The 72,089-nt window shown below is 45.6% G+C and overlaps 1 pseudogene across 1 annotated transcript; it reads right to left on the bottom strand.

Moving 5' to 3' along the window:
* Positions 1-1,409: 1,409 nt before the first annotated feature.
* LOC146863378 (uncharacterized) lies at positions 1,410-42,379 on the bottom strand (annotated as a pseudogene). Its single transcript, XR_014978603.1, has 3 exons — positions 41,554-42,379; positions 20,583-20,763; positions 1,410-3,346 (listed from the first exon to the last, which is right to left on the bottom strand). The product of XR_014978603.1 is annotated as an uncharacterized LOC146863378 (transcript).
* Positions 42,380-72,089: the final 29,710 nt, after the last annotated feature.

The raw sequence follows: 72,089 nt of genomic DNA on the forward strand, positions 1-72,089 counted from the left end.
TATGAGCCCCTTGCGCCACTTTTGCGTCACTTTTAACATGGGAAAAGTGACGCAAAAGTGGCGCAAGGGGCTCATAAATCTGCCCCTAGGGGTTTAGCCTCCGAAGTAAAAGCCAAGGAGAGATTCAAAAGCATCAGAATGACCAGAGTGTTTAAACTTAGGTTAGCTTTAATGGATTCTGAGACTTTAAGAAGGGTTGTCTTGGTGCTATATCCAGCACGGAACTCTGATTGGGAATCAAGAAAATTAAATGGCTGCTTATTTTTTATTCTTCTCCAAACATTTAGCGGCTTTGGGAAGGAGAGAAATCGGTCTAAAATGTGGGTCAGCAGAGGGCTTCAGCAAGGGAAGCAGAAGAGCTTGTTTCTAGCTAGCGGGAACCAGCGGCTGGTCAAGAGATTTGTTAACCAGCCTATTTAGCCAGGGCAAGATTGAGAATGGCAGGAGGGCAGGGGTCAAGACTTATAGTATGCAAGCTCACTTGCTGATTTCTCATGCCATTTCCTTCCATTGTCGGTGCCATTGCCTGTGACCTCAATTTTCCATCATCTGCGGAGATGTGGTACACAGGTGAAGGTTAAGAGAAAACTGCACCAGAGTGGAAAGCACATTTGCTGCTGTACCAAGGTTTGCATTTGCCATCTAACATCTTAATAACAACATTCATGTACTAATTATCCTCTTAATCCCATAAGTGCTCGGGCTTATTCCCATTGTGAGGAATTTTAAAAATATTTTGTGAAGGTCTGCTTTAAAGGTTTACAACTAAGGTTTCAAGGCTAATATGGTGTCTTTTTCACACATGAAAAAGTTTGTGGATTCTCATGGAATGAACCGAGAAACTAGCTAAGATTTAGTAAGGACAAATGTTGTTTTTCTTTTTTAAAAAGTTGGAAAAGTGCTGTGCACAAAGGTGTATGGGTTTTTTGCCCCTCTGTAGTGGTAAGACAAATCACCACAGAAAAGAAATGTTTTGTACCCCAGTGGGTGTGGGGGGCAGCCCAATGTCCAACAGGTCAGCCTCAATCCCATTCCAATATTTTGCCTAAATGCTCTGGTTCTAGTTGCTTTTCTGCCCTCCTCATCCCTGGAAGATTGGTTCTTTGTAAGAATAAGGCACTTACACATTATCTGCTCATGCAGAATCTGACATTCAGGAGTACCTCCAGCTCCTCGAACCCATGGATTGTATGGATACATGAATGCAATTCAAATAAAACTGAACTGAACATCGTGGATGAATGGTATGGTGTTATGAAATACTAAACATGGACTTTCAAATTATTACAGCATCGTCATAGGGACATTTTACATTGGCATGACCTTAATTGTTAAAGGACATTGAAGGTATGAGTGAATGAAATGGGCAACTGTAAGAGTCTAGACAAGCTCTTTCTGTCCAAACGTAATTTGTAACACTCTTTATTTGAAGTGCTTGGACGAGGCAAAAATGACAAATGCAAAAGTCAGCCTAGTGCAGGACAACACATAAGAAAGATAACGTCAACACGTGATTGGAGGAGCAAGGTTTTAAGAGCAAAAGTGGAATGTTAGTGTGTCATACTGTAAAGAGGTGCGTCTTCAGCTCTTCCCCAAAAAATGAGTGGGGTTGTGTCTCTTCTGATGTAGGGTTGTTGTTCCAGATCTTGGATGTATAGATGGGAATGTGTTTTGACATGTGTTTTCCTTTTTTGCTCTTCTTCATTTTCAGCCATATAGTATCATAGGCTCGAATCCGAAGAGAGCCACCCAAAAAGATGAGCTTGTTTGCATGACATGTAGTGGTGCCAGACCTTTGCAGATGATGCAGCTGGTTTTGTAGATGGTGTGGCCAGCAAGGGGATGATGTGGAATTCCATCAAGATAAGAATAATGAGGTCATATTTCCTATGGCCTTTAATGAGTTGTGCAATGGCGTTTAGGATGGCCTCAGAGGGGCCAGGGATGAATTTGAAGGCTGAGGATGTGATGCAACATAACTGCTTTCTGGGGGGAATGTTCTACTTTCTTTACTACAGACAGAGGTCTTCTTATATTGCAATTTATTTCTTGAGGCGTAAGCTGGTGTTCAGGCTGGCTGAGTGATTTGGTGCTGTGTATCGGTTTGAGTATGAATTAGTCTAGGTTTATGCCATTTATTTGGAGAGGTTGAATTTCAAGTAGGTGCTGGACATCCAGGTCTGAAGGGGATGCAGGCAGTGTTTAAGGTGACGTATGTTTACAGCAGAGGAGATTTTTCAAGTAGAGGTGTATCATCAGTGTATTGGTAAATTTGGAATCTGCTATCAGTGAATAAAGGCCACGATTTCTCCAGAGAGAAGTTGAAGATAACAAGGGATATGACAAAGCCTTGGGTACTCCATAGGCAATTGGTATTGCACAACTAGTGTGGTGGGATAGGTAGGGAAGGGTGTTGTTAGTAAATCAAATTTGAGACTTCAAGATGTGGATGATAGGCAATGGTTGACCGTGTTCAAGGAGCTAAGAGGACCAGCAGTATCAAGATGTAAGGGAGATCTTTATCCGTGGCCAGGAGGGCATCATCTATGATTCGTATGTGTATGGATGCTCTCACACTTGGATTAAAAAATAATCTGATCTGTCTTTTGTATATGGTACAAATATTTCCCTTCATCAAGACAATTTTCGTATAAAGGCTGCCCAGCTGTACTGCATCCCTTATCATTGTTCATGAATCCGTGTCTCTCACAGAGAGGTTCTTCATGCTCTAATTAGTCTCCTGCTGGTATCTTACAAGAGTTTTTTATGCAACCTACTCGCTCGCCTTAAAAGAAAAAAATATTGATATTCCATGATCATGCATTACTAACCAATCTTTTTAAATATGTTGCTAAACATTGCATTTTAGTCCTTTCAAGTCAGAAGAAGCCACGCCTCAGAGCAGAAGAGAAGAGAATAATCCTGGTTTTTACCTCACCGCCACCATATAGAAACCATAGAACCACATTGAGAAATACACCCCTAAATGTACTAACCACGTCTCATACAGCTTAATCTCGGTAAGGAGCACCCGTTTTTTTGAACATTTGTCCAAATGCATTCTGGTACCCGTAGTCCTGCTAAATGCACTGGTTCACTTAACTCTGAATTTGGCCCCAAACCTTTTCAAGAAAATAAGTGCTGTTATTTATACATCCTCCTGCACAATGCTCAAATTAAAGTAAGTGGCACCTTCCCATGTACCCCGCATGGTGACCTCATAATCGAAGAGGGTGCAAACTCTGGCAATATAAGGCACATTTAATTTGGCTTTCTGGACTACGGCCTTTTGACGCACAGCTTTTCCTGGATCCACCTGGAAAGTTTGCGACATGCTTAACTGCATCTGAGGAGACAGAAACAATAAAAAAAAGTGTTTGAACGTAGAAACTAGTGGTTCCTAGTTTCAACTCAGAGCCGATCAGGATCTACAAATCACAGAGTACTTCCTGCAAGTTTTGCCGAATATATTGGCTCATGCATAGTTTAAGGAATTGGGTTCCGTGGTTGAGAAGGGTAGAAGCCCCGCTGAGGCAACAACCACAATTCTTATAAGGGTGTACCACAGACATCACTAAATTAACCTGTGCTTAAACATTTGGTAGCTTGCCACAAAACAGTCAGGCTTAACTTGGGTATGTATAAAATATTTATGCAGCACACAAACAGTAATAAAGTGAAAACACAACATAAGACAAATCTCAAACCAATTTAGAGAAATAGAGAACATTTTATGAAATACAATGACACCCGAATGACAAAAATCCAATCAGTAGAATTAGAGATATAAGATTTTAAAGTTTTTAGTGAAAATAGTACCTAAAAGCACACAGAGGCACTTGTGGGCATCTAGTCATGATGGACAAGTCACAAGTTCAGGCCAACCGCAATAGAGCACAGGTCGGATACAGGGACCTGGTTAGTTCTGCTAAAAAGGTAACCTTCTCAAGAGTGACATGGAGAGTCTTGTTTGTGTTAGACTGGCAGGGCTCAGGTATGCTATCAAAACAGTCTTCACATAATGGCAGTTGCAGCTTATGCTGGAAGTGGGCGAGTTGCTTGAGAACCAAAGGTAAGTCCATCTGTGCCCTTATGGACTTCGCAGATACCCAGGCCAGGACTCTGTTCCCTCCTCCCACCCACATAGACCTCCCTCGAACCTCTGAGCGCAGAACCCTGCTACATCTACCAGTGCTGCTGTGGTGCCCCCCAAAACTGAATGTGTATTCTTCTGGGCCACCTGCCATTTGTACCCTCCCACACCCCTCTCTCACACCCATCCACATACACCTGCAGTAGTGGCTGCCATTAACAAAGGGTGGTCGGGTGGGTGGGGGTAAGGGCACGTTTGAAGAGCGCACAGAGGCATGAAGGGGGCGGTAGGGCATGTTAATAATAATAAATGAAAAAATGTACCTGGTGCCTCCGGGGATCCGTCTGGGTGGGCAGGAACAACGCCCTGTTCAGGTCATGGAGAATGTGGGGTATCTCCAGCCCAGCTGCATAGGCATGTGCCAAACACTCATGAGCACTTAGGGAGTGCACAAAAACTCCTCCTCCACCCTTCCTTTCCCCACCCCTCCCTGAACAACCTGGCTCAGTGCTGGAAAACAAGAAATAAAATGCTAGAACATAGGTTTTTTTCTGTTTGCTGGCTCTGCGCCAGGCAGTGGGGCAACGCTCCTCTGCCATTGTGGAGGAGCCGCCACTGCACACTTGACACCCACTACACGGCAAACTCCTCAAAACTCGCTCCCTCACTAAAGACAGCACCGACATTTTAGATCTGCACATGACTGTTCACCAAACCTGCTCTTCCTGACCAATTGCAAGGCAATACATGACATACAGAACAAGAGGTGAAATTCCAGTCATCTTCAGTGAGTACATCCAATGCTTTACCACCTTGGGAAGCACCACTGGCAACATGGAGTACTTGAACTACAAACTCCTCATCAACACCAAACTTCAAACTGAACAACAACCTATCCTACTGGCTCTAGAAACTTGCCATCTTCAGCAGCACCACTGCTGAATTTGTCGCCCCTGATCCTAGACACCAGTACCTTGATTCATCATCTACCACATACAGAACGCCACTGATCGCAATGAGACCAACCGCACTGAGGACCACTTCTATCTCTGAATCACCAAGTGAGCGGAAGGCCCCACACACACTACTAGACACCTTGTGGGCTGACCCCATCTTCACCAGCATAAGACATCACAGTACACCAGCGTACAACTATCCCTTGGTCCGACCAGGTCATTGTCAACGTTAGCATTTCCATCCTACATCACAGCAGAAACACTATTGCAAAATCTTCATACCAGGAATGGAAAAAGGTCTCAGAAGGACACTTGTCTTCCAAACTCCTACACTACAGACCTCGACACAACCACAACCTCCTTCAGTGCCTCTCCAACTTTTACAGCGGGATCACCACATGCACAGACACCCGGGCTCCTCTCAAAGCCAACAAGAGCTCAGGCTCAACAGACGCCACTTCAAACAATTTGAACGAAGATAGAGAGAAAATAAGAACAACACATGGAAGAGGAGAAAGGTCAAGGCGCTAAAAAACCTGCATCAGTCAGTCTAGTATTTGGCAATTAAAACAAGGGCATGGTGCAGTAAGCAAGGAAAGTGACCTTCCTGCGTCCCCACTAATTGGGAAAACCCAAAGGACAAAGAACAAGATTGGCCCTGCACTCAAATATTATCATATGTTATTATTCATCAGTATTTTGTATCCAAAAATCATGATAGTACATAGTGGTCAACAGTCGAATATAAAAACATTCATATACGGCCTCCCAAATAAATCAAATTAGTCGTCAAATTGCTGGAAACATATTCTCCCTTTATTCTTTAGTTCATTATTCTTTTTTTTTTTAAACCACAGCACCAAATTGATAGCCGATGCGGCGCGTTTCATCCCCACGGGACTTTTTCAAGGCCTTTATATATCTAGGTATCTCACACAGATGCTTCACGTCAAGTTTACTGTGGCAAAAGAAGTACTGATGCAAGAAGCAAAAATATTGTGTGTCCGAAGTAGTGTGAGACAGGAATAATTATGAATAGTAAATGGGAAAAGTGTGTCCCAATATCACATCCTGAAGTCCGGTTCAGAGATGTTTTCTGAACCGGACTTCAGCGTGTGATAACTTTAAAAAAGCCTTGAAAAAGTCCCGTGGGGACGAAACATGTCGCATCGGCTATCAATTTGGTACTGTGGTTTAATAAAAAAAGAATCATGAACAAAAGAATAAAGAATAAAGGAAGAATATGTTTCCAGCAATTTGATGACTAATTTGATTTATTTGGGAGGCAGTATATGAATGTTATTTATATTCAACTGTTGACTACTATGTGCTATCATAATTTTTGGATACAAAATTCAGATGAATAATAACGTATGATAATATTTGAGTGCAGGGCAAATCTTTTTCTTAGAAAATGAGAACAACAATGACAAAAGCACCTACAAATCCACCCTCAGACACTACCATCAGCACCACCAAATGCTTCACGCTCACCAACCACATCAAAAGCAGCACCAACAGTGCCAATGAAATCTTCGCCATAGCCAAGACTTCACCTCTGCAGAAGAAAGATCTATCAGCATAATTCCCTCTTAAGACCTCTGCACCCAACTGTTTATAATTTTGAGCAACACGATCACCAGCACCTATGACAACTTAGAACTACAAATGGACTCTTCCACTATCACAGCCCTCCTGCCCATTTCAATCAACAACCAGATGACCATCCTGACCATCAGGTCCACCACGTCTTCACCAAAGGACTGGACCCCATCAGTGCAAACCTCACCCAAACACAGAATGTCATCACAGCCACCTTTCCAGATGCCTAGAAACAAGGCAGGGTGTGTCTCTCCTCAAGAAACCCTCAGCAGATCAAAATACACTAGCCTACTACTGGCCTATCTCCCTGCTATACTAAGTTACAAAAGTCAAAGAAAAGATGATAAACAAATACAGAGTCACCAACCACAACCACCTCTTCATTACTACTCGATCTGGATTCACGCCCAACCACATGACAGAGACGGGGGTCATTGCTGCTCTGGACAACGTTAGATGATCATGGAAAGAGGTGACAGTGCTGCCTTCACACTACTGGACGTTCCACAGCCTTCAATAATGCCTCCAATCCCATCCTGTTAGATTTGGGGGTCTCTAGTTGGCAGAGGTAGGTAGTAGGTACCTTTGTCCAAATAGGGACCCTTGCGTCTAGTCAGGGTAAGGGGCTACATTCCTAAAATAACCCCTGCTCACCCCCTAGGTAGCTTGGCACGAGCAGGCAGGCTTATCTCAGAGGCAGTGTGTAAAGCATTTGTGAACACATACAGTAATACAGTGACAACACTACAGATGGACAACACACAGGTTGAGTATTTTATATAGACTTAACACAAGACCCAAACGACAAAAATCCACAATACAGTACTCAAGATATGCTTAAAAGTAGGTTATTCACTTAAATGGAGTCTCTAGCAACAAATAACTCCACCAGTTATCGCAACATCGTGACAGAAGAAATCCCAAAGTACGGCGCAGACCGCGAGGTGTGCGGCGTAGGGCCTTGAGTCAAACAGACCCCCAAAGAACAGTACCTTGGAAAAGCGATGAAAAACAAAGACAGCTCACGGCGTCAGGGAGGTGTGGCTTTATTGGTGCTGCGCGGCGTCGGTTCCTTACGACCCCAGGGGAGGTGTAGACCAAGTTTCTTACTGCAGCACAGGGGAGGTGAGATGACGGTTCCTTACTGTGTCGGGGAGGTGATGTCACAATGGCGCCGAAACCACGGTTCCTTACGATGTTGCGTCATCGATGGATTCTTGGTCACCCACGTCGAGGATCGGCTCCACAATGACTATGTCAGCTTCGGAGTCGATGCGGCATAGCAGCAGGCGTCGGGCCCACGGCAGAAGTCGGAGCAGCACTCACGGCATCTGGAAGGTTACAGCGTGGCTCGCAGGCGTCGATGTGGAACGTCAGGCAGCGTCGGGTCTACTTTGCTAGTCAGAGCAGCGCTCACGGCTTCGGTGCAGATGACGGCATCGCTCGCCGGCTTCGGTGTTGCAATTTCCTTCTGTAGCAGCTAAAACCGCAGTTCTAGATGCAGGCAAACAGAAGCTGTGAAGTCTTGTATCCCTGAGACTTCAGGCAGGATGCAAGCTTAACTTCAAGCCGTTGGAGATCTTCTTCAAGATGATGAAAGCACACTCAGTCCTTTTCTCCTTTCTTTGGCAATAAAGTAACTACTGCAGGCCAACCTCAACAACACGCAGCATAGGGGTAGTCTCTTCCTTCAGTTTCTTGGTTCTTCTCTTCAGCAAAGGTTCGTCTTTGATTCCCAGAAGTGATCTAAAGTTCTGGGGTCTGGGTCCCCGTTTTTATATTCACAAATCCTTTGTCTCTGAAGGCAGAGAGTGTCTGTGCCTTATCCAAACCAGTTCTAGGTGCATTCTGCCAGTGCACAACTTCTTCCTTTGTCAGTGTGGGCCAGGGTCATCAAACGCACCACAGGAGGTGGAAGCAGCATTGTGGAAGGCAGGCACAGTCCGATTCAGGCCCAGGTGCTACTCCTCCCACCACTCCAAATGCAGATAGGTCTATTCAGCCCTGTGCTGACTCACCCAGTCTCCTGGAGCCACCCCAGCCCCTGTCACTCACAAAACAGACACTGGATACACAACCTAGCAGAGGCAGGCTTGGATGGTTAGGCAAGAAAATACCTACTTTCTAAAAGTGGTATTTTCAAACACAGAATGTTAAAACCAACTTCACTAAAAGATGTATTTTATCATTCTGATTTCAGGCATACTAAACTTGAATTTCTACCTTGTTCCCTGGGTCAGTTATGATTATAAGGTGTTATAATCAAACTGCCCATTATGGTCTATGGGGACAGGTAGCCTTGAAATAGTGAAACACGAAAATGGCTGTAATTCACTCTCAGGACATGCCACACACATCAGGGCATGTCCTACCTTTCACATACAAGGCACCCTGCCCTTGGGCCTACCTTAGGGGTGGCTAACATGCAGAAAAGGGAAGGTTTGGGGACTGGCAAGTGGGTGCACTTACCAAGTCAACATGGCAGCACTAGGCTACACACAGGCTCTGCAATGGCAGGCCTGAGCCATAGGTTACAAGCTGCTCTGGTGGGTGGCACAATCAGTGCTGTAGGCCCACCAGCAGCATTTGATCTACAAGCCCTGGGCACACATGGTGCACTGTATTAGGGTCTGACAAGTAAACCAAATAAGCCAATCATGGAGTCACTAATCCATTACAACAATTTAACATAGGGAGCACTTGCACTGCGGCACTGAATAGCAGTGGCACAGTACCCAAAGCATCTAGACTAGAAAAACATATAAAAAAACCACAGGAGGCAACAGCAACAAATGGAAGGGAGACCCACGCCAATGGTGCCAGGTCTAACACATCCTTATGCACAAAGCCTGCATCCAAAGACCTGCACTTTGTTGTATTTGCTCCTTCCTAAAAGGTCGCACACAGTCGATAACCCTGGCCCCCTTCACCTCAGACGCTGTTAACCTAATCTACTGATTTCCACAAGGATCCTCAATCAGCCTCATCCTGTTAAGTGGCCACATCCTCACTCGCCAATGAAATAAATTGAGGAGGAGGTATTCATTGGTCTGTTTGGCACTTTGTGACATTAAAATGCGCACATGTGCACAGCCGATGATGCTCACAAAATAATTGTAGAGCACAGATAAGCCTGCAGGGTTGCACTTACCATAGATGACAGTGGAGAAAAGAAAACAACAAATACTGACTATCCAGAGGGAAAAGTGATACCACAACTTCCACCTGGAGAACAACAGCGACAACAACACCACCACCCTGCTGGACAACCTCGCCAACCTCGGACTCAAGCAACTGGTGAACACCCCCACCCACTACGCCGGACACACGCTTGACCCAGTCTTCTCCTCCAGCGAGTACATATCCTTCAGCCACTCCACCGGACTCCACTGGACAGACCACAGCTGCGTCCACTTCAGCTTCAGAAGAACCACGACTCACCACCACCAGCAACAGGTTCCCCGCAGGAGCTGGAACAAGATCACCACCGACCAGCTCTCCACAACACTGAGCCAGAACCCTCCCGCCAGCCAAACGGACCCCAACCAAGCAGCCAACAACCTCACACAGTGGATCACCAACTGCGCTAACGACCTCGCACCTCTGAAAAACCATCCCAACAGACCCACCAGCAAGACAGCCCCCTGGTTCAACAACCACCTCATGAACTCCAAGAAGAACTGCCGCACCCTCGAGAAAGCCTGGCGAAAAAACCCGACTACAGACAACATGAACGCCCTCAAGCACGCCTCCCGCAAACACCACCAGCTAATCCACACCACCAAGAGGACAGCATTCAAGGAACGACTAGACAACAACGCACACAACAGCAAGGAACTCTTCAGCATCGTCAAAGAGCTCTCCAACCCCAGCGCCGGAAACAACGACATCACTCCCTCACAAGACCTCTGCGACTCACTCGCCTCGTTCTTTCACCGCAAGATCGCCGACATACACAACAGCTTCGGTGCACGGACCACGCACCCAACCACCGAACCGACGCCCCCCACCACCACCCTCCGCACCTGGACCCCGGTCAGCACCGAAGACACCATCCACACGATGAACACCATCCACTCCGGATCACCAACTGACCCATGCCCCCACCACGTCTTCAACAAGGCCGACACCGTCATCGCACCCCAACTCCGGGACATCATCAACTGCTCCTTCAACACCGCCACCTTCCCGGAGAGCTGGAAGCATGCCGAACTCAGCGCCCTCCTGAAGAAACCATCAGCAGACCCCACCAACCTCAAGAACTACCGCCCCATCTCGCTCCTCCCGTTTCCTGCCAAAGTCATCGAGAAGACCGTCAACAGACAGCTTGCCGCCTTCCTCGAGACAAACGAATCCCTCAACCACTCGCAGTCCGGCTTCCGAGCCAGCCACAGCACCGAGACCGCCCTCATCGCAGCCACTGACGACATCCGTGCCCTGCTCGACAACGGGGAAACAGCAGCCCTCATCCTCCTAGACCTCTCCGCAGCGTTCGATACTGTCTGCCACCGCACCCTAGTGCATCGCCTCGGCAACATCGGAATCCAAGAGAAGGCTCTAGAGTGGATCATCTCGTTCCTCGCCGGAAGAACCCAGAGAGTCCACCTCCCCCCGTTCAGATCCGAGGCCACTGAAGTCATCTGCGGCGTACCACAAGGATCATCACTCAGCCCCACCCTCTTCAATGTCTACATGAGCCCCCTCGCAGCCATCGCACGCCAACACAACCTCAACATCATCTCCTACGCCGATGACACCCAGCTGATCCTCTCCCTCACCAACGACCCAGCCACCGCCAGAACCAACCTACACGAAGGGATGAAAGACGTAGCCGAGTGGATGATGAACAGCCGCCTGAAACTGAACTCAGACAAGACGAAAGTCCTCATCCTTGGACCATCACCCTCCGCCTGGGACGACTCCTGGTGGCCCCCTGCCCTGGGCAGCGCACCCAAACCAACGGACCACGCACGCAACCTGGGCTTCATCCTGGACTCCTCCCTCTCGATGACCAGACAAGTCAACGCCGTCTCATCATCATGTTTCAACATCCTACGCATGCTCCGAAAGATCTTCCGATGGATCCCCACCGAAACCAGGAAGACGGTCACCCAGGCACTCGTCACCAGCCGTCTGGACTACGGAAACACCCTCTACACCGGAACCACAGCCAAACTACAGAAAAGACTCCAACGCATCCAGAACGCCTCCGCACGACTCATCCTGGACATCCCCCGACACAGCCACATCTTCGGACACCTGAAAGACCTGCACTGGCTCCCCGTCAGCAAGAGAATCACGTTCCGACTCCTCACCCACGCACACAAAGCCCTCCACAACCTGGGCCCCAGGTACCTCAACAACCGCCTGACCTTCTACACTCCCACCCGCCAGCTACGATCGTCCAGCCACGCCCTCGCCGCCGTTCCACGCATTCGAAGAGCCAACATGGGAGGAAGATCCTTCTCCTACCTGGCAGCGAAGACATGGAACTCCCTCCCCATCCACCTCCGTCTGACCCAAGACCACCTCTCCTTCAGGAAGCAGCTCAAGACCTGGCTGTTCGAGCAGTAGCGGTCCCCCCTTCCCCTAGCGCCTTGAGACCCTCTGGGTGAGTAGCGTGCTTTACAAATCTGATTGATTGATACCATTGTGCACCCTCATCTTGTCAAAAAGGAGAAGTGCAGTTTAAACCAGCAGTGAATGTGGCTCTTAGAGCTCTGCAGAATGTAGATCAGCATTTGGAAGCTTTGGCAGCTTATAGAAGTCATTCCACCACAGTGGCAGGTCTACAAGAGAACCTTTCTGTTGATAAGAGGAGCCACATTAAATTAGGTAGCTGTCCACTTATTTTGTAAGCCATGAGGATATGTTAGTGAGGTGCATAAAATGTCTTCTAATTCATCATTTCAGTTACTTAATTTCTTATGTTTCTATTAAGGTAAATTGTCATCTGACATCACTTCCTGCAATGTCACTTAAAATGCTAATTTGTTCTCTCTATTGAGAAGTTTTTTATCTTGAGAGTTAGGCTCTTTATCCAAAGGCACTCTTCTAATTGCTCTCAAAGAGCACCTTCTCAAAGTGTGACTTGAGACCACAGCAATGTTTTATTTAAATAAAAATAAAGGTTAATCAACCACTATTATCCATGGAAAAGATTCATAAATGTCACTTTTACAGCTAGAGAATCAATGAGTATAGTTACGGGTGGGAAAAATAAACACTTATCATTGCTCTATTAATTTTTGATAGGACTCAAAACCATTATGAGGTTACATTTGTGGCGCAAAGTAAAATAACGTTGAAGTTACCTCATGAGTATTAAGAGAGGTGTGTCCTGTGCACAGCAATCTGTGAGGCAGTAAAAAGTGTTTCCTCCTGTACAGTGGTTATAAACTCAAATCTGACTATTGCACGGTAGTAATAAATGAGTGAATGTGCATTTATTAGTACAGTTGCTCTTAGATACATGTTCTTGGACCACATGTATTTTCACTGCCATTGTAGAGGTATGTACTTTTATTGTGATGGTCAAGCTTGACCTAGAAATCACAGCGAGCCTCAATGATTAGTAACATTTTTGATCAAATGGCTGCACCTATGGAAAACAAAATATTTTGAAAATACATGCTGAACTAACGCAAACATGACAGCTTTTGATACCAGAGACTATGGTGAATATATATATATTTTTTTAAAGGAACAAGTGATTTCTAATGTGTTATTGCACAGTGGAATAATACTTAATTATAAGACTCCCAAATTCAGCAGAGACGAGCTCATTATTACTAATAGAAGGGCAGAGTTACAAACTATGCAATCCCCTTGTCCAATTGTAAACCCAAGAACAGAAGTGGGTTTCAAGCTTAATAATGTGGCAGCGGATACTGTGAAATTTGGCTGAGGTTGGATAACAATTTGGCCCCTCCTTCCAATGCCCACGCTCCTCCTCGACACGCATAGAGCCAGGGAAATATTTGATAAGTATAGTTTGGCCGTGTAATCCAACGTTTGACACCCAGCCAACAAAAATCTTCTCAATATCATTACAGCAGTCAAGACCAGTGCTTAAATGCACTAAGAGAAAGGAAGGAAAAGATGAAAAAAACATTTCAATAGAAGAAATCAGGAACCCGCAAGAGTGAGATAAAGGGCAAGGGAGTGCCTGGAAGTGGATTTGAGAGGCATTGATGGATTGAAGACAGGCCAGCCTTGGTGATGGGCGCGTTGACATTTAATTGCACCAACCACGGCTTCTGAGAAGAGTTTTGGGCACCGGCACTCATTCTTTTACAAATTAAGCACTGGCATGCATTCCACTATTTTGAAAGAGGACAGTGGGAGATTTAAAGAACAAAAAAAATGTTAAATAAAAATTGGGAGAATGTATTTTCCATAATAACTTCTATTGAAGCGGAGGCAATTTCAGACAGAAGACAGCCAAAATAAAGCAATTTTTGGCTTACCAAATTAGGAGTCGCCCTCCTGAATCAGGTCTATTGGCATGCATGCACTGGTCGAGACTATACATAGACACTAAGGGGGATATTTACAAGAGGCCTGCGCTGCCGCAGCATCACTTTTTTTGATGCTCCGGTGGCGCAGGCCTCACAAACATATCTATGAGACGACACAAAGCCACCCTGCATTGCTTTGCATGGACTCATAGATATGGAGTTGCATTACTCTGCGTCAAGGAGGCGTCCCATGGGTGGATTTCCCATGCAACACCCATGGATTTTGACACTGCCACAGATTTACAAAATCAAGTACCTGGGTAATAACAAAAGCTTACGCCTTCCCAGAGCAGGCATAATGAGGAGAAATGTTTTCATTTCTCCTCACATTTTCCTCTTCCCATGTGTGCTGCACACATAGAGCAAGGACTAAGCCTCCATGGATTGTTTTTGTGCAGGAAGGTATCCCTTCCTGCACTAAAATAATCATGTCAACAATGCAGTCACCCTTACATCAAGGTGTACGGGTGCCTGCATTAGCGCTAGCCTGCAAATTATGAACCTGCGCTGGCAGAAAGGACAGGAATACAATGTGCCCTATAAATACAGTGTATTCCTTCCCTTTCAAATTGGCTTGGTAGCAGCACAGTGAAGAAACCTGTGGCACTACCCTACACCAAATAATTATAAATAGGGCCCTTGAAATGCATCCCTGACACCGTGTAAAGTAATGCATCGACTTGCGCTGTGTTGCCTTACACCATATTACTCTGCGCCGCCAGAGCATCAAATAAAGTGATGCATCAGTGGCGCAGGGTGCTTGTAAATAATCCCCTTAATTTCATGAACAACTTAAAAAAAGCAGAAGAAATGGTAAATACATCAATTGCTTTGAAGCCACGTCAGAAGAGGAGTCACAGCAACGAAAATGGTATGTGTTTACAGCACAAATATATTGAAAGAAAAAAAAGATTGAGGGTACATAAAACATAAGAACGTCTGTGGTGATGCCAGTCCATAAGTAGATTATTGAATGTGCTCAGTGCCTTGGGTTGCTGCATCTAGTCAAGCGGGTGCTCAGAGATAACTATGAATTTAGGAAGGGGGCGACAACCCTAGTTTAGGCCCCCAAAAATATTTTCAAAGATCAGGATGGCGTAGTATCATTGACCCAACATTTAAAATCAATTAAATAAATTTTAAAAGGTACAATAAACTATGTAACAGGTACATTATTGAGCATCATAAAACACAGGAAATATAATTTAAGCCTAAAGATGGCACACTTCACTGATGAACTACCTAGTCTATAAATGACGTAAAAACTATACCTACTAAGCAGGAGACTACATAGATTTTGTGCAAATCGAATATTGCCCTTTGGAATAATCAAAGATCTGACTTTCTATTGCCAAAAAAGGCCAGACCAATTGGCTTTTCCAATGCTTGTATAAGATCTGGAGTTAGTCAAAACATGTATTTGCCCAAAATACTTTAAAAATAATGACATAAATAATAAATTTTGGAATATACAACTGCACTGGCATGCATTCCACTATTTTGAAAGAGGACAGTGGGAGATTTAAAGAACAAAAAAAATGTTAAATAAAAATTGGGAGAATGTATTTTCCATAATAACTTCTATTGAAGCGGAGGCAATTTCAGACAGAAGACAGCCAAAATAAAGCAATTTTTGGCTTACCAAATTAGGAGTCGCCCTCCTGAATCAGGTCTATTGGCATGCATGCACTGGTCGAGACTATACATAGACACTAAGGGGGATATTTACAAGAGGCCTGCGCTGCCGCAGCATCACTTTTTTTGATGCTCCGGTGGCGCAGGCCTCACAAACATATCTATGAGACGACACAAAGCCACCCTGCATTGCTTTGCATGGACTCATAGATATGGAGTTGCATTACTCTGCGTCAAGGAGGCGTCCCATGGGTGGAGTTCCCATGCAACACCCATGGATTTTGACACTGCCACAGATTTACAAAATCAAGTACCTGGGCAATAACAAAAGCTTACGCCTTCCCAGAGCAGGCATAATGAGGAGAAATGTTTTCATTTCTCCTCACATTTTCCTCTTCCCATGTGTGCTGCACACATAGAGCAAAGACTAAGCCTCCATGGATTGTTTTTGTGCAGGAAGGTATCCCTTCCTGCACTAAAATAATCATGTCAACAATGCAGTCACCCTTACATCAAGGTGTACGGGTGCCTGCATTAGCGCTAGCCTGCAAATTATGAACCTGCGCTGGCAGAAAGGACAGGAATACAATGTGCCCTATAAATACAGTGTATTCCTTCCCTTTCAAATTGGCTTGGAAGCAGCACAGTGAAGAAACCTGTGGCACTACCCTACACCAAATAATTATAAATAGGGCCCTTGAAATGCATCCCTGACACCGTGTAAAGTAATGCATCGACTTGCGCTGTGTTGCCTTACACCATATCACTCTGCGCCGCCAGAGCATCAAATAAAGTGATGCATCAGTGGCGCAGGGTGCTTGTAAATAATCCCCTTAATTTCATGAACAACTTAAAAAAAGCAGAAGAAATGGTAAATACATCAATTGCTTTGAAGCCTCGTCACAAGAGGAGTCACAGCAACGAAAATGGTGTGTGCTTACAGCACAAATATATTGAAAGAAAAAAAAGATTGAGGGTACATAAAACATAAGAACGTCTGTGGTGATGCCAGTCCATAAGTAGATTATTGAATGTGCTCAGTGCCTTGGGTTGCTCCATCTAGTCAAGCGGGTGCTCAGAGATAACTATGAATTTAGGAAGGGGGCGACAACCCTAGTTTAGGCCCCCAAAAATATTTTCAAAGATCAGGATGGCGTAGTATCATTGACCCAACATTTAAAATCAATTAAATAAATTTTAAAAGGTACAATAAACCTATGTAACAGGTACATTATTGAGCATCATAAAACACAGGAAATATAATTTAAGCCTAAAGATGGCACACTTCACTGATGAACTACCTAGTCTATAAATGACGTAAAAACTATACCTACTAAGCAGGAGACTACATAGATTTTGTGCAAATCGAATATTGCCCTTTGGAATAATCAAAGATCTGTCTTTCTATTGCCAAAAAAGGCCAGACCAATTGGCTTTTCCAATGCTTGTATAAGATCTGGAGTTAGTCAAAACATGTATTTGCCCAAAATACTTTAAAAATAATGACATAAATAATGAATTTTGGAATATACAACTATCCAACTTTCTATGCCACTAAGCAGCTCTTAGGCAGATGTAATAAAAGGACAGTATGCAAACATAATTCTTAAATATATATAAGGCGAGTCACTATTAGGAAACAGCAAACAGCTATGTACAACAGTGTGTTTTACACAGTTTGCGATTCCCAGTGGGTCGCACCTGACCTACCTCATTAATATTCATGCGCTAGATCGCAGTTTGCAACCCATTGGAAATCACTAAAAACCCAGGGATGTAGTTTGCTGCGGCCAGCAGACCACCATATCCGTGACTACTTTTAAACAAAGCAATTTTTGTTTTATTTTGTTTAAACACAGCCTGTTTTCCTTAAAGGTATAAAAAACAAAAATGAAAAGTTTTCTTTTAATTTTTTATTTAGAGTAGGCAGTGATCTTAAAAAAACATTTCTGCAGCCATTCACAAAGGAGGACCCATTCCCGTTTGCGAATGGGTTACCATCTACTTGAAGTAAGTTGTAAAATGCAAATGTTTTGCAACTGCATTTCAGTTGCAAAACATGCACACATATCATTGCGAGTGGCGAAAGAGATGCACTCAACACGCCCCTTCTTAATACCGAATTGCAAACTCATTTTTCTGTGTACCAAATAGGTTTAATACATAGAAATGGCAATTTGTCTGGTCACAATCGAGCCGTTTGCGACCTGCCGTTTATGACCTTCAAATAATCTATGTACGTCTGGCCGCATAACTCCTACTGCGAAGTAAAGCGACAGAACACTTTTTGTAGATCAAATATGCCACTAAATGGCACCGCAAACCCACAGTGACCCTATGTCACAGCAATGTCTGAAAACCCAGAAAATAAGACTGAATTGAATTATGTGAGAATGCTGACAATATTTCAACATAATGTATGTGATTTTAACCAAAGAGAAGCATATTCATGGCATGTTTAAGAGGTATAATGTATCAGTGTAACAATGTTTAGAATGATGCTAGAACATTCACTGACACTTCTGTGTAAAAGCAAGGGTGTGATGAATGAAGATGAAAACAATTAAATAGTTAGAAAGAGAAAAATCAAAGTATAATAAGTCCCTGGCACTGAAGGGAATTTAATGTTGCCCCATTATTGATTGCAAACGCACAATGTCTTCTATACAACACTGCCAAACAAAAAATGCTTCTACACACAATAATGTTCTAGTAGTGTTAGCAATAGTGATGTTAGCTGTGATAGTAGCCGTAGGGATAATGTAAGTAGCAGTGGTGAAATTGACAGTAATGGTGTTGGTGTAGATAGTGCTGTGTCAGCAGCGATCAGGGTATTGGCTGTGGTAGTTTTGAAGTTGGTGATAAATTTGGTGATAGTTCTATTTATATGTTGGTAATAGTGGTAGAGTTGTCTTAGTAACATTGATGGTGATGTTGGTAAAGTTGATATTGGTGGTAGTGGTGATAGTGCTGGAGGTGGTGATAAAAGTGATGGTAGTGACAGTGGTGATGGTGGTAATTAGCTTGTGGTCATCATGGTGGTGTAATTGTTAATGATGGGAATGATAAAGATGGTGATAGTGGTTCTGGTAATGGTTGTAATGAAGGTGATAATAGCAGTGGTGGTAATGGTAATGCTACCATGAGTACTATTGAGTTGCGTTATAATTATCTGCAACAAGATGTCCTAAGAGGACAACATGTGCTTTACAAGTAGGTCAGGTTATGTCACTTAATGTCATTTCATGGGTGGAGGTGATGGTATTGGTGGGATTGTTGTTATGGTGGAGGTGGCAATGGTGGAAATGATTGTGGTAATTGAGGCAGTAATTTAGTGGTGATAATCGTGGTGGTAAGGTAACACACACAGACACGCACACACTCACCCACACAAGCACACACTCCCACACACACTCTTCATGATTGCCCTTTCGCTGTGGACCATTTTGCACCCTCCTGCCCCCGTAAAATAGTTTCCAAAGATTTCACTGGTATGATTATTTCTGTCATCTCTAAACACATCCATAATATACCTGCTCATATATCTTTTGCAACTCCAAAATATTAAAGATTGCAGGGATCTGTTAGCATGAGCTGAAAGCCATTTTGTACTTGGCAGCCATTTTAGTTAGCTATGTGCTAGCCATTTGCTTTCTCCCTCTTCCAGAACCTCGCACATGCTCAGAAGGGCCTAGCTAGTAGAATGCACCTGCTCCTAGTATAGAACTGTCAGGCTGTTCTAACTGATGTCAGCAACTCATTATTCCTCCTACTTGTTGACTGTGCATTTTCTGTATGACCATCTATGTGTGTAACTCTTCTCATGTGTACTTGTACCGCCTTCTTTTGAGCCCCTGTGTGGGTATATAAGACCCCTGTTCTCTGTACTCCTTAGAATGCCTCCCACAGTGACTTGAGGGTACTGTGTGACGCAATCTCCCTCATGTGAGGTTTAAATAAATGCATTATTTTTTTATTACAGCTTCTGTGCCAATCTCTTCTTTGTTGGTTTAAAAGGACCAGGTGTATCAGTGAAACCCCTGAGAAGGTTTTGATTTCTTCACCAATAAAGGAAAACAACTCTCCGCTCAGGCTCTGAACGAGCAAGTCACTAAGCCAACAGCACATTTCCATGGTTTAAGTGAGATTCAAGATCAGTTTGAAGTGCCTTGAGTGTCTCACCTGTGAGAGTAACTGCATTGATATAGTATCATCTTTTGTTATAACAGGTTCTAACCAAGCCGTGAGACAGGTTTGTGAACATGTTTCATGCCTATGAAATAAGATATATCAACAACAATTGGTTCTGTCGGGTTGTACAATTCCTTTGTAATTATAGATAATTTGGTTCTCAAAAGGAATCTTTTCAGTTCTTGTTTGCCTCGAACTATATTTGGCACTTTGTAAAGAGAATTTACTTAAGATTACAAAGTAATTGTACAACCCGACAGAACCAATTGTTGCTGATATAACTTAGGCCCAGGTTTTGAGGGATACTGGGTTACCCCTTTGTCTTTTACTTTATGAAATAAAATAGATCCATTTATGTTGGGCTGAAATGTTAAAATAGGTGGTAAGAGAACGAAGGAGGACAAAATGTTAGTTTTCCTTATGGAGCATTAAAGCGGCAAAGATGGCATCATGAAAGTACGTTTCACATTCTCTGTCCCACGTCACAACAGAAATCCTCAAATTTCCCAAAATAAAGAAAAAATACTATATAAAAGGTGTTGATGGAACTGTGAAAGCAAAAAAGTAGGTCCAGTAACACAGTACCTCGGTCCTGTTGATTTCAGAGAAGCTGCAGCTGTGGGTGGGGACTGTACTGATGTCAATCTTGACTCCCCCTTTGGCAATGGATGGGATGCCAACCTTAAAAGACACTTTGGCCTCCGCATCCAGAGTGAATCCATGCTCATGGGTGAACGAACTCTCCATCACATACGTTTTACTAAACCTAGAGAATACAAGGCAACATTACCACTGGGTTAACTACAACTCACTAAACAAAAATCGATGAGCTCAAGAATTTTTTTTTATTTTATTGAGTGAAAATATATTCTGTAATTCCCTTGAATATACTATATAGTAAAATGTCCATACATAGAACACATTTTGTATTGCATACATTTCATAAACTGTAGTGTTGTGTTTTAAATAAAACACTCATTTGATGGTGTCTACAATGGTTCTATTGAGAACTGAATTCATGACAGATTAACAAGATAACCACTGGCTTTGTAAATGATTCCAAACAGGATTTGATTGAAAGTAAAACTATTCCTTATGGATACCCTGGGCACTTGGTATGGAAGTAATGGCTGAAATCTAAGTGAAAATGGCAGTGGTGGTAAAGGTAATGCTACTTCACAAATAGGTCATGTTATGGGTGGTGGTTTTGGTATTGGTGGGGATAGTGGAATTATGATGCTGGTTGTGGTGACGGCAACGGTGGTGGTAATGATTACAGTGGAGGTGGTAAGGGCAACGGTGGGAAGAGTTGTGGTAATTGTGGCAGAAATGCTTTTTTCATATCTTCTTGACTTTTCTTTATCTTATTAGTTGAGGTTTCAGGGGACTATTTCGTTGAAATTAATGAAGCCTTCCACCTTCTCACCCAACCCACACACCAATTGTCTGTACCAATAAAAGTTTTGAGTAATGCTAATATTAGGGTTCTAACAGGTTTTTCAAAAGAGAAGTTGGTAACAGGACCTCCAGGGGGGGTTTTAGACATTGCCACTATGGAGCAGAAGTGAGCGGGAAGGTCAGACGGAGATATTACAGGTGTTGGGAGGCTGGGGCTAGGAGCATGGTAGAAGGCTCCACAGCAACTTCAAAAGTGTCAACAAATAGCAGTTACACAGATCCTTAACTAATGCTTTTGAAATGGATTAATGAACATCACTGCAATACTTGAAATATTAAATACGATGACAGGAAAAGACAAATGTCAAAAAGAAAATACCTTTTTAAAAAAAAAAAAAACTCCTAGGATGATATATTCCCTAGCCTCTTCTTCCCAAAGTACATTAAAAGTTTGGAGCAGACTGCTTGTTGGGCAAATCAAAGAATGTAAGTGTAAGGTCTGCTAAAGAACTACTTAATGGAGCGATCATGGTTGTGTCTGTGAAGGGCAATCCACCAACAAGGTAGGGATGGGGAGGGGAGGGGACACATTTTGGAGACTGCACTGGGATAGCTACTGATCTTTGTGATAGACACTGAATTAAACCTCTCAAACTTGGGGATGTACTGTCACTCTCACCGGCTGTTCCAATAAACTATTTGTATCAGTCCGACCCCTAACAATAAGATTAGGGATGTAGATGAGGTTTCGACTAGTCCTACTTGTTGGGTACCTCCTTCCATCAAGTAAACCTCTAGCTCCTATAGTCTTATAGGAAAGATAGGAAAGGTTAAAAACCCCAGAGGGAACAACAAGATTTTTGATCCTTTATCCCTTAATGTGCATGTCTATATCATTAACCAGGTTGCATTGGCAACCTTTTCAATTGTTATAATCACACAACCCCCTTCAATGCTTTGAGGTACTCCCACAGGGTTCTCTTTGAGACTTTTGTAAATCCTAATGACACTGGCATTAGGGTGAACACTCATTTAACCAACAGAAGTCTTTTAGGCTGAAGGAAAAGAAAGTTTTGAAGTCACCCTTCCTTATAGGGATTACATTTGTTAACAAAACACTGTAGATTGCCCAATGCCTGGGTTTCAATTCCAATTCAGGCTGGTCTTACAAGGGGGTAGTTGCAAAAATATAATTCTTGCTTAACCCAAAACAGTGAAAAACAGGATGCAGAGGTGTTTCAAACACATTTTGTATTGCATACATTTCATAAACTGTAGTGTTGTGTTTTAAATAAAACACTCATTTGATGGTGTCTACAATGGTTCTATTGAGAACTGAATTCATGACAGATTAACAAGATAACCACTGGCTTTGTAAATGATTCCAAACAGGATTTGATTGAAAGTAAAACTATTCCTTATGGATACCCTGGGCACTTGGTATGGAAGTAATGGCTGAAATCTAAGTGAAAATGGCAGTGGTGGTAAAGGTAATGCTACTTCACAAATAGGTCATGTTATGGGTGGTGGTTTTGGTATTGGTGGGGATAGTGGAATTATGATGCTGGTTGTGGTGACGGCAACGGTGGTGGTAATGATTACAGTGGAGGTGGTAAGGGCAACGGTGGGAAGAGTTGTGGTAATTGTGGCAGAAATGCTTTTTTCATATCTTCTTGACTTTTCTTTATCTTATTAGTTGAGGTTTCAGGGGACTATTTCGTTGAAATTAATGAAGCCTTCCACCTTCTCACCCAACCCACACACCAATTGTCTGTACCAATAAAAGTTTTGAGTAATGCTAATATTAGGGTTCTAACAGGTTTTTCAAAAGAGAAGTTGGTAACAGGACCTCCAGGGGGGGTTTTAGACATTGCCACTATGGAGCAGATGTGAGCGGGAAGGTCAGACGGAGATATTACAGGTGTTGGGAGGCTGGGGCTAGGAGCATGGTAGAAGGCTCCACAGCAACTTCAAAAGTGTCAACAAATAGCAGTTACACAGATCCTTAACTAATGCTTTTGAAATGGATTAATGAACATCACTGCAATACTTGAAATATTAAATACGATGACAGGAAAAGACAAATGTCAAAAAGAAAATACCTTTTTAAAAAAAAAAAAAACTCCTAGGATGATATATTCCCTAGCCTCTTCTTCCCAAAGTACATTAAAAGTTTGGAGCAGACTGCTTGTTGGGCAAATCAAAGAATGTAAGTGTAAGGTCTGCTAAAGAACTACTTAATGGAGCGATCATGGTTGTGTCTGTGAAGGGCAATCCACCAACAAGGTAGGGATGGGGAGGGGAGGGGACACATTTTGGAGACTGCACTGGGATAGCTACTGATCTTTGTGATAGACACTGAATTAAACCTCTCAAACTTGGGGATGTACTGTCACTCTCACCGGCTGTTCCAATAAACTATTTGTATCAGTCCGACCCCTAACAATAAGATTAGGGATGTAGATGAGGTTTCGACTAGTCCTACTTGTTGGGTACCTCCTTCCATCAAGTAAACCTCTAGCTCCTATAGTCTTATAGGAAAGATAGGAAAGCTTAAAAACCCCAGAGGGAACAACAAGATTTTTGATCCTTTATCCCTTAATGTGCATGTCTATATCATTAACCAGGTTGCATTGGCAACCTTTTCAATTGTTATAATCACACAACCCCCTTCAATGCTTTGAGGTACTCCCACAGGGTTCTCTTTGAGACTTTTGTAAATCCTAATGACACTGGCATTAGGGTGAACACTCATTTAACCAACAGAAGTCTTTTAGGCTGAAGGAAAAGAAAGTTTTGAAGTCACCCTTCCTTATAGGGATTACATTTGTTAACAAAACACTGTAGATTGCCCAATGCCTGGGTTTCAATTCCAATTCAGGCTGGTCTTACAAGGGGGTAGTTGCAAAAATATAATTCTTGCTTAACCCAAAACAGTGAAAAACAGGATGCAGAGGTGTTTCGAATGCCATTCTACTTTGCCTGATGTAAGGGATACTTCTCCAGTAACTATGATGCACGAAAATAAATACATAAAAGGGGACACAGGTCTTCTTTAGAAGGTAGCCGCAGGAGAAAAACTCAAAAAGGGAAAACCTACTTTGACAATCCTTGATGTTCTCGATTAACAGTGAAGTCTGAGTTTATGAAAAGCATCAAGGTGCCAATCTCCTGACATCCGTAAGGAGAAAGGAACTGAGCTGTACCAGAGCAGAGTCTAAATGATGCAGGAAGCAAATGGAACAAGCTTCTAGGGGAATAGAAATGAGGGACAAAAATAGATCGAAACTGAGGTGACTATCAAAATGAAAAATCAGAGAACAAAACGCATTGGGATGAACATGGCCTTTCCAACCACTGCCTTTTATATGTCAAGAGGAAAAGCAGACATCATAAGAAGAAACAAACATATTGAATTTAATCTTATTTCTGTCTCGGAGCTCCCTCATTACACATATTTGCTTATTATGCTCATCGGGGGTCTAAGGCTTCGCATATTCATAAATGTGCAATTGCTACTTTTTTTCGTATGTCAGTTCTTCATAGTACAATATTGTTTATTATGCTTTGATAGTGCGCTTTGAGTAAATAAAGTGTGAAATTTAGAGAAAGCACAGTGGCTTTTTGCAAGTGAGTTCTCACACTCTCATTCCCACATCGCATCATGAATCAAGAAGATTTGAGTATTTGCCTAACATCCATTATCCCCAGCCTAATTGAGGAATATGTGTGGGCCACGGCCTGTCTGTTACTTCTGCTTAGTAGAATACGTTGGCATTGCCTGAGCTTATCAAAACATATAATTTCGGATTTAGTACACATTTTATTGTCTGACCACCATCTAGGAAAGCACACTTTATACGGCTGAGTATCAACACTTCTCAGGAAACCATGGAATCCACTCTACTTCAAAGAAAAAGTACAGAAACAACATACTGCTTGTATTGTGGACTTCCACATGTTCCACTTCTCTCGTGATCCACGGTAAACCACTCCAAGTCACTGAACAGGTAAATATGAAGGAGTGCCATGGGTGCTAATCATGGCGTTCAGGCATAGTCTGGTAATATGCGTGCAAGAATCTTATTTTTCTCCTGTCTAATTTGTATTTAATTGAGTTATTGAGGCCACTCTTGGCAAGAATTTGACAAGAACCTAGGATGGAGCACTAGTTTTCTTAACTCTAGATGAATCTCTGACCCGGGGTGTGGCAAGACCCTCAAAGTGCAACAAATCTCTATCCAGATCCTGTTTTTTGCATTCAAAATTTCAACCTTCCTTTTGCCAACATTGGTAGATTTCATCATATAGTAGTACCAAATTGGCCTTTCAACCATTCATAACTTTTGTTAGAGCTTCCCTCATACTTACAGGGATGTTAACTATAAAAATCAAAAATTGATCTGCTGGTTACTTGATTGAGTACTCCAAGTTTCTTAATATACTTGCTGAATTTTTGTCTTAAGCAACTACTCTCTGATCATGTATAAGACAATGTTTCTCTTTTTACCCTACTCTTGACAAAAGGTTTTTATATCTAATCCCTGAGGTCATTCTTTTGCTTTGAAGTCATTATGAGTTATACCCACTTACTAGGGCCAACACGGGTTGAAGCGAGAATGAGTACATGTTGAGCTAGTGCACAAATAGTATTAATTGAAAGAAATCTAATTCTGTAAATTGAAATTACTCAGGTTCACGTTGTCAAAAGAAAAAGACAAACATTTTGTTCAGAATTCACAGTAAATACTAATAAATCAATAGTAAATTGAAGCACAATAGGGAGTGGTAAATGATGTGCCATAGGAGGACATGCATCCATCCTAACGTCAATGGATATTACATGTCCGATAAGCATGGTATTAATGATATGTGAGCAATCAGCCAATTGTCATAAATAAACTTTGTTATCAGAGTTTGTTTCCAAACCAGTTAGCAGCAATAATCAGAGTATACGGACAACAGCCTTGTGAAAAGAAATATTTTGATGATTTCTGAAGTCAAACGTTTGGCTGGGTGATAGAAGTTTGTGATTAGTAGAAGTGTTTGCATAAAACAGTAAAAGCAATGCAACTACATACTTAAGAACATACAAAGTTTAACTATATACACGGATATTCCTTAGCAGTTAAGCAATAGTTCATGTGGTCATTGCACATGGATGAAGAAGTAGGGTGCACCGCTACACTTGATAGATAGCTTATAACATTAAATTAATAGCTTATGTGGTTTGATACTACTGGAGATGGACGGAGTGATGCACACATGGCTCAAGTGACATCTAACAACAAAAGCATGTTAATTTATCGTTATGGGTTATCCACCATGTGCATTGATAATAGTAATCCCCTTAGCAGGAGAATTGCAGCTGCTCCTCTCCATCTTGTAAAACCAAGACACAACACAAGCAAGTAGCACTGACATGGGGTTTGCTCCCTTATGCTGCATGTATATATGTGGCAAACATCATCTGACAAGATGCCAATGAGCCATCAACATCAAAGATGTTGGTTTTCTCTTTTGGCAGCGTAAGAATTGGAGCTATAAGTTGCAAATGGTATGAGCTCATCACAATTAATTAGTCTTTGTAGTAAAGTAGGATCTGCTTTCATGGCTACCTCCTCTTTTTGCCTGGTGCAAGTGTGTTTTGACAGTAGTTTTTTGTGATCCTGCTTATCAGGACCTCAGCATTTGTGCTCTCTCTTCCAAAATGGCTTTGGCAAGTACTTTTGTAACTCCACAATTGGCTACTGGTGTAGCGTTATCAGTCCCTAGTATATGGTACGAAGACACTGTCTTGCTTTACACTCCCTAATAAAAGAAATTCAGCACTCCCAGCGGAAGCACTCTGTAAAGCAAGAAAGCAATTGGAAAGGGGGCTTCACACTCACCAAACAAGGCACATCAAAAGACAGTTTTCAGAATAAAGCGTGTGCTTTTAATAGTGCAACACTCTCTAACAGAAAGGCTTTCCCAGATGTTGAATGAATCAGGTAAAACAACATGAATATGTAAATATACTTATATATATGTGCAAGCAAATATTAAGGAAACACTCACAAAATAATCAAATGCATGGGATAAAACCCAAGCAGATAATTATGGTAAAGCACATGCATATAATAAACAAAGTCAAATAATAATGAAACTTTCAAAAGTGAAAAGCAAGGCGGCAAAACCTAAGCAGATAATAATAATTGAACATTAACAAATAAAATTCAAGGTAGTACAACACAAGCAAATAATAAATGAATGGGCATACTGACCCAAAACACATGTAAAGATAAGTATATATCTATACATTTATCTCAATACCAATGATCAGAGAAAATACCTAACCAGCTGCAATATCTTCATCCATACCCACCCAAGACTGAGGGTCCCCAGATTAACAGTCCTAGGGTCAAGAGACTCCTCAAGCCGGGAAATGCAGCACTGAGAAGATGTGCCCACCTCTCAGGAGAGATCCTGGTTTTCGAGCCAAGAACCCCCAGTTCTTATAATAACATCAATGCACGAGACGTTTTGAAAAGACACCCTCTACGTCACGGAAACTTACTGGTGCTGGCCAGGCTCCTGCAAGCATTCCAAAGCAAAGGATTCCTCACACATTCTCCTCGTACTCCCACATTACATGGTCCAGCTCCTTACCTTAGTTAAACTCTAGAAAGTAGAAAACTTCTCAAAGAGTAGAAAAACACTCTCAAAGAGGAAAACAATTCTGCTCACAAATGACCTGAATAACCATGAGTAACCTGGGGTCTGCCTGTGTATGCAGAACTCGAGCCAGACAGAGTCAGAATTCAAGATGGAGTTAGAACATGCTAAAGTCAAAAGGTTAAAACTTAATTTCCCAATGTACAACATAATGCACATTTGTGCACCACTGCCTACAGCACTAAACTCGGAGACAGAGAAGTACCTTCCACACATTTCTCTCTCATGTTTACAAACACACATCCCACACGTTCTGTTCCAAGCAAGGCTGTTTTGCTCTGTGCAGAGGAAAAAGTAAACACTCCTACTTTAAAGCTATAAAGAGACATGAAATGAAATCACAAGTAAAAATGCAGGTGCACAAATAATTATGTCGTATATTCAAGATAGAGTAAGTTAAAACACACAGAGTCAATTAAAACACTGGTAGTCATCACATGATCCCCATCAATATGAGTGCATCTAACAGTACAGGTACCCAGGGCATAGGTGCACCAGGGGTCTCTCATGGGCTGCAGCATGTATTGTGCCACCCATGGGAGTCCACTTAAACGTAAACTACAGGCCTGGCAGTGCAGCCTGTGTGAGGTGGAGCTTGTGACTCTCACAACAAATATAAGTCGGATGTCACAGCACTTAAAACCTATAAGTTACCCCCGTGGTAGGCCCTTCAGTCCGGAGGGCAGGGTTCTTGGTTAAAAGTGTGAGGGTGCTCCTGCATGAGCAAGACACCCCTACAAACTCCGGAGTCTATTCTCCAGGCTTTGTAAGTAAGGTCAGCCATTTTAAGACACATAGTGGACATCAGTCAGTACGAGATGGCTAACTATATAATGGATGTGCCAAACCTGGTATTGTTTGGTATCAAACATGTTAGAATCATACCCCAACACTGATTTAGGTGTGATCCCATGTACTGGGGGGCCTCTTAGGGGAGTCCCCTGTACTCCCAGTTAAGCCTTTGAGGGTCTGCCAGCAAGCTAATGCTGCTGCCAACCAAAGACACTGTTTTACCCTCCTGCTGCTGAGCTGAGCTCGAGCAGGGGAAGGTAGAACAATAGGTTTCATGTCACAGGGTGGTGTGACCACCTCCCAGACAGGACTTGGTGTACTGGGCTGGGAGCGCCACTGTATTAAAGAGCACATTTGGTGCCCTCCTTGCATCTCTGGTCTGAGCCAGTTCAGGAACCCTTGGTTCCTGCTCTGGCGCAAAAATGGACAAAGGACAGGGGAGTATCCTCCCCTCTGTCCAGCCCCTCCTCTGGGAGGGATCCAGCCTCCCCCCACCCGAGTTGTTTCAATCCTTTCCTTGAGTATTTAAGGGCTCCCCATGGGTCGGTCCTCAGATTTGTCTTGGAACAAAACTCACCTCTGAAACCACAACACTCTTTAACCGTCTGGACACTTCGACTTCATCGGACTCCGACTCAAACAGAGACTCCATCAAGGAAGACTCCTGCTGCTCCTGGTCTCGCTGTTCTTCTAGTCTTCTACCTAGTCCGTTTCTGTGCTTCACTCAGGTTCTCCGGAAGACCTGTAGGCATCAAGGACATCAGAAGAAATCTCTCTTGAAGTGGAGTCACTGCTCTGCATCTGCAGTCTCTACAACAAAGCTGACTGGTCTGCTGCTCCTGTCGTCCTACGAACTTCCAGAGGCCCAGCACCACAGGTGCTTTGCAGGGCCCTGACCTGTCTTCTCTACAATTTGGAGGACAGTATCCCTTGTTGGAGCCGCTGGGACCAACCCTCTGTGCACCTCGTCGACTTGCTGTTGTGAAAGCTTGTTGGCTCTGCACTCCAGAGATCTTCAAGCTACAAGAAGCTCCAGCCTCCAGCACCTCATCCCTGACAGATCAGTGCCCTCACTCCATCCCTTGCACCATGGCCCTCCATATTTGGTGAACTGCTTAGGGGCCTCTTGAAATTCATGTGCCTTTGGTCTGTGAGTTTTCTTGAGGGTCGTCTCCTGCTATGGTGGACTCCCCTGCTTGCTAGGGGTCTGCCCTGACTCTCCTGCACCTGGTGAGTCCCTTGGACCTTGCTAGTCCCAAAGATTGCATCTTGTCTTCTTCCACGCCAGTTGTGGCTACCAAGGCTTGTTGGTGTTCCCACCGAACACCAACCCCCAAGACACCGATATCTGACAGGGGACTGCTCATATATGGTTCCTGGTCTTCCTCTGCATCGCCTTGTCCCCACAGCTGCAGTCACAAGGTCCTCGTCAACTTTCCTGAGATCCCACGCAAGAGTGAGCATTGTGGATCGGTGCCTCCTGGTCACCTCCGAGTGACACAGACTCTGTACCCTCAGCTTGCAGGTTCATCTTCAAGAATCCACCCTTGGATTCCACTAGACATCTTCAGAGTATTATCCAGAAGCCTTTCTTCCCGAAGCTTCTATTGTCCATTGCGGAACAAATAATTCAAGAAGACAGATTCAAGAATTTGGGCAAATCACAAGAATGATACTGGGAGAATGAACATCACACTTGTAACTATTACAGTCAGACAGAATGTGAAATTACCAAGGATACCACAGTACAAGGTAGCTCCAGATGGTCTAAAGGGGTTGCAGGATATAGTAACAGACTTACTAAAGGAAGGGATTATGAAAGAAGTAACCGCCAGTCCTTGCAACAGTCCAATTTTATAAGTCTTGAAAAGAGGGGATGAGAATACTGATGAAAAGCGTTACAGATTTATAGTTGATCTCAGAGAAATTAACACGATTGTAGTGCCACAGTTCCTGGTGGTCCATAATGTAGTATCAATATTGCCAATATTGTCACCAGAAATGGCATACTTTTCAGCGGTAGATTTAAAGAATGCTTTATTCTCAATACCAGTAGATGAGGGTAGCATGTATCTGTTCTCCTTCTCTGTAAACCTGATGGACTTACTGTTTCACACACATTCCTCAAGGGTTCACAGAGAGCCCTAGTGTCTACAATCAGGCCTTGAAAAGAGAACTAGATACATTCGATTTGTCACCCAATTCTGTGTTAATTCAGTACACTGACGATTTGCTAAATGCCAGTACCTCTCAGGAACAATGACCACTGACTCCGTCAATTTGTTGAATTTTCCTAGCTGAACGTGGTCACAAGGTTTTCCCAGAGAAAATACAATTTGTTCAATAGGAAGTGTCATATTTGGGACACATCCTGTCGAAAGGGCAGAGCCAATTGGATGATAAGAGCATTAAATTGATTCTACAGACGCCAGTGCCACGTACCCAAAAAGATGTGTGAGCCTTCCTAGGCATGGCTAGCTATTGCCGACACTGGATTGCTACTTTTTCTTTGTTTTCAAAACCTTTTTTGGCCCTGGCCCACAAGGACACACCCGAACCCCTTAATTGGTTGCCAGAACATGAACAAAGCTTCCTTGCCATTCAACAAGCTCTCTGCTCCTGCTTTGGGCCTACCAGACTGTTCTAAGTCTTTCGAACTTTATGTTCATGAATCTGACGGGTGTGCTCTTGAGGTCCTCTGCCAACAGTACAGTGACCACAAAAGACCATGCGCATATTTCTCCGACACCTTGGATACTGTAGCCAAGGCTTTACCTTCCTGTATACGTTCGGTTGCAGCAAATGTTTCATCACTACAATGTGCAAAAAGCATAATAATGAGACATGAAGTTGATATGTATGTTCCACAAGCTGTCGAGCTAATACTAAACAAGACACGTACTCAGCACCTCACAAATGCCAGGCTCACGCAGTATGAGATCTGCTTATTTGCAGCACATGCAACACTTCATAAATGTACTGTTTTAAACACTGCCACCCTGTTCCCAATGATGATTTAGTGGACTCAAACCATGATTGTATTTTGTTAACTGAGGAACAAACAAAAGGTAGAATAGATATGACTGATACACCCTATGCAAATGCAGAAGGACAATTGTGGGTGGATGGGTCCTGCCTGAGAACAGAGGAAGGCTATACATCAGCAGCCTATGCAATTGTAACACATAACACTGTAGTTGAGTCCTGTAAGATGCCCGAGTTGTCCGCTCAAGCAGCAGAACTTGTGGCACTGACACAAGCTGGTGAACAGATAGTCAATAAGCCTTCAATGTGGCACATTCCCTTGGGAGGCTCTGGAAGGAAAGAGAATGTATTACATCACAAGGAACAAAAATACAGCATGGTGTATTTATCACTAAATTACTTAATTCCTTGGCACTCCCAAATAAATTGGCCATAGTTAAATTCAGTGCTCCCAATAAAGTGACAGATACAGTAGGCCAGGGAAATGCATTTGCAGATGCAACAGCAAAACAGACAGTACGAAGTTGTTCAGCACTAACAGTAACAGCCCAAGAACTGCCTAAAAAGGGAATTCACTGGATCTAACAACTGAAGGTATGAGGCTAACGCAACAAGGAGCAACAGCGGAAGAACAGGTGAGCTGGTCAAAGAATGGGTCATTTGTTCAAGGGTGCTGGATGAAAGAGAAATACATGTTACCAGATAGAATGGTCTACTCCATGTGTTTGGCCATGCATGGCCCGGCCCACAAATGCAGGGATGCCATAATAAATTGCATGGACAAATTCTGGGTGAACAAAAACATAAGAAAAATAGCACAGGAGATATGTCAAACATGTATGGTATGTGCGCAGCACAATGTGGGTAAGACTGCTACAGTACCCCAGGGCCCCTTTGAAAAACCAACAATGCCATTTGAACCCCTGCAAATTGACTATGTGGAAATGCCACCTACCAACAAGTATAGGTATATCCTGGCGGTGGTGTGTATGTACTCAAAAGGGATAAGAGCCATATCCAGTAAAAACAAATGATGCCATCTCCACAGCCAAGTGTCTAATAAAAGAGCTAATTCCACGGTTTGGTGTCCCAAAAACAATATGGTCAGACAATGGCAGCCACTTCTGCAAAGAAAATAATAAAGTTGACATACAAGGCTTTGGGAATACAGCAGAAACTACACTGTGCCTATCATCCAGAGGCCGCTGCTCCAGTGGAAAGGAAAAATGGCATTTTGAAGAATAAAATAGCAAAGGTGTGTGCTGACACACCACTGACTTGGATGGATGCCTTGCCAATTGTCCTAATGAGCTTGAGGAGCAAACCAGATGCCAAGACCAAACTCAGTGCACATGAAATAGTCACTGGGCTGCCAATGGTTGCGTGGGGAGTGCCAGACGAAAATGCTCTGCCTATGATGACCAATGAATTGTTGAATGATTACTGCATGTCACTTACGCACACTCTTGCTTCCATCAACCAGCAGGTGAAGGGGACCCTTCCAAAACCACTGCAAATTGAAGGGTGCAAGTATAAGCCAGGAGACTGGGTGCTGATCAAATCATTCCAAAGGTCTAACTGTCTCTAAGCTCGCTGGAAGGGTCCGGAGCAAGTCCTGCTAGCAACACAGACTGCAGTAAAGTGCACCAACCACAAATCCTGGATCCACGCCAGACATATCAAGAGGGCACCCCCTGAGATGGCGTCCAGCAAAGACCCAGGTCAGCAGCACATGCCAACACCAGAACTGATCAAAGAAGAAATAAGATACAATTTAAGATCCACAAAGAAGAACGAGATGAAATGTCAGTAACTCCGGTCATTGATCTCCTAGAGGAAATAGAGTATTACCGCTAGATATTATCGTAACCGATATTTTGACACCAATACTTAACTTCGAGACTTGTAGTGGGATAAACAACGAAGACGCACTTACTTACCTTCAGGGAGTATTTGATCAGCTAGAATATCAACTGATGCGAGAGTTAAGCATCATAGCATTACAAGAAGCTTTGGATAGAATACTTTCAGATGGAGAAAATTCAACTAGGGTATATTTCATGCACTACTATCAGGGTTATTAGCTCATTCGCATAAAAGAAAAGTGTAGGAACATTCATCAGGGAGCAATTAGTCTACAGAACGCTGTGTAGCAAAGAGTGTGCCTTTGCAGCATTTGGGGTGAGGTACAGTGGATACTCCCGCAATATAAGTGTGGCAACATTAGCGGTTGATGTACATAACCAAAAGGGTCGTCTCTTACAAAAATGACATGAATATGTTTGGGAGGTAAGTATCATGGGGTCCTCAAAGCACCTCTGATATATTAAAAAGTAACTGCTCCAAGTATATTGTGTATTATACCCTCACCTTATATGTGTTTATGCTTTTAGTGTGTTTAGTTTTTATTATTGTGCAGATTTACAGTAATAATTCACAACATAGTGTCATTATGAGGACTACATTTAATTGAAAAATGGATAAAAGATACATAGGTATGCATAAGGAATATACAACTATAAAAATGGAGAAGAGAAAATTATACAAGTCTAAAATGTGCTTACCTGGGGTCATATTATGCCTATAATTGCTAGTATTAATCACTGTGTATCTATTGGATTGGATTGTCCCACCGCCAACACCTCCGACTACCATAACCGCATACACTTTGTCACCTGAGGAAATTGTCCACAGGGAGGAAAAGCATCACAATTCCTTTGTGACTTTGCTGCATCATACCAATAGGTATTAATAAGGGGAGATTGCTGGATATGTTTGCAATTCCCAGCTTATGTAAACCAATGATTACCCTTGGTTCACGTTCTTTTCCCTTTCAGAGCATCCGGTTATGCTCTATATATAACAATAGTAAAGATAGAGATAATAGGCGTTTTGCAAAAAATAAGAAGAGGGACCGCTGATGCAGGGACACCTACGGAGCAGTCAGCAGGAGTATTATATAACAAATATATAGCAGATATTCTGACAGTGGGGAAGTGCAACATTTCCACTTTCTGGTATCTTCACTTCCCCTTTCCTATATAAAAATATGAGTACAAGGTTAGTAGGCCCATCAAAACGAGTTAACAAGGACATACCATTTTAAAAATAATAAATAAATAAAAAAACACAACCCAATAGGGAGTATTTGTATTAAACCTAATGGTACCCATCAGGTGGGCCGTAGTACAAATTTTGTAATACGAAATTCGATATGACTGCTGAAAATGATAACATTCCATTTATATAGGTGACTCAATTTATTTTATTTGTGGAGAAAAAGCATATACTTAGCTTCCAACAAATTGGAATGGTTGTTGTCACCTGGGTTTTGTATTACCTGCTAAAACAATAAAAGACATAAAAGATATACAAAGCGAGCTACAAAGACATGCAACACGTAAAGGCAAAAGAAGTGCAGACCAAAGAGATACAGCAGCAGAAATAGGTGATATATTTAAAGGGGTGTTACCATGGATTGGTCCACCTATTAACTCCATTAATATACGTAGATTATCGCGATTACTGGAAGCAACAATAAATGAAACATCAGGTATACTAGAGAACATTACAGTAGAACTTAAGGCCATGAGATTAGTTTCCCTACAAAATAGGATTGTTCTTGATATGATGCTGGCAGAGAAGGGAGGAGTCTGTACAATAATAGGTGCTTCGTGTTGTGCCTATATCCCCGACTCCTCTGTTACTGTTAGGGAAGCAATAAAAAGACTGCATAATATAAGTATAGAGGCACAGAGGGATTGTGGCACATGGGATATAGGAGGTTCATTCTGGGATTTGTTGAGCGCACAGGGTTGGAAAATAGGAATGGTGTTCATAAAAATATTCCTATTAATAATAGGCTGTTGTTTATTAATTAAATTGCCTGCCGATATGCGGTCAACTATTGGGACATCTGGCAAAATTCCCTGCGATGGTATCAAAACAAGCAGATTGAATACTGATGCAAACAGTAATTATTGAATTGATGCAAATAAACATTTCTGACAATGAAAGCAATGATGAAATTATTTTAAACTAAGGTTCAAAGAGTCGTCTGTGAAAGATGAAAAATTAATTAGCTCCTTTAGTGAATGGATAGATTAAATTGAACTATAGTTTTACATTAATTTCTGTGTTTTACCTGCTTAGAAATAATATGTGCTCACTTGTCAGGTACAGCGCCATGTTACACAAATGGTTACAATAAACTGTCTGAAATTCAGCAAGAAGCAAATGGATTGAAAATGTACTGTCTACGTGCCAGTCGCTGGACCTTGCTCAATTCTGAGAAATTGCTCCCTAACCTTCACCCATGTACAAAAACCAGTTCAGCGAGTTGATTCTTAGAAATAGCTCTCTGAACTGGAACATGTCAATCTGCTCTGTTTCTGCTGGGATAAAAAACATCTGACCAAAAACATCTTCTTCAAGTCCCCAGGGTTAAGAGGGCGCGGGCCGGTGGGCGAAGATATTCGGTCAACATAGCTATTCTGTGGAACAGACTTCCCCTGAGTTTGCGCTCAGAGACGTGCATCTTACGGTTCCGGAAATTTCTCAAAACTTACCTTTTCCCTGCCTGACGCTGCTGATTTATCTGCTTTGTATGGTTGTCACCCTGGACAAGCGCTGGGATGCCCGAGGGTAACTATGCGCTATATAAATCTCTTATTCATTCATTCATTCATTCATAAAGTGTTTATGTATGGGAAATATCATGTGAGGAAATTGTGTGTAGAGAGCAGAGAGAAAAAGCATTTGCTGACTAGATCAAACAGTGCTTGTTTGACAAAAACAAGCTAACCGACTCAAACTCTACATCAGGAGGCAGTAGCGTAGGCAATTGGCTAATATTAGCATGATCATGAGCGTCACGTATAAAGCAAATGTACACGTAGACATATTTGTGAAATGCTCACACCATTGTGCTAATGTTAATGATTAACAAGTCTGAAGGTTCTACAACTGTATATAAGGGCTGATTTTTCTCCCTGTAATCCCGATCTCTCTGCAGTCTTGTATGCGAGCTGTCTTAACTGCAGTTCTCAGCAGCAACAAAAGCTGCAATTCTTCAAGCCTTGTGGGTGCCCATTCTTTTGTTTACTCTTACAGATTTCTGCTTTTACACTGGCCTGTAGATAATTAACTTAGTCAAGCAGAGAAATTCAAGGCCCCAAACTCATTCAACGCAGAATCAGGAAAATACTGCAATATCCAAAGCACATGAGGGAGTGCAAATATGCTCAAATTATCATTACATTTGCACACTTGACATTTTTTTAAATTAATTAAACAGACTTTAAAAACATTTCTCTTGGTTCAATCAGTGAGAAGTTGCTTCTTAAACACAGGTTTAGCTACAAAAGTGAATATTGAAAAGCACTAGACTCCTACTATAGACAAACAAATGGATATATATTTCTTTTTTGATACCCAATAATATTAAGAAGCCTGCACAGATCATGATCAATGTATGAAAGATGCAATCTACTCAGGCAGTAGTCTCACTCGCTAAGCTGGCTGATGAGTACAAATGCTTGTGCACACATTGTCACGTGTAACCTGACCAGAACGTTTTACCCCAACTTCGCAGCAGTGGACCTTATTTTAAAAGACAGGCACTAGTGGTTAACACTTACAGTCTGTTTACAGGAGCTTATATTAGTAAGGCTAACCTCAAAGCAGAGATCTAAAAACCAGGTGATCCACACAAACTAGAACATTGTTAAAGCAGATCAGTAGCCACTTCCTCTCAGCAGTTCTACAATATTAAAACATTGCTGTTTTCCGAGCAAATATTCCATCTTGAGGGTCATGGACCAATTATTATGTGATTGCATGAACCTTGTGATTGCTGTGGACATGGAGAAAAACACACATTGCATTAATCCTTTGTTTTCACATGCATAATCCGGTTTCTGACATATCCATCTTTTCAGGAAGGATTGCTTACTAAACACTATATGCAGCTCTTGGACTTACCTCAGAGAAGAACCATCACCTATGAGGTGAGAAGGGGCCAGTGAGAGATGGGGTATAGCCCAGGACACTGTATGCCAGTCCGCTTATAGACTACCTAGTGTAAAAACCTCATTATGTACAGTGCTCTGTTGCTCTACAAGTCATATGCACTTGCATTACAAACATACCTAAAGGTCACAAACTCACTTACAGTAAAGACATCCCTACAGAGAAGTGATTTTAGAGATATAATGCAGCGTAGGGATTACATTATTCATTGAAGGATCTGCTGTACCTGAATTGTTCGGTCAACAGTATGCGCGTGTTGGCTTTCAGGCTTCTTGTCAGTTGCTAAGACACAAACTACTTCCTAAAGCAGTTCAGTGCATTGCAATGGAGCAACGTGTGATTTGAAAGAAGATCTTTCTGTTAGTGAGAGCCAATACTGGAGTCCAATCGCAGAACGGACTTAGTTGTAAAGTTTCTTTTGAAACAGCGGGCAGACTGCATGGTTTTGAACCCTCTGGAATTTTTTGAGAGATATTTTAGATACCGTAAGAAACTAGGAAGGTTACCAGGATCCTCTTCAAGCTTGAGATGGAACTGTGTGCTATCCACATACATGTTATAACTTATCTTGTTAAAGATTTAGAGCCTGGATCTAATCGGCCCGTTCAATTCTGACACATGTGCAAAGCCCTGTTGAGCAGGAGTAAAGATTCCAACATGTGGTCACTTTATTACATCCAATAAATACCAGGTGTAATATAGTCTGCATTCCCTAATACAATTAGGCTGGTCAAACTTAATGGAATTTAACATAGGAAAATAGCCCAGTAGTTACTGAGACGTGCAGATTTAGTTGCAGTTTCCACCAAAATCCTGTTATTCCCCATTCCCAAATAATTGTTGTAATAACTGTTGTGATGGTTATGCTCAAAACATGAGCCCTGTGCTCACTGTGCCACAGGATATCACCAACAAGACCTAGATATGTTGAAACCAGTCTGGGGTTGCTTGCTTTCCTCTCTGGAGGGGACCAGAGGTTCCATTTCCGGCTAGACTGTACCTAATGGAGCAGGGCTGAGACTGATTTGCGCATGGTAGCTTTCTGTTTAGAGTGGGATAGTGGGTGAAAACGATGGTCTAGAATGTGTTTCCTAGCAATAGCCAGTGACTGAGATTAATTCAAGTATTTCTTGATTTTATGAGACAAAGGAAGGCAGTAGGACAATAGGACAGTCGCACTAGTATTTATCCATATTAGTTTATTAGTTAGACCCAGACACTCAACTGTTTGTGATTCTATCGCCAACTAATCACTATACAAAACCACTTAGCACATACAGGGCAGGAGTGTTTATTATCCACACATGTTATCATTGATCACAACATTAATCTTTTTGAGAAACTTCACATTTTCATCATTGAGGATGCCCACAATCATAATTAATATAGATGAAATACATAAATTGTCTAACCCGTAATTACAGAAAACATGAATTCAGCCCAGCCAACGCATTTTGTCCTAAACAGACTTCATCAAGGTTGTAAGTAAATGCTCAAAACCAGATGTATCATCTCTAGTTAGGCTTTGCGTTGTAATTGAGTGGATCCCAGACAATAGAATATTTAATGGCTCATCTTGTATACTATGTTCAACCCCAATTTATTTATTTCAACCCTCCATCTTTATCATCAGAAATTAATTTATTGTGATCAATTATATTGATCTTCCATGGATCCAAAGCAACAGCTACCATCCACCGGGTTCAGAGAGTCAAGTATTTCTTGCATCACCTTGGTGTTTGTTGTAATAAATGCCCTAAATAAGAATGGTGTGCCGAGACATAGGTCCCATGGTCACGGGTGCCATGGGTCTACATCTATAGCTCACAAATTAATACCACAGTAGGATGAAATTGTTTGCGGTTGCTTGTGCCTGTCTGGAGGAAGCGGACCTGCCTGTTCGGGCTGGACTGCTCCTGTTGGAGCAGAACCATGATTTGCGTTTGACAGGTTTTCATCTAGAGTTACAAGGTTGGAGAAAAATGATGACTTGGAACCTGGCCTTGAGCTATTGCCAGTGGTAGATATTAACTCAAGAATTCCTTGCATCGACTGGTTTGTTTCAGTATTTACAAGTACGTTCGGATTATGGTGCAATAAATATTAAAATACTTGTGTTTACCACACTCAAATACTGACCCCAGTGGTATTTGATTTTATTGGAAGTGATAAATTCCCCATGCCCCTTTCTGGCCTTACTAGACCCATGATGATTTGGTAAGAGAATATCTTTGTCGAAATGTTAGACATCCCAATATGAAAGGTACTTATTCAAGTTTCTACATTACCAGTTTTGGGGTCCATTCATTGAGGAGGCGCTTGGCATTCAAAGGCTTTCTGGTGGATGGCAGAATAGTCAACATTATGAAGTTGTCTGACTTGCCTTCATATTCACCTTTTTCGCTTCAAGCTGGTGAATGGGTGGCTTTTATGAAAGTCAGCAAGAAATAGTACAATAAATGATTTTAAAGGATATAGAGGAGAGGATTATCCCACCCCCTACTTTGTTGTGGAAAGCCGTTTGTCAAAATTTACCCTGATGTGTCTGAAGTGGAGCTTGCTTTATGTATATGTGATCAATGTATCTGATGAGGTTTGATGTTAGCATAAAGAGGTTGGAATATTGTGCAGTTTACATTATTTTTCCATTAGGGAATTACTTGATATAGATGCCTGTATGATTTACCAGGAAGAGTGTTGGTGGTTACAGGCAGCTGTGCTATTCTTTTTGATTTTTTCTTATGTTGACCAGGTTGTGAAACAAAATAAGAATGGCAGCATGCATGGACAGACAAACCTGGGAGTACAGCTATGACACGAAGAAAGGATAAGGAAGGGGACAACTGGATCCTGATAGGATTATTAGGTGCTGTTCGACATGGGAGAGGAGTTGTTTTTTTGTAATGCATATGTTTCTTTTTATATTTCTAATGTACATTATTATTTGAAATATTATCTTATATTCAGTAACGTCTGCTGTGTGTTCTATTACTTCACTGCTGGTTAGGGTACCAACAATGAAAGCATAATCCTTGACTTTGAGACATTTACAGATTTTCAATTTTTATTTCAGGAGTTAGGAACAAAACATTTTGATATACAGACTAAAAAAGGCACATGCAGTGTAAGTTACTAGACGACCTCTTCATTATCTTCCTATTGCTGACAGAATATTTCTAGTTCATCTATGTGAATTTCAAAAGTCAGCTTGAAATTACTCATGCAAAGATTTTCAAGGGGATTACCACATGTACTCTGCTACAGTACTCAGAAACGTTCGCAAAGCCCACCTCTCAATTTCCCCTTTACACTTTTCTCTTAGGGTTTAAGACTAACTGTCAACTACATTGAGTCGGATAAATATTGAAATGATATCCAGTTCACAGGCTGCTACTACACTGGGGTTTTTACATAAACAGCATCATTATGGTTCTAGGCCAGCACATTTTGGTAAACAGCGCCAAGAAGCCTCTAAACATAGGGCACAGTCTAGAAATGCAATCAGTCAGTAAGGTTCAAGGTGACCACTATGAGGTTGCTAAAGTTGTGGCCATATAGAAGCTCGGTCCTCAGGTGTCCTATCCTAGATGTATTTACAGTAGCACAGCAATGCAGAGCATGATATCATACTCACGTAAATATGGAATTTAAGGGAGCTGTACTCTTCTTGTTGTCGTAGACTTGCTCTGTCACCACCTCAGGAACAGTGGAGAGGATCCTCCCGAAGTCTGGCTGGAAATCTAAGGCCACGATGCGCTTTACAGTTTTGTCCCGTATGAAGGCCATGAATCTGTAGGAGTATCCGATCCCGAGATTTTGGGCTCTAGAAATCCAGTTATCTTGGGCATGGGAGGGCGGAGGTGCAGAGTAGATTTTCCCGTCATCTTTGGAGACACACCAAAGTTTGCCATCAGGACTAAAAGACATAAAGTGGCTTAAACCACTCCACTTTCTCCCAAGGCCGATGATCTGGCTCGAATCAATCCACCTTTCATCTACGCTGGTTGGAGGACATTTCTTACTGCATGCAGGATACCTTGAGGATCAAAGAAGAGGGCACAAAATTGGTCCCATCTTCAAGTACCAATTTTGGTAGCTTGTATGTACAACCAGGGCACATTCTTATTGTTTGGAGGAGGTCCGGAATAGAGCTCACCTTTATGCGTAGTTGCATAGAGCGTGCCATTCGGGTGGAAGAACAGGAACTTGAATTTATCCCAGTCTGCTTTTCCTACACACTTTGCGATATCTTGTATCCAGTTCTTTGGTGGATTTGAAGGTATGGGTCCCATATATAGCCGTGTTCCTTGTACCACATATAGGTGCCCGTCGGGGGAGAAGACAACATGCGTAGGGTTATCCAGTATGCCCAAATTAAGAGCTCTTGCATTGTGATTGTCAAGGTAAGCTGCTGGAGGTAAGCCCGCTTTACAGATATTCCCATTCACAGCAAACAACATCACATCTGAAAATCAATTAAAAAAATGTTATTGCCTCTATTCTTACAAACAAAATCTGACAAACATGCCCTTGATAATATTCGACTGCTATGGAGAATCCTTGTGATATAAGTATACCTACATCAATCGGGTTACCTTATACTCAGAGTACTGAGGTCTGAGAGGAAACAAAAGAACGTGAATTCCTTGCTAAAATTAAAAATATATTAGTTTGTTTAGTCAACTCAAGTACAATATTACAGTCAATAAGGTAAATTATATGGAGCACCTCCAGACTCCAGATTGCAATGGATCTTGGAGCAAATGCAACTAAGAAAAACTCTTTGGGCCATATGTATCAAACAAGTTTGCATTCGCCAACGGTACAAATCATTATATTTGACCTTTTGCAAATGCAAAATAGCCTTTCTGAATGTATGAAAGGCATTCACAGCCCAAAATTACAGAATCACAACATTTGCTATTCCCTTAAATTGCAATACCAAATTACGACCCACAAATTGGGAGTTGCAATTAGGTCATCACAAATTCAATGTAGGAATCCTTGCAAAATGGCGATTTTGCATGTGCAATTTACCACCAACTCAAATCAGGTGGTAATCAGGTGCAACCTATATAAACAGACTGAGAGTGCATCAGAATTTCCACAATGGCTTTACTCTACGTCATGGCGAGGAGGATGACAATCCTGGCAGGTTTGCAGAGGACGAGGAGACAAGAGCGCATTTTCAAAAGGCACATAACATTGTTCGGCCAGATTGAGGAGGAAAAGTAGATTAAATTCTGCAATGATATCAGACTTAATAGCTGAACTGCACCCACAGCTGCAGCGTCACACTCGCAGAAGCAATGCTATTCCCACCACTGTGCAGATGTTATGTTCCCTGCACCTCTTAGCCTCAAAAAGCTACCAGGGGGCACGAGCGGCAACAGGAGGTGTCCCAAAGTGCACTGTCACTCATTTTTAATGCATTTCTGGTTCCAATGCTCCTGAAAGTCAATACATCAGATTTCCTGACACACCACAGGACTTGCAGCTCAGAAAATTGAAATTTTACCAGATAACACAATTCCCACACGTCATTGGCTGCATTGCTGGGACACAGGTTGCAATTTTTCCTCCCGATGAAAATAAGTAGATCTTCAGAAATAGGAAATGTAGCCATTCATTTAACATACAAGTGATATGCAATGTCTCAAATATCATAACTGATATAGTGGCCAGATTCCCTGGTAGTACACACAATTTCTTTATTTTTCGCCATAGTGGACTCTACACATGGCTAAATGGTGGTGAATTTGGAGGAGGATATCGAATAGGTAAATCTCTTAAATAGAACAGAAGCAGTAACTCATGACAGTGAATCATTGTTTGCTCGTGTCATTGTAGGAGACAGCGCATATACTGTGCACTCATTCATCCTCACCCCATATCTGAATCCTTCCACTCCAAGTGAGCACTGTTACAACGCAGCACATAAAAACACATATGTTCTGTGATAGAGAGGACCTCTGGCCTGCTAAATAGTCGCTTCAGATGCCTACACAAGAGTGGCAGTGCACTACAGTACAGTCTTGAAACCAGCAGTAAAATTGTGGCTACATGTGCCATGCTGCACAACATAGCTACAACAAGAGGCATAACGCTGGACCTGTATGATCCAGATTCAGATGATGACGATGAGCCATGTCCACCCCATCAACCAGCAGATGGTTCAAGGGCAGCAGAAGGCAAACCAAGACGTGCCGACATAACACGCAATTTTTTCTAAAGTAAGAAATGAAGAAACAATGCATTTCATGATCTTGCTGCTAATTTTCATATTTACTAACTTAACTTCAGGTTTTAAATATGTCATCACCAACAAATTAAAAAATAAGTTTTGCCATAAGGCACAATTTGTGCATAATCAAATGTGTCACTACAAACAGGACACATGTTTTGTAATGTCCCAAAACAACAAGCAAAGATACATGTCCATATCACTTTTTCCTTTCACGCACCCCACTAGGCCGTTCTGTGGGCTCTGTACTATCTCTTGGTGAGGCCTCTGAAGCTGCACTATATCTCAAACTACGATGTCTATTTTCCATCACAGGGGCAGTGACACTACTGAGTCTGGATAGCTCCTCTCCGTCCCTTACACATAAATCAGTGTTTTCTGCGGGGCATGGCCAACTGCCGACCATGCAAAAACAACAGTTGATGGACAGAATGCAGAACAATGTCATACATTCACCCCAGTACAGAGATCTGGGCCTAAATCCATCGTTTTGTTGCTCACCATGCCACCCCAGTTTAGACCTGGCCATATGCAAATCAGTCTTGACCCTGTACCTCATGGGAACAGTCCAGCCCGAATTGCCAAGCCAGGTCCTCCCTGGACCGGAAACACGTATCCTAGGACCGGTCTGAAGAGGGGTGAAACCCCGAAACCGGTCCTAGGATGCTTGATTCCAGTCCTGGGAAGACATGGCTTGGCAGTTCGGGCTGGACTGTTCCCATGAGGCACAGGATCAAGACTGATTTGCATATGGCCATGTCTGAACTGGGGTGGCGTGGTGAGCAAAATAATGATGGATTAAACCCAGATCTGTGACTGGGGTGAATGCTTTGTCAATGTGCAACATTCCGTCCATCATCTTGTATGTTTTGCAACTGCCGAGCATGGCAGACGCCCGGTGAGCGAGCTCCGTGCCCGGACCCGTGTAATCCTGCCGTAATCCTGCCGGATCGGACTCCACTGGCCATTAAACCCCCTGTTGCACACCCTACCACATACCTGAGGGGCACTTGCAGTCAAATCCGGTGCCGGGACCCGGCTGCTCTGGTCGGAGATGTGGCCAGGGAGCGGTGCGTAAGCTGCATAAACGGCGGCTTGCCCTGGAGGAGAGTTGAGAGCTGGGCTGGTGTCCACGAGGGTGCCATGGACGAGGGCTGAACATCCTAGCGTGGCCTGCCCCTATTCATCCCCTTGCGACCATACGGAGGCACTGAGGAGGCATGTTTGCAGAGGCGGGCGGGCGGCCTGTGATCGGCCGTTGCCGGGGTTCGCTATGGACCCGGCCCTGTATAGGACGGTGTGTGCCGCGGCTTGTGGCGGCGCTTGTGATGAGCGGCGGTTGTGCCCACTGCGGCACGCTCTGTAAGGCTGCCCGGGGGGGGGTTGCGCAGCGGCCCGCCCCTTTGAGGGCGGCCGCCTTAGTGCCACAGGAAGGCACAGGGGTGGGAGGTCGTGTCCCTGGGTTTGGCCAAGGGAGACCCCAGACAGGTAGCTGCTTCCGGCGGGGAGGAGCAAAGGGGGGTACATATGCTGTCCCCGCCTCCTCCTCGCCCTCTTGTCCGCTCGTTCGCCTTGAAGGGCTTGCGTCGTCTCGTCGCTGGTGTCTCCGGGCCTGGTCGTGACTCGCGCGCCTTGGCGGGGCTCGTCGTCCATCGTTTGCTGGCGAGGTGCCACGGGGTGGCCCGCTGGTCTGGCTGGTGCGCCTCTTCTGTGTGCGGTGAGTCGTGGAGTTTGTGGCTCGGAGGTTGGGTTGTTGGTGTGGTCGTCTCGCATGCACTGCCCCTGCAGGGGAATTTGGTGGCGGGGTGTAGCAGTTCAGCACGGGCTGCGTATCTTCCGCGACAATTGCCGGGCCTCGCATTGACGTCAGATAGTTCGTGTGATTCTTTGTCCTTCTGGAGAGCGAGCGGGATGTTGTGTAGTTGAGGTTTTGACTTCCGTGAGGTTCGTGCAGAGGGTTGGTGTGCCTGCTGCAAGGAGCGTGTGCCAAGAGGATTGCGGAGTGGGTGGGGTGTAGGTGGGTCAGCTGGTGGCTAATTTCAAAAGAGGCATCCTTTTGTTACTTGCAACTTGAAGCTGTACGGCCTACCAGTGGGGATGTCCTGGGATGTCCGCACTTATCTCCGGGGATGGGCGCCCCCCGTATGTTACGTTGTGCTGATGTCGGCTGAAATAGGCTTTCACTTGTCTCACCGGACTTTGTCGGTGCCGATCATGGAGGCCTCGCGGCCTCTACGCGCCATGCACAATTCAGGTTCTCGTCCCCAGCGTTGTTTGTCCAACCAACCGCGTGAATCTTGTGGGGCCCGCAGGGGCAGTGCTTTGGTGCAGGGCCCCTCCAAGGGCGCACCATTGCCCCTTTCATGGAAGGTAGTGGGGCCCCCTTCATTCTGGTTCCTGGTTTCTGTGGTCCGGGAGGCGGACTCCTTCTCGCCGAATATTCTAGGGAGTGATGCCATGGGATTACGGTATAACACCGGACCTGGCTCGCACAATTGCACAGGTGCTTGTACGCTGTGAGTTTGTTTGGTTACACAGGTGAAATACCCAGTGACGCTTCGATTGCGTGTGGGAGCAATATCCGGGGGTTTTCGAGCCTCGGGGACGCTTTCACATCCTGTGATTCTGGGCGAATCAGTTGGTCCTTTCCTCCCCTACGAGCTAGTGTGCGTCATTTATGACGGGGAAATGGGTGTTTTGGACGGTAATTTGGAGCGCGTGCATGCTGGGGGACTCACGCAGCCACGGAAGTTGCCGATTCTGGTGCAGGATACCGGGGGTTCGGGCCTCGGGGACGCGTTCCCATCCTGTGATTCTGGGCGATTCACTTGGTCTTTTCCTCCCCTAAGAGCTAATGTGCTTCATTTATGACCGGGGAAATGGGTGTTTTTAACGGTAATTTTGTGCTCGCGGGACCTGCTCTCACGGGACTTGCTGCATGCCGTGGGACGATGGAGCGGGCAACCCGTTTTAAAACTAGACCCGGGCTGTTTCCCGGGTTCGACAGAGACGATGGGCTGCATCGTCCTCCTTCTGTGTATGTGGAATTTTGCTTTGGAATGGTTGCGTGCGCCTTGATGCCCGAGATGTGGCGGGTGCGGGCCTCTGGCCCAGCCTGGGCGTGGTCCCAGGCCTGACGGCATTCCACCAGACTCGTTGGTTGGGTGTATTGTTTCTTTGTCGATGTGGGTGCGTTGGGGCCTGTCTGGCGCGAGTTGGCTGGCGCGTGGTCGCTTCGCCAGTTTGCGACATGTGGAATTTCACCCCCCCTCCTGACTTTCTTTGGCCGTCGCGTCCGGGGCGTTTTCACGCACGCGGGGGGTTTTGTTTGGGCGCGCGCGCCATCCCCGCTCGCCAGCGGGGACCCGGAGCTCCTGTCAGTTCGCATGGGTGTATTTATCTGAACGGGCTCGTCAACGGCCTCGAGCCAGTGCGTTGCTTTGGGAAGGGAATTTGCTCAAGTGGTGGAGCGCTCGCTTAGCATGCGAGAGGTGGCGGGATCGGTGCCCGCATTGTCCTACCTTCTTTGTTGCATCAGCGAGGGAGCGGATGTGGTCTGGGGAACCGGGGGACAAACTCGAGCTTGCTGATAATGCCGAACAGCCTATATTCTGCGCAATCCTTTAGCTCCATTTCCAAAAAAAAAAAAAAAAAAAAAAAAAAAAAAGTGTTGTCATTGCCCGGCGGGGTTTCTCCCCTCCCCCAGTCTCGTGGTGTGATAGGCCTTGCGTCTTTAAGGCAGATTGCGTGAGGCGGCTTGTACTGCATGCATGGGACAGTGCTGCTCTTCAGGGATGGGGCGCTAGCTTCAAAGGTGTCTTCAACTGCCGCTTGTCTCGCCCTGGTTGTCTGGCGTCGGATTCATCGCTGTGCATCAGACATCGTCGCGTTGGTGGGTGCCGGCTTGGTTTTCTTGGTGAGTCCCCCCGCAATTTTTGCCACTCTGCCAGTTTGCGCAAGTTCAATTGACCCCCTTTCCGCCCCTTGGGGCACGCCATCCAGCAAGCTGAAGCCGCGTGTCGTTTTCATGGCGGTGGGGGCACAGTAGGCGTGAGGGTGTAGGTCGAAGACAGTGGGGGGAATCTTCCGGGAATGTCGGTGACTTCACCGATCATAGGTGCGGGGTGTCGCTTTCATTAGGAGTTCGGAGAGAAAGGGGACGCGTTGTGGGAGCATAGCGTGATGCCTATGGCGTTGTATGGGGTGTAGCACTGAAATCTATGGCGATTTTAGTGCAGACAAGAAGGGTGTCGAAACAAAACAGCTTTTGATGCTTGCATTTAGTGACCTTGATGTGTGGGTGCGATCGGCGCTTGTGTGCCGCAGGAGGTAGTGTACAGCAAAGCTTTTGTAATAGAGGCATTACGTAATTAGTTGCAACTGATTTCCCTTGCAACTTCGTTCATATAACGAATTACTCCAATGGTTTAGCGCACGGCATGGAAGTCTCGCCGCTGGGGTATGGTATTCAGTCCCCTATTGGGTCAGGCACGCTTAACGTCACGGGGTAGCACCAGCCCTGTAGGCGGGGGTAGCGGTATTGGCGGCACGGATTGCTGGCATGGTGCGATCAATGAGGTGTGTGTGTGTGCTATCCGCGCGGAAGTACCCTGGGAGGATTTATTTCAACGGTTTCGTGCCCAGCTAATTGAGGCCGCTCCAGCAGGCGTGTGCAGCGATTTAGATTGTAGGCATACTGAGGACGCCCCCACAGATGGTGGTCCGCGGCAATGGCAGTCAGTTTTGGTTTTCAGGCAGTTACACGGCCATGGGGCCACGCTGAAATGAATCCGCTTTAGTATAAGGGGGGGGAGTATGCAATTAGAACTTCCGGCATTAGGAGGCCGCTCCCATAGGTGGGTACGACAGGCATGGGGCACGGTCGGGGCTAAGGTTGGCTCCACCGTCGGCCTAGTAACTGAGTGCTTATGATAAAGCAGGAATGTTTGGTTAATGTAGTACACGCCGAGATGGGGGTGGAACGCTCCGGTGAAGTCAGCCGGCGTTTCCGGAGTGGGGAGCTGGCCAGACCGTAGCGGGAGGCATGGCGGCATTAGGGAATACCCACGATTATACAAAGCGCTCCGTTGTCATCCCTGCTTAGTGATACGGTTAGTACGGCCAGCTTCAATTTATATTTGCACCGCCTTACTAAGCCAAAGATAATGGAGTAATTGCCCAACAATATCTAGGAGTGTAGTGCTGCTGGGCGGTGCTGGAGTTTCCCTTGGGTGGCACACTGTTTGGGGGGAAATTCGCCAGTTGCCACAGCTTTTGAGGCAATCTTGCTATAGACCCTGGACTCTGAAGGCTCTTGTCTTTAATAGGTTTGCCCTTGATACAAATTAGGTAGGCCGCCAGGGGGAAAGGGTGTGGCATAACGGCCCGGCTGCTAAATTCATGGCTAGGGGTATCATGGTAATATTGAAGTGCAACCTATGCCCAGAAAGTATACCAAGTTTTTAATAATATGTTGAAAGAATGAAGTACACCATTACTAGATGGCCGTATGGTGCCACATGGTTTGCCTTTTCTTGGTGCGGTTTTACTCGACCCAGCTGCATTATTGTCCCTCACAGCCACATCCTCCAGGGGTAGCAGAGGGCCTGAAGCAAACAGATAATGATGTAAGCGCATGCTAGCACCGGGCGACCAGGACTGGGGATTGAACGTGCGAAGATGTGGGGCGGGCAGCGAGGTTGCGCCGCTCTCCTCTTGTGCAAAGGTGATGAGGTATGTTCGATAGACCTTACATCTTCAAGTTTCCGAGTACATTGGTCCGAGTCCCCTGTTGTCACTTAGTTTCAGCTAGGAATACCTTTGCAGCTGCTCATGTTTAAACGAGGCTCTACGCACTTGGGGTAACACAATCGTGCAGTGGCAAGTGTTTTCCCATACCCATCTGGGTGATGGCTGTGGGGGGTCGGCGTGCCTCTGTAATTACAGAATGGTTACTGCTTGAAAAGTGCTGCGAGGGGAATACCAGGCGTGTAGCGAAGGACTGGTGATTTGGTTCTTAGGCCCCTCTGGTATGTTTTCGTAAGCAGGGAGGTAGCATCGGTTCTAATATCGGTGTAATTTTCAGGCACAGCACTGGTTCAGGTGCAGTGCTTTCAGGCTCCTCCTGTTTCTTGGTAGTAATTGGTCTTCTGACGGCCCGCCCGGCAACTCTGGGTAGCTGTATTGCTGTGGCCGCACATCCAGTTTGGGCCGGGCCCCATTGAAGAGAGAGAGAGAGAGACTCAGAGGAGTCCACTAACACTCCGAGCATTAGTGAGTAATGTAAGTTTGCCATGTAAGCGCGGCGCTCGGACTTGCCAAGTCCGCTAGAGCTATTATGGTTTAATACATGGCGTGTCGAGCTCCAGCTCGCGGAGTCGCCCTCCCTCGCCATGATCCTTCAGCACATGAACAGCACTATTTCTGTCTCCTTTCCCGTGGGTCGAGCATAGGACTGGTGCCTCAGGTTGTAGGTGACCGAGAGGTAGCGCTCTCTATCTGGCTGTTATTAACGGCTGGTGTGGTGCACTGGCAACATTATTTATGATTGGCCTTCGAGTGCTCCTCTGGGTAGTGTCCTTTGGTAGTACGTAGCGTGAGGCAGTGAGAGGCCGCATTTGGCCGCACATTGGCATTATTTTCGGAGTAGGAGGTACGGCAAGGAACAGCTAGGGTGGTTTGTGGGTGCTTCAGCGATCATGGAGAAAGTATGCATCACAGGCCATGGCTTACACGGAAGTGGGCAATGATCACAGACACCACGGGGGCCGAGGCCTGCACTGATGCCTGGCATTGGGGTCCCAGTTTACTTCTGAAATGGCTAGCCCTTCAGATGCTGAAAGAATGTCCGTTGTTAGTTACTCGATTTTTAACCGATTGGTTACTTCCTGGGTCATCCGCGGGTGTAGAGCGTTAGGCTCTTGTTGTCGTTCCAGCGGGTCTGTTTGATGCAGGATGGTGTTTTTGGGCACACCAGCCACGTGGTGGGTCTTTCTGTGTCTGTCTGGGCTTAGCCTTCCTTAATCTCCCTGCTTTTCGAAGTCGGGGGGCTCTTGAGTTGTTACTACTGTATTAGTACTAAACGCGTCAGGTACTAGAGGTACTCTCATTTCACCTAACAATAGGTACCCCAGGACGCATGTCCTCCTTTACTCACATCTCCAATCAGGACTGCACGTCCTCCCCCTCCAATCCTTGGAGCTTAGGGGTCCAATATACGGCTCCCACACCATTCGGTAGGAGGATTTCGTAGAGCTGTGGGGCAGGTCACAGGCTGCTTCCTCTCGCTGTGTTTGTTCTTCCAGGTGTGGTCGGGTCAGGGACGGAGGAGAGCAATCATCGCGTGGTATATCTGGGCATGAAGGAACGCCAGGCAAGATTGTAGCGTAGGCAGATAGTGGTACTTAGCGGGGACTGGATGTTGGTCTCAATGGCATGCAGCCAGGAAAGGGGATCATGTTCCTAGGTCACGTACATCAGGCAGTGACAGGTGAACAGGGAACATTGTACTAGAATTACAGGAGTGGGTCCCACCACGGTCGGTCAGATGGGAAGCTGTCATCATGATTCTCACTGGATACCCTACTCCAGCACGCCTATTGTAAGCTGAGGATGCCTGTTGACGCTGTTAGACCTGCTATTAGCTAGTACACTCACTGTCGTGCCTTGGCTCGGTTTGTCTCGCATCAGGGCCAGTTTGGGGTTACTGGCGAGTTGTTTGCTCTACGGCGGAAGCGGGTGCTTCTAGAACAGGGCAAGATTGATTAGGCCAGGCAGCATGACAAAGGTCTTTTAGGCACTGGCAGAAGGGTGCAGGCAGCGAAGTAGTGCCATTACAGAACATGGATTTGTCAACATTCAGCTAGGAAATGATTAGCAGCAGGAAGGTATTGAACCATGGTGAGCAATTGCTTCTGGGTTCGTGCTCAGCAGAAGCAAGGGAATTGCATTTTGTTCCATCAGGGTACGGGGACAGTCTATAGCACCGGAAACTAGGGCGGAGCATGGTTGCTCACTTAGTAGCCCGCCCTTGAGTTTGACGAAACATGCACCTTGATGCGAGTATCGTTTCCGGTTAACTTCTCCCGCCCTCCGGCACTGGCTGGCAGCTATGCAGGTTGTGGAAGTGGCCTTCCAACAGGGGCGTGTGGTCCATATGATCGAGGGAAACACCGGGGTAACACCTTTGGGCTCTATTCCGCAGGAGAACATTTGGCTTTCCCAGTATTCAATTAGAGAAGCATTTTACAAGTTTTTCTCCTCTGTGGTCACCCTGACCTGTCCCTCCCTGGTATACTAGCAATTTTCGGGAGGGCAAGGCTTACAGTTGATGGTGACTGATGGAATGCGATGGGCGTACTCCAACGGAGCGAAAGAGGAAGCAAGGCGGGCTTGTCATCTCTTACCACCTCCCGCATGGGCACTGCCAGGCAGGAGTGTCTTGTCAAAGGGATTGTTCTGTAGCCATGCAAAGGGAACCTTGGACCATCGCTCATTTTGGTGTAGGTTATTACAGTCATATCCATGGGAGAGTTTAAAAGGACGGGGGAATTCGTCCTGTTGGTACACGCTGGCCGCCGGCCCGTTTGAGCGTAGTCTTGTTTGGCTGGACCTGGGAGAAGCCCGGTACCGGTATGCTGTAGGTATAAAGGCCTACCGGGAGCCATGGCGCAGAGCAAAGAGGTCTTGGCTTCATCAGGCATGGTCTTATACACGCCAAGTCCTCAGGGTGCCTGGAGGGAGATGAAGGGCACCCCTCTAGTTTAGGTATGGATGTTCTCCGACTAGACCTAGGGAAAGCTTTGGCTGCAGCAGGTTGTAAGTACATAGGTCTACCTTGGTGGGGGGCCCTGGTAGTGACGGTGGCCACTCCCAAGGCTGTGGAGGAGTTACAGGGCGATCCAGGGTCTGCACATACCAAGGGGTATAGCATGCAGCAGCACCGTGTGGTGCTAAGCCAGGATACCCAGGGATCTTTAGCGTGTCCACTGGAAGACCTACGGCGCCCCGCTAACCGACAGGCGGTTGTGGGTCTGAGCAACCGGGGGCTGCCATGTATGCTCCGCCCACCCATCACGGGGGGGCGTGTGAAGCATGTGGACTGGAGGTCCACGGATGGGAGGGGGGGACCCTCCCAACATTTGGTAGACACCAATTGGCGTTGCCATGGTGACTCTAGGCTTATCAGACGGGCAGGCGGCATGGGGCTGGCCTGCCCTGGGATCGCCCGTAAGATAACCCACCGTGTTTGCATATTTATTATGCTAATAAACCTGCAGCAATATTTCTCCACTTACATTCAGTGTCGTGTGTTTTATTTATGTACTTATGTGTGTTGTGATAACTGTTGCCGATATTGGCACTATGTAAGGCTGCCCGGGGGGGGGGTTGCGCAGCGGCCCGCCCCTTTGAGGGCGGCCGCCTTAGTGCCACAGGAAGGCACAGGGGTGGGAGGTCGTGTCCCTGGGTTTGGCCAAGGGAGACCCCAGACAGGTAGCTGCTTCCGGCGGGGAGGAGCAAAGGGGGGTACATATGCTGTCCCCGCCTCCTCCTCGCCCTCTTGTCCGCTCGTTCGCCTTGCCCGCCCATCCGCTTACCCGGCATCCGGAGGGACAAAGGGGGGGGCAGGTTTTTCTAACAATTTTCACTTTGTGTTGCAGGAGGAGTTACAGGGCGATCCAGGGTCTGCACATACCAAGGGGTATAGCATGCAGCAGCACCGTGTGGTGCTAAGCCAGGATACCCAGGGATCTTTAGCGTGTCCACTGGAAGACCTACGGCGCCCCGCTAACCGACAGGCGGTTGTGGGTCTGAGCAACCGGGGGCTGCCATGTATGCTCCGCCCACCCATCACGGGGGGGCGTGTGAAGCATGTGGACTGGAGGTCCACGGATGGGAGGGGGGGACCCTCCCAACATTTGGTAGACACCAATTGGCGTTGCCATGGTGACTCTAGGCTTATCAGACGGGCAGGCGGCATGGGGCTGGCCTGCCCTGGGATCGCCCGTAAGATAACCCACCGTGTTTGCATATTTATTATGCTAATAAACCTGCAGCAATATTTCTCCACTTACATTCAGTGTAGTGTGTTTTATTTATGTACTTATGTGTGTTGTGATAACTGTTGCCGATATTGGCACTATGTGTGGTACCTCCGGAGCCAGCGATGAGACGGCGCTGAGTGACTTGCTTATCGCTGGTGACCCTGGGATCGTGCCGTAGGCGTGCGCTGAAGGCCGAATCGTGGCTGCACGCGAAGACGGTGAGGCCTACTGATCTGTTACTCAGCAGTGTCACTGTGCCAATGACTAGGAGAACCTGAGGGCCCATACGATGGCGCTGGTACGGATATGAGGTACTGAACAGCGCAGTTCAGAATCGGGGCCGCTCGACGGTCAATGGCCTGGGTTGCAGCACTGCCACTGAAAATGTCAGTGGTCGCCCACGGATCACTGGAGGTGCCCTCACCAGATGACTACTGGGCCCGCCGACATCGTCCCAGCAGCTCATATTCACCTGCCTTCCCTGCCCTGGGTGGCCCGGCGTTGTTGCGGTGGACCCATTGAAGGACTGAGGGGAGCTGCTGCGGGGATGCGCTACATCTCCTGGGGGTCCCACGAAGCGGTCCTACGACTCCCCCACCTGGCTCTCCCACACAGGGGACACTTGGGACAGGACACTAACAGGGCTTGGCCCCGGCTGCTCGGCACGGACCTGGAGAGGACTCGCAGCGGGAGGCACGGGGGATGCCAAGCTTTCGCCCATAGCTGCTGGCCTGCTGAACCCTAGCTGGCTCATCATTCATCTTTGACAGTGCGGCAGTACCCTCACTGATAACTGCACGCGGTGTAGTTGCCCCTGTGGCTGTGACTGGCGATTCCTGGCTGTATCCAAGGTAAGAGCCCTCTGATACCACTGAAATGGGGTGCCCCAGGGGCAATGTGGCGGATGCCAGTTCTACAGATGCCCAGGTGACTGAGGACAAGAAGCCCACTTCGCAGGTGGCAGACAGCATCCCGCCTACTAATTTGGAGGCCCCCCAGACAAGCTCGGCCTTATACTGAGGTAAGTGCGAGAGTTGAGGAAGGCCATCGAACAACAGCTCTGCTCCCTGACGAGAGGGTTCACCCTCAAGGCCAACCATGACAAACTGGCCACAGTGATTAAAGACAGTAAGCTTGCACTGGCAGAGCCACTACCGCAGCACATGGAACATGGAACACAGCTTGCACAGCTTCAAAAACAGTCGCCGGACTGCAGGCGAGTGTGGACGACGCAGAAGGGAGGGCACAACGCAACAACATCCGCGTCATAGGCCTGCCGGAATGCTGCGAGGGGTCGGATGCTACCAGGTTCATGGCGCGCTGGTTCAGAGACCATGTGGCCCCGGAGGGCTTCTCTGACCTTTTCTGTGTGGAGAGGGCACATAGAATTCCATCTGGTAGGCCGACGGCCGGGGCTCAACCCTGCCCACTGATTGTTAAAATTCTAAACTATAGAGACAGACGCTCTGCTGCAGAATGCGAGGGAACTGTCCCAAATACAATACGAGAACCAGGGAGTGTCCTATATACCCGGATTACACTGCTCTAGTACAACGCAAGCGCTCCCTCTACCAAGATGCAAAGAGAAAACTCAGGGCACTGAATATTAAATATGCGTTGTTGTTCCCAGCCAAGTTAAAAAGTGATCCACGACCAAAAGACAGTTTTTTGAATGGCTCGAAATAATGTTTCCACCGGGGGGATCTGGGCCCTCCTCACAGACTGTAGCTGCATCGCCGAAGCCAAAGAAGATCCGCAAATCGAATCACTTCAAGCCGGGGCGCACAGCCAAGACTGGGAATCCCACGCTGGAGAAGGCCCCGCGGGACCAGGCGGAGGCGCTGGAGACGGCCAGCAGGTTCTGAGAAGAAACGCATCCAATACCTACGGACTCTTCGGAGGACATCTCTCTCGGCCCACTCTGATTGTGAGTCCAGCATAACATTATTCAGCAATATTACACCTCAAACCGCTAATGGCTTTTTGGGATAGTTCTTTAGTTCAGAATATGTTAGTCACACTGTTGTGAATATACAAAATCCTTCTATTAGCAATGCACAGTTATCCCCGAAGTTCCGAATCCATGCTGAACGCTGCTACCTGGGGTCTGGGCTGCATTGAGCTCGCAATGCTCCCACCTCACTAGGCAGCCTTTAGAAATGCACCCCCCTACAGCGAAAGCAACACGTACACTGTTATCTGTTAGCACTGTTGTGCACATGGTTTGGGCCAGCATAGTTCTTGCAGCTGGCCAGAGTATTGCAGAATGTAGTTTAGAAGTTTTCGTGATCTGGCCCACCACTTATGTTGCTCTGAGTACCGCTGCTCTACCCACACTGAACATGCATCCACCACTAGTGCAAACCGAGTGTACATGCAGGATAGCTACAACGTAGTAACCTGGAACGTACGGGACTGGGGTCTATTCACAAGCGACGCAGAATTCATGCAAAACTAATCGGGCGACGTGCACACATAGTATGCCTACAGGAATCCCACCTAACCACTGCCAAGATGGCTAAACTACATAAGAAATATAGGGGCCAAGTATTCTCCACATCATACTCTGCCTGCTCCAGAGGCACATCCATATGGGTTAGGAGCAAGGTCCCTTTCAAGGCTCTGGAACAGCGTGTGGATGCTCTGGGTAGATACATACTGGTGAGAGGCACTTTAGAAGGCACACAAATAATTTTGGGCAGTATATATGCTCCTAATTTCGAGCAGGATAAATTCCTACTGAGCCTTAACCCTGTTCTGGCGTCCTGGGCTGCATACTCATGGATATTGGGCGGAGACTATAATGCTGTGATGGACCTCAATACTGACAGATCACACCCCCCCTTAGGTGGGTCCGGCTCTATAAGACAGGCTGATGCACTATGTCGATGGGCTGAAGGATGGGGGTTAGGGGAATGTCTGGCGCCTGAAGTATCCAACCAGTAGAGAATACTCGTACTTCTCCCACCCACATCAACTACACACTCGCATAGATAGGATCTTTTGTTCCCCTCTCATCACTACTCAGATCACGCACGCAACGTACCAGGGTAAGACTCTCTCTGACCACATCCCATTGGAGGTCACGCTAGCTTGGGGCAGAATCCCCACCCCAGTCCCCACCTGGAAGCTGTGGCCCCAAATGCTTGAGGATTCTGTCTTCCAGGAGGCCCTTTCCACTGGTCTCTGCCATTACTTTGCTGAAAACACGGGCACCGCCTCCACACCGCAGGTGGAGTGGGACGCATTCAAGTCGGTGGTCAGAGGGATAACTATTAGCACTACAGCAGGGGCATGACACGAAACACACAACAACCTCATGGACGTCGAGAATTCCCTGAATGACATCGAGCAGGCAGCAGCGAGCGACTCCACTAAGGGAGCTCTCTTGCAGGGAGTCCGAATAAAATATGCAGAACTACTAGAAACACTGAGATGCAGACTACACTGCCTATAGGCATACGAAACACGCTGAAGCTGACAGGGCCAGCCCACTCCTGGTGCGCATACTTCGAGACGAACCCCCACATACCCCAATACACGAAATAACTATGGTGGCCGAGGAGACAGTGGACACACATCAGGGCATAAATGAAGCCTTTTGCGAGTACTACCAGATGCTATATCACTCACCACCACCCCCCCACTAGACGAAGATGCTCTGGAAGCGCTCCTGACTGATGTACCCTGATGACACAGGGACACCAAGTGTGCCCCCAGTGCAGGACTTCAAAGCACCAGAGTGCTCCCGCCCAGCCCCAATACACATCTGCCTGTCTGGGGAGGTGGTTACACCTCCCTGGGACAGGAAACCTATTGTACAGGCCTAGCCTGCCGGAGTTTCGGTCAGCAGCAGGAGGCCAGACCCGTGTCTGTGGCAGGGGCCTCCATTTAGTTATGCCAAGGCTGTAGAAAGTCTTTACCGGGTAGACCAGTGTGAACATGTCTCTCCCTCTAGAAGGGTGGAATGCTACCCCTGCTGCCAGAACAGGCAAGGGGGTAGTATTCCAAAGCGTTTGACACCAAACACGACATGTTTCCGTGCAGCCAGTCCAAAGTTAGCATTTACCGCGAGGTTATAATGCACTTAAGAGTATATGGTCAGGCTGCACCACAAACAGCATCAGAGGAGGTACTCTGAACGCTGCAGAGGGGCTCTGCTCATGCAGGGGCACCCTCTCCCATAATAACCAATGCCTTCAGGATTGTTAAGGCCTGCCATAGGAGTGACTTATAGGTTTTATATGTGTGTGCAATGGTAGTGATATAGGTAGCCTATACCACAGTAAGGGGTGCAGGCACCACCTTACCCAGGCTGCAGTAGCATACCTGTGGTGTCATTTTGGAGTGCTTCCCAGGGGTGGCATAATACATGCTTCAGACCCTGGTAGGCCTCTGAGGTACCTATGCCCTAGGTACATAGTATACCATATACTAGGGGCTTATAAGACACTCCAGAATCCAATTAGAAATGTACCTAATATACATGGAAACCATTTTAGAGAGGAAGCAGCTAGGCTGGGGTCCTGATTAGCAGGGCCACAGCCAGACTAGGTCAAAAAACAGTGAAACACCAGCAAAAAGTGGGGGTACCCATGTGAAGCAGATCCTACTCTCCTACAATGGGTTTATTGATAGGAGGTCCACTCCCTTCCAAAGGCTTATGGGCAACGCAGAGGGCCTTAAAGTTAGTTCTCTCTTGCACCGGGAGCCAGTGGAGGGAGCATAACGCGAGCCTTACTGAACAACGATTGGGAGTCTCCGTCAGCAGTCTCGCTGCACAGTTTTGTACAACCTGCAGTTTCGCGACCACTGATTTCGGTGCCCCTATGTAGAGGGCATTGCCATAGTCTATCCTTGAAAGAATTAATGCCTGGATCAACAGTTTTTTGGCTTGAAAAGGTAGGAGGGGGAGGACTTTACGGGTCATTCTAAGCAAGCCATAACATGAGGCAGTCGTCTTCCTAGCCTGCACTTTAAAAGTAAGGTCTTGGTCTAGCCAAATTCCCAGACATTTTATCTCTGTTTTTGAGGCCAGCACCAGGCCCATACTAGCCGGCCACATAGTGCTTGCTTTTAAACTTAGAGGGTTGCCGAGAATCATAGGCTCATTTTTTTCGCCGTTAAGTTTTAGGTGAGACAGACTCATCCACTTGGCAACTTCCTCGAGGCAAGAGTGGAGGTTATTGAATGACGGGTCGGGATGCTTCAGTGCTACAACCAGCTGTGTATCATCGGCGTATGTTACTATATGAATCCCGACGGGGGATACAATATCCGCCAACGGGGCCATATAGACATTAAAAAGAGTGGGACTCAAGGATGAACTATGAGGAACTCCGCACTGTAAAGGAATAGGATTTGAGGTGGTATCGCCTTCAAAAATCTGGAAGAATCTCTCTTCAAGGAAAGATTGCAGCCATAGTAGGGCTGTGCCAGTCACTCCTGCACTCCTGAGGCGGTGAACCAAGATACGGTGGTTCACCATGTCGAAGGCCACGCTCAAGTCGAGGATTATAGCTGATGACCCTCCTGAGTCAAGAATCTTTCTAGATTCTTCCAACACTGCTAGTAAGGCGGTTTTAGTACCTTGGCGTGGGCGAAAGCCTGTTTGGGTGGGGTGAAGCAGATAATTGGATTCTAGGAACGCAGAGAGCGTGTGGTTAACGTATTTCTCCGCCATCTTGCTGATTCCAGGGAGGAGCGAAATGGGGCGATAGTTACCCAGGTCGGCTGGATCCAGATTGGGTTTTTTTAGCAGCGTTTTTACCATAGCCCTTTTCCACTCCGGGGGGACCAAACCCGTAGACAGTGAGGCATTAATCAGACAAGTGGCAAAGGGGGCAATTGTTGGTACGACCAGTTTCAGGATACTTGGAGGTGCAGGTTCTAGTGGCGACCCACTTTTTACTGATGACAAGATGATTCCTGTGTCATCGAGGTATAGGTCTCTAATTGATGTTTGGTTGTATGCCCACCCGCATTCGTATACTCAAATGGAGTGTAACTGTTTTTTTGGGGAAGATGCTTGAGGACATTTTGTACTTTGGTAGCGAAATATTCCACATGTTCATTGCAGCGGAGACTTGAGGTGTCCGATACAGCAGGAGGGACCGGGACTTTGAGTAGCTTTTTGGCAATGAGGAAGGTTTCTCTAGTGGAATTAGCGGCTGATGCGATCTTTTCCTCATAATAGGTGGCTTGGGCTTTTTTACTTTCTGCCTTATGCCGTCCAATAGCCGCCCTATATTCCAATTTCTTCTTGGGTGAGACATCTTTCCACCAGACCCTTTCCAATTTTTTACATTGCTGTTTTAAGATACGTCATTTAGGGGAAAACAAGGCGGACTTGTTAGATCCAGCTTTCTTCTGAATTGATATTTTAGGGAGCACAAAATTGAGTGATCCCTCAATCCAGTTGTGAAAGCTTTCGTTGGCTGCAACTGGATCAGGATTAGGTTTAGTCTTTTCGAGTTCTTGGGTCCACCTCACTAGGGAGAGTTTGGACCATGGTCAAATTCGGGTTTGTGTTAGTTGAGTATGTGATACAGTGCTTGATGGCGACCAGAAAAAGGGAATTAAAAAATGGTCCGACCACGGAAGGTGGATGGTCTCTTTCCCCTTTAGGTCTACCAGATTAGAAAAAATGGGGTCGAGGAGGTGCCCTTTGACATGATGTTTGTTGCAAGATTTAGATGCTAACTATTGTCAAGGCTAGGCTTGTGCATTGGCTCTCAAGGTACTCACCAGACCCTTTGCTCTATTGTGGCTCGGCTTCCCCTGCTAATCCGTTGGCTTGCCCACCTCTGGTGAAAGGTGTGTGCAGGGTTGTAAAGGTGATAGGCAGAACCTGTCAGCCAGCTCTGTGGAATGCTTATGGAGAAGGAGTATGAAGCCTGGGTACAGCTTGCCTGCTGACCTTGTTTGCATGTTGCCTGCAGAGTTAGAGTGGGCATTGCTGTGTGCAGTTTTGTGTGCAAGCTTCGTGCTGAGTATGTGCATGGGTTATTTGGGAACCTGCATCAGTGTTTGTGTGCAGAACAGCTCGCCTGCAAATTCTTTGGATACCTGGTCTACAGGATGTGTGCAAATTTGTACAGGCATTTCACTGTGTGCATCTTTAGGCTTTCCGCCTCACTAGACACGCTCTCATCACTTCAGTTACACAGCAAGCGCCTGAACCACCGCGCAGAAAGTCAAATCAACTATGCTTCTTTCAACTCTCAGAAATCCATCCTTTTTGCTGCTCCGTGAGGGCAAGCTATGCAAACCAATTCAAGAAACTAGCGCTTCGAGCTTTAAATACCTCCCAGTGCTGTATCTGTTTTGTACTGATGCCGCTGCTGTCGCTCCAGCCACTCATCGCCTCCCAAACGAACTCAAGAAACGAGCGCTTTGAGCTTGAAATGCCCCTCAGAGCCATATCTGTTTTGTACGGGAGCAGCTGCTGTCTCTCCTGTCGCTCTTGTCCTCTGCTTATTAGCTGCGTCTGCTCTAGTCCAGCAGCGAGCAGGATGCAGCTGGGTGCCACCTCCAGGCACAGCCAATCTCAGGGCTCGGGAGACCCCAAACTCCGGACCACAAGCGGCTAAGCAAACCCAGGCCGGAGCCTGCAGAGGCGAACGATCACCAGGCAGGGCTCCAGACCTCAGTACTCTGCTGCGCCACGGCTGCTTCACATTGCCTTGTCCTGGAAAGAGGACAGAGGCAAAGAAAGAAAGAAAGAAAGGATCAACGTGGGAAATCAGAAGGGAGGAGACGGAAAGAGCTGCTGACAACAATAACAATTATTTGCAATGCAATAGATCTCGCATTACTGAAAATGTGTGCTATTGGCATTGCATTATTATTTTCAAAGCCAATAGCTCAAACTTTCAGTAATGCGAGACCTATTGCATTGAAAATGCTTGTTATTTTGTAGCTTGTGCTTGAAATACAATAATTAACCACTGCACAAGCTTGGCAATGTCCAATCTGCTGGCTTTGCCAATGCTTGTTCTTTGCAATTAGTAGTGACCGTGTTCCAGTGGCAGTTCTAATAATAATGCAGCGTAAGAGCCCACAGCACCACAGTTAGCGGATGCTTATTTACTTCCAAACTAGGGGAAGGAAGCCCAGCTACCCTGCTTGTATTAGGGCCACAACACTCTTGCACTGTGCTCCTTCTTGTCTCCTTGCAGTTACAGTGGAGTACTATCATTGATGAAGCAGATGAAGGGCACCATGGCCCAAATGTTTCGGGGTGGCACTGTTTGTTTAACTACCCAAAGGTGGGACAATCAGCCTTCTCATTCTATGTCCTCACAGGCAAATTTCATCAAGAACTACTGGGTAAGTTCGTCTAAAACAATAAAGACTTAAGAACCCACAATGCACAACGAAACCCTGTAGAAGGAGCAGCGTCAGTGAAGACATGAAGTGAAGTGTTCACACTGTCAGACAAGTGTCATGTTTTTCTTGCCATTATTAGGGCCCATGGCACTAGGGTGACCACATCACCCCCACATCATCAACAGCACTGTTCCCACTCCACTTTCAAATAGGCATCAACTGTGTTAGCTCCATGGAAGAATACCAAGACTACAAGACCCAGCATGCATTAGGTTTTCACATGAAAGCGCAGGATTCTTCAAGATGCCAGGGATGGCATAGAGTGAGGTGACCACACTACTTGGCGCCCCTGCCACGTTGTTGTGCAGTTACCATATGCCTTCCCTACTTCCTTGCCTTTAGTGAGCGGTGCACCGCTCTGCTCCGCTCAACAGCGACTGCTGCGAGCCCTTTCTCTTGGTTTACTGACCAACTTTCTCCATTTCGTCTGTGGATAATAAGGTCCTGTAAGTAATTATGTGCACCAGCCCTGGCTCCCCGAGGCACAGCTAGGATGGCGTGTGTGCTGCAGGGGTTGGCGGTCTCTTGCCTGGAGCCTGGTCTCTCTGGTGTTGGGGGTCTGCTATCAAAAGAGAAGTTGTGGAGGGGGAGGGGAATCCAGTGCAGGATGAGAATGTGTCATGTTAAATAGGTGTAACAAGCATTGGCATAGCCAATAGGTCTCGCTTTTGGGACCTTATAAGTGTTTAGCTATGCAACAGTTGCATAACTAAATACTTATAAGGTCCCAAAAGCGAGACCTATTGGCTATGCCAATGCTCGTTTCTGTTTATTACTGCTCTGTAGTAATGGCGGCGCACGGGTGCCACCATTACTACATAGAAGTACTAAACAGGAGAAAAAATCAAGGAGAACATCAAAGTAGCCGTGCGGCCGCGAAAGTGAGGCGCGCGCGCCCGCGCACATGCATTGTAGCTCTAGGCTGGCCTGGTAGCACTTTTTTGAGCCCTCACAAAAAGTCTCGCCAGACCAGCGCATGCGCTGGGTCAGGCGAGACCTAAAAAGGGTTAGCTGTGACTAGGCTCTTAGCCTGTCTCCCAGTAGCCAGCCAGATGGTTGGCCTGGTGGGAAAAGCTGGTGATGCAGCGTGTATGTCCCCGACAGAAGGTTTCGAGCTAAGTAAAAAAAAAAAGAAAAAATTACAATATTGAAAAAATAGGGTTTGGCGAGCATCAACGAAGAAAAGAAAAGCGTGGCTCGCTAAACTCTATTTTTTCAATACTGCACCTTTTCGTATGCAGCGTAGAACGGTGCCTTCATGTTTAGGAATGGCGGGGAAAGAAAAGTGCAGCCACCTTTGTTGAAGGTGAAGGCGGCGTGCTGCTGCTTACGCATAAATGCAGCGTGTGTGACAGAAAAGTGATGCCTCCTTTAACAAGCTATCATCCAAAGAATAAGACAACAAAGACCAATAGGAACAAAGCCAGGCTGACCAGTATTAGCAGTGCCAGGAGAAGAATGACGAAGAACGGGTGTGAGATGAATGACTACAAGGACGGACATGCGTAGGATTAGGGCTACAAGGCCCGGAAGCAGAAAAGGGAGCATTAGCAGACCTGGGTCAGGAGTACAGAGCAACAGAACAGGACTTGGAGGAGGACCAGGAGTATCAAGACCAGTAAGTCGAAGTCCAAGAAGGACCTAGAGGACGTGTAGAAAGAGGATCGAGAGCATCAGGGCAAGGACACAGACCAGGAAAATGAGGAAGAATACCTAGACCCGGAGTGGAGGACAGGGGGAGGAGGATGAGAGCAAGGATGACGAGTTGCAGAAAAGAGAGAACCAGTGGCATGAGGATTAGTTATCTGAAGGAGAAGGAAGTCAGCCCAATTGAGGGCCAGAAGTATGAAGAGGGCAAGGAGGCTCAGGCCAATATACACCAGGCAAAAGGACTAGGAATGGCACCAGTTGGAAAGTCAAGAACAGGCCTGGGAAGAGAAAAATCAGAAGCAGGAGTAAGGGGACAAGAACAGCACCAGTGGGAGGTGACAATGGTGACTTTAATGAGGAAGAAAATGAGTGTGGGGGCATGCCCGCAGAAGAAGGAGGCTGCTAATGAAATTCTGGGCCAACAAAATATTGAAATACCCATAGTTATGGAGTCACCACCTCAAAACTTTCCCCCTTTTTGCTGCACCCAATTTATGGGATCCCTGAAAAAAGTGCTTTCATTTCCAGTACGGATTATGATGCCGCCTCTTTCCCATGCACTATTCCAATGCAGAGTTTACAAGGAACCGTGGGGGACAAAAGTTGCACCGCAGGTGCAGTTACAAATTTTCAGTCTCGGGAAGGAAATGTTCTTTGATAAGGCTCCATTCCTGTCTGATCACCCGTAGTGACATTATTCATGTCATCCATAACCATCTGCGCCTTTGATTTCTACTTCAGTCGGCCAGAGGGTGTACAGCAAGCATTCTGCTAAAGCAACAGTGGGGACATAATAAAGTCTTGCTTTGCCGTAAGATTAACAAGGGACTTCATTTGACAAGAATGCAGTACGGAGTGCCGGAAGCAAGATGGCCGCCTAGTACGAGCCTCCCGAGGAGCTCCCGGTTTGGGGATTACCAATTAGGTAGTTATCCCTGTAAAATCCACCTCACTGGAACTCCACCCGCCTGCCCCCTGGATCGGACTGGACTGCGCACCCTTCCGAAACACGCCACTGAAAACGGATCTTAGCAGTCAACTCACCTGACTGACTGACGCCGATGAGTTGGCTGATCCACGAGGGTAACGCAGTGGGGTCGGAGGAGTCTTCGGAGCGACTTCGGGAGGCGGAGGTGGAGGTGGACCTGAGGCCGGACTGCGGTGCAGGCGGTGTGGGCAACACAACACAAGCAACACAAGCAAGCGGTCAGGTGTGCCGAAGCACCGGTGGGTTACTGGTGGGTCTCAAGTGTGACTCCTGCAGGCGGACTTACCCCTGAAGCTCTGTCCTTTGGAGCTTGTCCTGTCCCGCCAGCGCCTTGCAGCTTCGCGGTTTAGCGGTTTAGCGGGTGCTGTTCCGTGGAACCAGGACATTCCCGGTGGTGTTTGGGGCGGAAAAACAAACTCAGCAAGTGCAGCAGGGGTGGAGCGCCGCAGGGACTCGCTAGTCCAGGAGTCCCTGCAAGATCTGTCTGACCCGGCCTGCGCACCCTGCTAGCCTCGCCCCTGCTCGTCACACGTTCTATAATTTTGGAGCGCAGTTGGACTCTTAGACTCTGCCGTTTGCCTGAACATTGGTCTACTCCCGGTAAAAAACAGTATCCCTAAACCTAGTTCCCAATCTAGGGGTTTGACATTGGTTGTCGTTTATTTTACAATTGTGTTTTTAAGTCATTTCATATTAAGTGCTATTCGGATTTAATATCTATTTTTTTTTTTCCCATCTGGTAATATCTGTGCTGGTTATTTTGTACCTTTGTACCTTTGTACCTTTGTGCCTTTGTACCTTTCTCCAAGGCAACATGCCCAAAGTCAGTCGGGAGTTCCCGCCCCGTTGTCTCTACACTTGACAACTACTTAGTTAAAGTAGTAGACAAGATTAATAAGGAACGAAGACTGTCCCTGGGTCTAGGAAGTGTCCCTGACCCCACGATCCAACTAGTCCCTGCTGAGATACCTGTCCCTTTGCCTACCCCCTTGTTGATTCCCACCATTGATGACAGTTGTGTAACGGTCTCTCCGGATTGTCCAACCAGGGAGGGAACCAACGAAATAGAGCCATCACAGGATATCCTTGATGTTGACGTTGAGGACCCTCACAAGGAATCTGATGCAGAGGAATCCGATGCAAACGAGTCCCATAATGACTCTGACGCCCCGGGTTCCGTGGCCCCCAAAACTCATAGAGTGTTGAGGTCAGGGAGACATCTAAATAGACCTGTACTGTCTAAAAAGGGGGGTCGTAAAAGTAAAAAGAACACTGTCTCTGTATCAAATGGGGGCCCCATAGAGCTAAATTGTTTACATAAGGACGTTTATTCCACCCACTTGAAACTAGCTGCGGATCAGCTTGAGCTGCTTATTGGTATGATTGATGCCAAGTTAGACAAAATTGTCCTTCCACTCCTGGATAAACTCGAGGCTGTTTCTAGGGAAGTGATTAGATTGGGTGTGTTGATGCAATCCGGCTTGAAACTAAACAACAGTCCGCAACCAGCTGCTGTGGCTGCTGTGGCTGGGGGCAGGACTAGTAAGCCCGTGCAATCCAACAAAGGCACATCCAGTGTTGGAGTGGCCTGTGCAGGCTCTAGCATTCCTGCACAGCCAAACAGTAGTCCCATAACAGTTATCGAGCACCAGGGCGTAACTGGCAAACCAAAACTACCGTCTACAGGGGACACTATTAATGTCATTGCAGTAACACCTTTATGCTCTAGTGATGTCCCTTTGAACCCCCCCACTACCCGTGTCCCGGGGAATCAGTTGAAGACTACCGAAAGGGGGAAGTCTAATAATTGTGGCCTCTCTCAACCGAACCTCCCACCGGACTGCGCACCCTATGTAGCAGTCCTGACTAACGTTACACCAATCAGGGAGGATGGGCTTCACCGCTCTATGGAATCACATGACTCCCTTAAATACAAAACTGTGGCATGGCTCAATCGGGAGTGTGGCTTTCCAGTGGCCCTGGCGGACCAAATCTTGGCCACAACTAGAACCAACTGGATTGGCACGTCCCCGAAGAACATCTCTGGGGATTGCGTTATTATTAATTTCAGTAACCCACACCTTGCCACGACAGCTCTGATTCGAGCCACTTCTCGCCCCTGTAACGAGCAGGGCATTTCACTCCGTCCTTTGGGCTTTTTCTATAGACAACACACTAGCCATCATCCTAGTAACCACGGGGGGGAGAGAACGAGGGGAGAAGCTTTGCATAGCTTTCCAAATAGTTTCCAGGTGAACACCGTTAATTGTTTCCAATGCTTTAGTGGGCTGGATCAAAACGATTGACTGGAGCTGTGTACGGTATCCCTTGAAACCTTGGAGAGACAGGGTCTGTCTGATATGGGACAAAGTGTTTGTATATCAGGGCCTATGGTTAACATTTCTGGGATAATTGTAGATTGTACGCCTATGGGCAAGGAGGGTGATCCAGTAGATTGCTCAGAGCCATTACTGGAGCTGTGTACGGTACCCCCAGAAATCTCGGAGAGACAGGTCTCGTCTGGTATGGGTCAAAGTGTTTGTATATCAGGGCCTATGGTTAACATTTCTGGGACAACTGTAGATTGTACGCCTATGGGCAAGGAGGGTGATCCAGTAGGTTGCCCAGAGTTATTATCGGATACTTCTAACATCGCTTTTTTCCAGCAGGGTAGTAACTGTTCTCCTATGGGGTCAGGTGTCTCCGGTTTTTCCAGCTGTTATATTGCCAGTTGGAATATTGCGGGTATTAGGTCCAAATCAGACTGTCTGGGTTGGACTGAATTTTTAGCTCTCTTTGATATTATCTGTTTACAGGAAACCTGGTGTAGGGACTTTAAAGGATATAATGGTTTTGTCTCTTACCAGCTACCTGCTACCGGTTCCCTATCAGGTAGAGCTAAGGGGGGCCTTTTGATTTTGATTTCTGTCCAAACTCCTCTGCTGGTCAAAAAATACGTACAAGTTGGGGTTCATTCCCAGATTTTATGGCTGCACCAAACAGGAGGTAGGAATATTCTCTTAATAAATTTTTATAACAACATTTTTGATGATACTAGGGATCAGGTGGTTAGAGCATTATCAAGTGCATTGGTGACATCCTTAAGGATTCCAATGTAATCTTTGATTTGTTCATGGCAGGGGACTTTAACGCAACTACCTGCCCACTCTCAGATGTCAATGTATGTGGGGCGGTGGACTGTCATGGAGATGGAGTCCCCCATTTTCAACATAACTATTATGGAGATGCCTTAAACAGTCTCCTTGACTCACACAACATGTATATTATGGTTAACGAGAAAAATGAACAGGAGGAGATTTGCCTAACTTTCACAGGCCGGGGAGCGAATTCTGTTATTGATTATATTTGTATCTCCTCGAGTCTTGAGGCCTGTACTATGGCACCTAAAGTTATAGACATCCAGCTTAGTGACCACAATTGCCTGATAGTAGAGGCCATGCTATGGGAAAACAAAGGGACCCGCATTCCGGGGTGTATTGTTAACAACATTGAGGCTGTGCGCCCTAATGGCACCAGACTCAGGTGGAAGGGGGATAAGGCTGAAATCATGTCTGATTCAATCATCACTAGTTGCCTGGCAGGTATTACAGGGATCTCAGAAGACAATCAAGGTACCACTGGCTCTATTGAGTATTTTATTGGTATTAATGCGGTCATTGACTCTAAGCTTACTAGTACACTCAAGTACAAAGAGGAACGTCTGCGGGGGTGGTTTAATTCAGCTTGTACCCTGGCCCTAAAGGAAATAAAGTCAGCTGTATCAGCTACGCCAAGAGATAAGGGTTTGGTTGTAGATCTTAGAGCCAGATACAAAGAAACCCTTAAATGGAGGAAATTGGAACTCCAACAGGAGGCATGGGACAATTTGACCCTGGCTGCTGAATTGAATAATTGTACCCTGTTTTGGAAAACAGTTAATTCCCCATTCCTCAAAGATGATAAAATCCCTGAATTAACTTCCAACGTTATGAAGGAAGAGTGGGTCTCATTTTTCTAAAATCTTTGATTCGGACAGTGCATCCAGGGATATAGGGGATAGGTGGCCGCGTACGCCACTGAATATCACCGTCCAAGAGGTTTTAGATAGTATAAGGGTCAGTAAAGGAGGAAAAGCACAGGGTCCAGACGGGTTACCAATCGATGTTTATAAATTGGTCCCTGAAGTATGGGGGCCTTTGTTAACTAATATTTTCAACGCAGCAGTCCGTAATGAGGTGCCCCCTACCTGGGAAGAATCCATCCTAATTCCAATATTTAAGAAAGGAAACCGAGGGGACGTTAAGAACTATCGTCCAATCTCCTTGTTGGATTCTTCCGTAAAAATAATGAGTAGAGTGCTTCTAGTAAGGTTGGAAGAATGGGCGGAAGATAATGGCATTCTAGCAGAGAGCCAGTTTGGGTTCAGGAAGGGACGTGGTACGATTGAGCAGTGTCTAAATTTAGACCTGCTCATCGGTAAATATACCTTGGAAAAGACTGGCACTATTTATCTCTGCTTTACGGATTTGAGTAGTGCCTTCGACCTGGTGGACCATGGCATTCTCTGGGCAAAGCTAATTGAAATTGGGGCACCCGAGGGCATTGTGTTCTTTCTAGCACGTCTTTATGCCAAACTACGTGCTTGTGTCCGTTACGGTTCCAACGGGGAATGTACAACTAAGTTTGAGATCGGGCGTGGAATTAGACAGGGATGTGTGTTGGCCCCACTGCTTTTTACCCTTTTCATCAATGAGATTGATTCTTTTCTCAAATCTCTGGCAGTGGATGCTCCCAAAATTAATGAGGACAACGTCCCTGTGTTACTTTACGCGGATGACGTGGTCCTAATTTCACGCACCCCAAACGGCCTTCAACGGCTGATGGACGGCTTTTCGCAATTCATTAAAAGCAGAAAGTTAGTGTTATATAAATCTAAAACCTATGTTATGGAATGCGGGCGAAGGAACAGAAAGAAACAGTTCTCATTTTTTATAGAGGGACAGAAGGTCCAGGCCGTTGACAATTTTTCGTACTTGGGGGTCACTTTTTCAAATAATAACATTTGGGCCAATGAACATAAGAATGTCCGGGCTAAGATGGCAAGGAGTGCTCATGGAATTTTCACAATGGCTACGAAACTGGGAGACAGGCGGGTCCATGACATGCTTAAAATTTTTCAGTCCCGTTGTGTTTCGATTGCCTTGTACGGAGCGGGCATTTGGGGCCACGCCCCGGCAGGGTCTCTTCAGGTTGAGGAGAATGTATTCCTGAAGAGACTTTTGTGCCTGCCAAGCTCTGTTTCTAATGCTTTAGTGCACAATGAACTGGGTATTCAGCATCTTGCCAACTTGATCCTCCTTAGGCCACTGATGCTATGGCGTTCCATTTGGATAAAAGAAGAGACCTCATTGTGCAGAGCCATTATTTCTGATTGCCTCTCTTTGGACCATCATTTAAAGATCCCATGGTTAAAGTATATTGTGGATAATTTTCGTGAGATCTTTAACATTAACATCATTGCGGATCGATGTGGGGCTACTGAGCTGTCTAAAATCGAACTTAAGCACTGTTTTTTACAACAGCTTTCCACCAGGAGGCATCAAAATAGCTCTGAACTCTCATCCTGTGTTCTTTATCACGATTTAAATTAATTTGTGGGTTTCCAACCGTATTTGTCACAAGTGACCTGGAAGGCACATCGGTTTGTGTTGGCTAGACTTAGAACCGGAGTAGTCCACAACCTTGTTGCTTTCCCCTCTCAGCATTTACATCCTGCTGGCCCTTGTCCGTGTGACAATACCACCCCCCAAAGCACTGTGCACTTTCTTTTGCTCTGTCAGCTGTACAAATACCTGCGGATTGCTTATTTGAAACCCCTGTTTGCTAAATTTGGAGTCAGGACAATACGAGACTGCATGAGCTTGCTTTTTAACTTACATCACCCCGACGTTTTTTTTTATACGGCTACCTTTCTCCTTAAATCAATTAATGCAAGGAAAAGTATGCTTTTTTAACCTTTTTAAACTGTTGTATCTCCTGCTTTTGACTGTTGTTTTATACTGTTGTCTTTTTATGCTGTGCTTTTATGGACTTGTCTTTTGTTCCGAATAAAGCCTTATGAAATGAAATGACAAGAATGCAGTGTTCAAAATCTGAATTTTCTTTTCATAATTTAGTGTATTGTTTAACTTTTACTCAATAAGCTAGCAATTAATGGACTTTAACATACCTGAAAACAATGAATTGTCAAAGAAAAGCCGAAGATTGGGTAATTAGGGCCTCAGCAACAAGAAATCTCATGGTAACATTACTCTGACAGAGTCAATACCTTTCTCCAACCCACAAACTATTTTAAGAATTAGGTTACATGCCGTGCGATTTAAACCCATTTCTATGTTTTTTTAAAAGCACTCATGATAAACGAGCTGTTTAACACATTTTTTGTGTAATGTTATTCCAGCCATTTATCAATTCTGTGTCCATTTTGTCATTAATTTCTACTCACCAAAAAGCGCTTCAACGCCTTGTCAGGGGTAAAAAGCGCTACACGAATGCAATTATTTTCAGGATTATCTGCTACCTTTATTGAGATAGAGAGTACTGAAGGGAACTCACCTGGGGTTCATAGAATTGGGTTGACAGTCACCAGACTGTGACAGCTACTACACATACACCCTGTGCCCCTTTACAAAGTCAATTCCACAAATATGCTGAGACGTAAGCCACTGACCTTTCACACCCAAAGAGAAGCTCAATCTCAGCAGCGCCATCATGATGGGAGAAGACAACAGACTGCCAAGGTTACCTCTTCCACCCAGTAGTAAGCGACAGGGATGTGCCCTAACTTTTGACAG

Source organism: Triturus cristatus, chromosome 2_2, assembly GCF_964204655.1.
Source record: "Triturus cristatus chromosome 2_2, aTriCri1.1, whole genome shotgun sequence".
Classification (NCBI taxonomy): domain Eukaryota; kingdom Metazoa; phylum Chordata; class Amphibia; order Caudata; family Salamandridae; genus Triturus; species Triturus cristatus.